Here is a 72089-nt window from a genome sequence, read left to right as displayed (position 1 = left end):
CATAATGTTTTAGATGGTCAATTCAGCACCAGGCCCTCGCCCCCTAATGTTTTTGAGGGTCACCAGCAGGCCCTTGCTCCTAATGTTTTTGAGGGTCACCAACAGGCAAGCAATCATCATTTTGCAAGGGTGTGTATGATGCCCTCCTTTATGTGTAATAAAGAGTGACAGTTCCTTGTAATTTTTGGCAGCCCTTTCACTAAGTGCATAGGCTTTATGAGTGTAGGAGTCCCACTACCTAAACAATTGTACCACAATGTGAATGAGGCCATCCTTTATGTGATATACAGGTCGTATCGGAGTGCCTCTTACTTGTAATTTTTGGCAGCACTTGCACTTTATACAAGTAAATATATAGGAAAGAATGTTTTCTAAAAAATTTATTTATCTTCGGCTTTGTGCGTATTATTGTCAGTCTGTAAAAGTGGCGTACTACTCGGACAACATCGTTCCCAGCAGCGACCTGAGAGTCCAAGATCCAACCAAACATCCTCCCCATGCTGTTCCCAACCCATTTCAGTGGCGTTTCCATGAATTTCTGACCTTTTCCTGTGAACCAGACACCCTCCCCTCTTGAGAGCAGGGGGTGCCAGATTTAATGCTCATGTTCTCCCATTGACTTCCATTGTACTCGGGTGCTTGGTAGAGCACCCGAGCATCCCAAGGTGTTCTATTCGAGCACCCGAGCACTTTGGTGCTTGATCAACACTTTTGATTACATTTTGTTTTTACTGCTAACAGTTAGACTTTATTACATCAATGTCTTCCCAGGTGAGAGCAATACATAACGCTTGCATAGATGACAAAACCAGGGAATGCATTGATGTGGTAAAGTGTAACTGTTAGCAGTAAAATAAAGTTACATTTTCTATATATATGTAATCATACTATACTGATAACAAGCACTCTAGTTATCAACCATAACTTTATATGGGAAACAAATAAGAGACATATTTGCACCTTGAAAAGGAAATGAAAAATAACAAATATATTGATTGTTTACAGTGATGCCGGCGGATTAACCCCTTCTATGCCACGGTCCGCGCTGACCACGGCATAGAAGTGGTTTGCATGGGTGAAGCAGCTCATCGAGTCCCCGCGCTGCTGTGCTGGGGACTCGATGGGTGACAAGGCAGCCCAATACTGTGCAGAGGCATGCTCAATGCCCTGCATGGCATCGGGACCTGCCTTCTGCGGGTGCCAAAGAGATTCAGCCTCAGGCTGGGTCTCCTAGGCAACCTGTTTGTGTACTACTCACTGTAGTACACAAACAGGCAATGAATTATAATATGTATTGGAATGCATTGCAGAGGGGATCAGACCCTCAAAAGTTAAAGTCTATTTAGAAACATAGAATGTGTTGGCAGATAAGAACCATTTGGCCCATCTAGTCTGCCCAATATACTAAGTACTATGGATAGCCCCTGGCCCTATCTTATATGAAGGATGGCCTTATGCTTATCACATGCATGCCTAAACTCCTTCACTTTATTTGCAGCTACCACTTCTGCAGGAAGGCTATTCCATGCATCCACTACTCTCTCAGTAAAGTAATACTTCCTGATATTACTTTTAAACCTTTGCCCCACTAATTTAAAACTATGTCCTCTTGTAGCAGTTTTTCTTCTTTTAAATATTCTCTCCTCTTTTACCTTGTTGATTCCCTTTATGTATTTAAAAGTTTCTATCATATCCCCTCTGTCTCGTCTTTCTCCCAAGCTATACATGTTAAGGTCCTTTAATCTTTCCTGGTAAGTTTTATCCTGCAATCCATGTACCAGTTTAGTAGCTCTTCTCTGAACTCTCTCCGAAGTATCAATATCCTTCCGGAGATATGGTCTCCAGTACTGAGCACAATACTCCAAATGAGGTCTCACTAGTGCTCTGTAGAGCGGTATGAGCACCTCCCACTTTCTACAAGTAATGCCTCTCCCTATACACCCAAGCATTCTGCTAGCATTTCCTGCTGCTCTATGACATTGTCTGCCTACCTTTAAGTTTTCTGAAATAATGACCCCTAAATCCCTTTCCTCAGATACTGAGGTTAGGACTGTATCACTGATTTTATATTCTGCTCTTGGGTTTTTACGCCCCAGGTGCATTATTTTGCACTTATCCACATTAAATTTTAGTTGCCAGATTTTTGACCATTCCTCTAGTTTTCCTAAATCCTTTTCCATTTGGTGTATCCCTCCAGGAGCATCAACCCTGTTATAAATCTTTGTGTCATCAGCAAAAAGATACACCTTACCATTGAGGCCTTCTGCAATTTCGCTGATAAAGATATTAAACAATATGGGTCCCAGAACAGATCCCTGAGGTACCCCACTGGTAACAAGACCTTGGTCTGAATATACTCCATTGACTACAACCCTCTGTTTCCTGTCCCTCAGCCACTGCCTAATCCATTCAACAATATGGGAGTCCAAGCAAAAAGACTGCAATTTATTGATAAGCCTTCTGTGTGGGAGAGTATCGAAAGCCTTACTGAAGTCTAGATAAGCGATGTCTACTGCACCTCCGCCATCTATTGTTTTAGTCACCCAATCAAAAAAATCAATAAGATTAGTTTGACATGATCTCCCTAAAGTAAACCCATGCTGTTTTTCATCTTTCAATCCATGGGATTTTAGATGTTCCACAATCCTCTCCTTAAGTATGGTTTCCATTAATTTCCCCACTAGTGATGTCAGGCTTACTGGCCTATAGTTGACCGATTCCTCCCTACTACCTTCCTTGTGAATCGGCACAACATTTGCTAATTTCCAATCTTCTGGGACGACTCCTGTTGCCAGTGATTGGTTAAATAAATCTGTTAATGGTTTTGCTAGTTTACCGCTGAGCTCTTTTAATAGCTTTGGGTGTATCCCATCAGGCCCCTGTGACTTATTTGTATTGATTTTAGACAGCTGACTTAGAACCTCTTCCTCTGTAAAGACACATGCATCAAAAGATTCATTAGTCTCCTTTCCTAACTGAGGTCCTTTTCCTTCATTTTCCTTCGTAAAGACTGAACAGAAGTATGCATTGAGGCAGTCAGCTAGTTCTTTATCTTCTTCCATATACCTTCCTTCTTTTGTTTTTAATTTTGTAATTCCTTGTTTTAGTTTCCTTTTTTCATTTATGTATCTGAAGATCTGAAGAATGCCTTATCGCCTTTTTCCCCTGACTAATTTCTCTTCTGCCTGTGCTTTAGAAGCTCTTATAACTTGTTTGGCCTCTCTCTGCCTAATCTTGTAAATTAGCCTGTCATCCTCGTTTTTTTTTTTTTTTTTTTTTTTTTTTTATAATTCCTAAATGCTATCTTTTTGTTTTTAATGATTTTGGCCACTTCTGCTGAGTACCACAGTGGTCTTTTCCTTTTTTTGCTTTTACTGACAAGCCTAATGCAATTTTCTGTTGCCTTCAATAGTGCCTCTTTTAAGTAGTCCCTTTTCTCCTGGACTCCAATGAAACTGTTCCAATCTGATAGGGACTCGTATACCACTAATCTCATTTTAGAAAAGTCAGTTTTTTTTTAAATCTAAAACTTTTGTTTTTGTGTGGTGTGACTCAGTCACTGTACTTATAGTAAACCACACTGACTGGTGATCACTAGATCCCAAGCTTTCCCCTACAGTAATATCATATACCAAATTCCCATTTGTGAATACTAAATCTAAAATGGCCTCCTTCCGGGTTGGCTCCTCAACTACTTGTTGTAGAGATAATCCCAGTAGGGAATTTAGAATATCTGTACTCCTGGCAGAACTAGCTATTTTGTTTTTCCAGTTTACATCAGGAAGATTGAAGTCTCCCATAATGAAAACTTCCCCCTTCAATGTCATTTTAGCTATTTCCTCAACTAGTAGATCATCTAATTCTTTGACTTGGCTAGGTGGTCTATATATCACACCTACACGAGTTACCTTATGATTATAAAGCTGTAAGGTAACCCAAACTGACTCTAAATTGTTCTCGCTAACTTGTATCAAATAAAATTTTATGCTGTCTTTCACATACAGGGCCACCCCTCCCCCTTCTTGCCTCCTCTGTCTTTCCTGTATAGAGAGAACCCTGGTATTGATATATCCCAGTCATTACTCCCCTTGAACCACGTCTCAGTAACAGCCACCACATCTATAGTCTCAGATGCCATTATAGCCTCAAGTTCATTGATCTTATTCCCTAAACTGCGAGCATTTGTAGATAAGAATCTGAGCTTGTCATTTCTTAACTTTTGTGCTACTGGCATCTTCTGGCATTGTTCCGGGGGGCAGTCGGACTGCTGGATTATCACTGTTTTGCCCCCCTTTCCTAGTTTAAATGCTCCTTAGCAAATACTTGGAACTGTTCACCGAGGACATTCGTTCCTTTGAGAGAAAGATGCAAACCATCTTTCTTGTACAGTTCTTTTCCATTCCAACAAGAGCTAACATGAGACACAAAGCCAAAACCTTGGTTCCGACACCATTCACCAAGCCATACATTAAATCCCTTAATGCGCATCTTCCTGTCATGCTAAAGGTTATGCACAGGCAAAACTGCAGAGAATGAAACAGTTGATGCAACCTCCCGTATATCCTTTCCAAGTGTGTGAAAAACTTCTTTCACCTTTGAAACCTCATTGCAAGCCAGATCGTTTGTCCCCAGAGGGACAATAACATCCACTTCCCTTTCCTGTTTTGATTGCCTAACAATATTAAGGATCCGTCGTCTATCCCTGCTAGCGGTAGCACCAGGGAGACATCTTACAACACCATTCTCCTCAAACTTCACACCTCTTATGATGGAATCGCCCACCAACAGTTGCTTACTATCAGTCCTCACCTTCTCCTTTTTGTCTTTGGCTGCAGTCTTGCATACTTTAGGCATGGGAGATGATTGTTTCTCACCCACTGTGCTTGAGAAATTAGTTTCCCATCAGTTAAACATTTTTTTAAACATTGTTTTTAGAAAAAAAAGGAAGATCAACTTTATAACACAAAAGAACACAGATTAATGTTATAATAAAGCAATTTTAATATACATTCATTATTACACCTGTAGGCAGCCCACAGGTATTCAGTTTTTTTGGCCTTTTTTTTACACATATATGTACACCTGGCTATTAATAGTTTAGATTATGATCTAATAACTAGAGTTGAGCGGACACCTGGATGTTCGGGTTCGAGAAGTTCGGCCGAACTTCCCGGAAATGTTCGGGTTCGGGATCCGAAGCCGATCCGAACTTCGTCCCGAAACCCATTGAAGTCAATGGGGACCCGAACTTTTCGGCACTAAAAGGGCTGTAAAACAGCCCAGGAAAGAGCTAGAAGGCTGTAAAAGGCAGCAACATGAAGGTAAATCCCCTGCAAACAAATGTGGATAGGGAAATGAATACAAATAAAAATAAAATAAATAAAAATTAACCAATATCAATTGGAGAGAGGTCCCATAGCAGAGAATCAGGCTTCACGTCAGCCACCACTGCAACAGTCCATTGGCATATATTTAGGCCCAGGCACCCAGGCAGAGGAGAGAGGTCCCGTAACAGAGAATCTGGCTTCATGTTAGCAGATAATCAGTCTGCATGTCACAGCAGAGAATCAGGCTTCACGTCAGCCACCACTGCAACTGTCCATTGGCATATATTTAGGCCCAGCACACAAGCAGAGGAGAGAGGTCACGTAACAGAGAATCTGGCTTCATGTCAGCAGAGAATCAGTCTGCATGTCATAGCAGAGAATCAGGCATCACGTCAGCCACCACTGCAACAGTCCATTGTCATATATTTAGGCCCAGCACCCAGGCAGAGGAGAGAGGTCCTGTAACAGAGAATCTGGCTTCATGTCAGCAGAGAATCAGTCTGCATGTCATAGCAAAGAATCAGGCTTCACGTCACCCAACATTGGAACAGTCCATTGGCATATATTTAGGCCCAGGCACCCAGGCAGAGGAGAGAGGTCCTGTAACAGAGAATCTGGCTTCATGTCAGCAGAGAATCAGTCTGCATGTCATAGCAGAGAATCAGGCTTCACGTCAGCCACCACTGCAACAGTCCATTGTCATATATTTAGGCCCAGCACCCAGGCAGAGGAGAGAGGTCCCGTAACAGAGAATCTGGCTTCATGTGAACAGAGAATCAGTCTGCATGTCATAGCAGAGAATCAGGCTTCACGTCACCCAACATTGGAACAGTCCATTGGCATATATTTAGGCCCAGGCACCCAGGCAGAGGAGAGAGGTCCTGTAACAGAGAATCTGGCTTCATGTCAGCAGAGAATCAGTCTGCATGTCATAGCAGAGAATCAGGCTTCACGTCAGCCACCACTGCAACAGTCCATTGTCATATATTTAGGCCCAGCACCCAGGCAGAGGAGAGAGGTCCCGTAACAGAGAATCTGGCTTCATGTCAGCAGAGAATCAGTCTGCATGTCTAGGCAGAGAATCAGGCTTCACGTCACCCAAAATTGGAACAGTCCATTGTCATATATTTAGGCCCAGGCACCCAGGCAGAGGAGAGAGGTCCCGTAACAGAGAATCTGGCTTCATGTCAGCAGAGAATCAGTCTGCATGTCATAGCAGAGAATCAGGCTTCACGTCAGCCACCACTGCAACAGTCCATTGTCATATCTTTAGGCCCAGCACCCAGGCAGAGGAGAGAGGTCCCGTAACAGAGAATCTGGCTTCATGTCAGCAGAGAATCAGTCTGCATGTCATAGCAGAGAATCAGGCTTCACGTCACCCAACATTGGAACAGTCCATTGGCATATATTTAGGCCCAGCACCCAGGCAGAGGAGAGAGGTCCAGTAACAGAGAATCTGGCTTCATGTCAGCAGAGAATCAGTCTGCATGTCATAGCAGAGAATCAGGCTTCACGTCAGCCACCACTGCAACAGTCCATTGTCATATATTTAGGCCCAGCACCCAGGCAGAGGAGAGAGGTCCCGTAACAGAGAATCTGGCTTCATGTCAGCAGGGAATCAGTCTGCATGTCATAGCAGAGAATCAGGCTTCACGTCAGCCACCGCTGCAACAGTCCATTGTCATATATTTAGGCCCAGCACCCAGGCAGAGGAGAGGTTCATTCAACTTTGGGTAGCCTCGCAATATAATGGTAAAATGAAAATAAAAATAGGATTGAATGAGGAAGTGCCCTGGAGTACAATAATATATGGTTAAGGGGAGGTAGTTAATGTCTAATCTGCACAACGGATGGACAGGTCCGGTGGGATCCATGCCTGGTTCATTTTTATGAACGTCAGCTTGTCCACATTGGCTGTATACAGGCGGCTGCGTTTGTCTGTAATGACGCCCCCTGCCGTGCTGAATACACGTTCAGACAAAACGCTGGCCGCCGGGCAGGTCAGCACCTCCAAGGCATAAAAGGCTAGCTCTGGCCACGTGGACAATTTAGAGACCCAGAAGTTGAATGGGGCCGAACCATCAGTCAGTACGTGGAGGGGTGTGCACACGTACTGTTCCACCATGTTAGTGAAATGTTGCCTCCTGCTAACACGTTGCGTATCAGGTGGTGGTGCAGTTAGCTATGGCGTGTTGACAAAACTTTTCCACATCTCTGCCATGCTAACCCTGCACTCAGAGGAGCTGGCCGTGACACAGCTGCCTTGGCGACCTCTTGCTCCTCCTTTGCCTTGGCCTTGGGCTTCCACTTGTTCCCCTGTGACATTTGGGAATGCTCTCAGTAGCGCGTCTACCAACGTGCGCTTGTACTCGCGCATCTTCCTATCACGCTCCAGTGCAGGAAGTAAGGAGGGCACAATGTCTTTGTTCCGTGGATCCAGCAGGGTGGCAACCCAGTAGTCCGCACACTTTAAAATGTGGGCAACTCTGCTGTCGTTGCGCAGGCACTGCAGCATGTAGTCGCTCATGTGTGCCAGGCTGCCCAGGGGTAAGGACAAGCTGTCCTCTGTGGGAGGCGTATCGTCATCGTCCTGCCTTTCCCCCCAGCCACGCACCAGTGATGGGCCCGAGCTGCGTTGGGTGCCACCCCGCTGTGACCATGCTTCATCCTCATCCTCCTCCACCTCCTCCTCATCCTCGTCCTCCTCGTCCTCCAGTAGTGGGCCCTGGCTGGCCACATTTGTACCTGGCCTCTGCTGTTGCAAAAAACCTCCCTCTGAGTCACTTCGAAGAGACTGGCCTGAAAGTGCTAAAAGTGACCTCTCTTCCTCCTCCTCCTCCTCCTGGGCCACCTCCTCTTCCATCATCGCCCTAAGTGTTTTCTCAAGGAGTCATAGAAGTGGTATTGTAACGCTGATAACGGCGTCATCGCCACTGGCCATGTTGGTGGAGTACTCGAAACAGCGCAACAGGGCACACAGGTCTCGCATGGAGGCCCAGTCTTTGGTGATGAAGTGGTGCTGTTTCGTAGTGCGACTGACCCGTGCGTGCTGCAGCTGAAACTCCACTATGGCCTGCTGCTGCTCGCACAGTCTGTCCAGCATGTGCAAGGTGGAGTTCCACCTGGTGGGCACGTCACATATGAGGCGGTGAGCGGGAAGGCCGAAGTTACGCTGAAGCGCAGACAGGCAAGCAGTGGCAGGATGTGAACGCCGAAAGCGCGAACAGACGGCCCGCACTTTATGCAGCAGCTCTGACATGTCGGGGTAGTTGTGAATGAACTTCTGCACCACCAAATTCAGCACATGCGCCAAGCAAGGGGTGTGCGTCAAACCGGCTAGACCCAGAGCTGCAACGAGATTTCGCCCATTATCACGAACCACCAGGCCGGGCTTGAGGCTCACCGGCAGCAACCACTCGTCGGTCTGTTGTTCTATACCCCGCCACAACTCCTGTGCGGTGTGGGGCCTGTCCCCCAAACATATGAGTTTCAGAATGGCCGGCTGACATTTACCCCGGGCTGTGATGAAGTTGGTGGTGAAGGTGTGTGGCTGACTGGATGAGCAGGTGGAAGAAGAGGAGGAGGAAGCTGAGTAGGGGGAGGTGGCAACAGGAGGCAAAGAATGTTGCCCTGCGGTCCTTGGCGGCGGAAGGACGTGCGCCAAACAGCTCTCCGCCTGGTGCCCAGCTGCCACTACATTTACCCAGTGTGCAGTTAGGGAGATATAGCGTCCCTGGCCGTGCTTACTGGTCCACGTATCTGTGGTTAGGTGGACCTTGCCACAGATGGCGTTGCGCAGTGCACACTTGATTTTATCGGATACTTGGTTGTGCAGGGAAGGCACGGCTCTCTTGGAGAAGTAGTGCCGGCTAGGAACAACATACTGTGGGACAGCAAGCGACATGAGCTGTTTGAAGCTGTCTGTGTCAACCAGCCTAAATTACAACATTTCATAGGCCAGTAGTTTAGAAATGCTGGCATTCAGGGCCAGGGATCGAGGGTGGCTAGGTGGGAATTTACGCTTTCTCTCAAATGTTTGTGAGATGGAGAGCTGAACGCTGCCGTGTGACATGGTTGAGATGCTTGGTGATGGAGGTGGTGGTGTTGGTGGTACATCCCCTGTTTGCTGGGCGGCAGGTGCCAATGTTCCTCCAGAGGCGGAGGAAGAAGCCGAGGCGGCAGCAGCAGAAGAGGCCGAGGCGGCAGCAGCAGAAGAGGTAGCAGGGGGAGCCTGAGTGACTTCCTTGTTTTTAAGGTGTTTACTCCACTGCAGTTCATGCTTTGCATGCAGGTGCCTGGTCATGCAGGTTGTGCTAAGGTTCAGAACGTTAATGCCTCGCTTCAGGCTCTGATGGCACAGCGTGCAAACCACTCGGGTCTTGTCGTCAGCACATTGTTTGAAGAAGTGCCATGCCAGGGAACTCCTTGAAGCTGCCTTTGGGGTGCTCGGTCCCAGATGGCGGCGGGCAGTAGCAGGCGGAGTCTCTTGGCGGCGGATGTTCTGCTTTTGCCCACTGCTCCCTCTTTTGCTACGCTGTTGGCTCGGTCTCACCACTGCCTCTTCCTCCGAACTGTGAAAGTCAGTGGCACGACCTTTATTCCATGTGGGGTCTAGGACCTCATCGTCCCCTGCATCGTCTTCCACCCAGTCTTGATCCTTGACCTCCTGTTCAGTCTGCACACTGCAGAAAGACTCAGCAGTTGGCACCTGTGTTTCGTCATCATCAGAGACATGCTGAGGTGGTATTCCCATGTCCTCATCATCAGGAAACATAAGTGGTTGTGCGTCAGTGCATTCTATGTCTTCCACCGCTGGGGAAGGGCTAGGTGGATGCCCTTTGGAAACCCTGCCAGCGGAGTCTTCAAACAGCATAAGAGACTGCTGCATAACTTGCGGCTCAGACAGATTCCCTGGTATGCATGGGGGTGATGTGACAGACTGATGGGCTTGGTTTTCAGGCGCCATCTGTGCGCTTTCTGCAGAAGACTGGGTGGGAGATAATGTGAACGTGCTGGATCCACTGTCGGCCACCCAATTGACTAATGCCTGTACCTGCTCAGGCCTTACCATCCTTAGAACGGCATTGGGCCCCACCAAATATCGCTCTAAATTATGGCGGCTACTGGGACCTGAGGTAGTTGGTACACTAGGACGTGTGGCTGTGGCAGAACGGCCACGTCCTCTCCAAGCACCAGAGGACACCACCACTAACACCACCACGACCATGTCCGCGTCCCTTACTAGATGTTTTCCTCATTGTTACCGTTCATCACAATAAGAAAAATATTATTTGGCCCAATGTATTGAATTCAAATTCAGGCCTTTTTTTACAGACACCTAACACTATCTGGCTATCTATTTAGGTACCGTATTACAGTAATACAGGCACAGCAGTAACGACAGATTTAGCTGGATATAAATTTGAGGCCTAGTATTTAGGCGCTGGGTGACAGGTATACGTTTACTGACAGAATTAGACTTGGAAATGCACAGTAGCGTGTGTGTGAAGTTATTCAGAATGACCCTATGTGCACCTTGAATCTTATATACCCTTTTAGGGATAGATTTAAAATAGCTCTGATACAGCAGAAACCACTAAATTAGGAAATTGCTAAATTGGGAATTGTATTTCAACCCAGAACAAAAACTGTGCTTTGACGGACACTAAATAACTTGACCAGCCACAGCAGTAACGACAGATTTAGCTGGATATAAATTTGAGGCCTAGTATTTAGGCGCTGGGTGACAGGTATACGTTTACTGACAGAATTAGACTTGGAAATGCACAGTAGCGTGTGTGTGAAGTTATTCAGAATGACCCTATGTGCACCTTGAATCTTATATACCCTTTTAGGGATAGATTTAAAATAGCTCTGATACAGCAGAAAACACTAAATTAGGAAATTGCTAAATTGGGAATTGTATTTCAACCCAGAACAAAAACTGTGCTTTGACGGACACTAAATAACTTGACCAGCCACAGCAGTAACGACAGATTTAGCTGGATATAAATTTGAGGCCTAGTATTTAGGCGATGGGTGACAGGTATACGTTTACTGACAGAATTAGACTTGGAATTGCACAGTAGCGTGTGTGTGAAGTTATTCAGAATGACCCTATGTGCACCTTGAATCTTATATACCCTTTTAGGGATAGTTTTAAAATAGCTCTGATACAGCAGAAACCACTAAATTAGGAAATTGCTAAATTGGGAATTGTATTTCAACCCAGAACAAAAACTGTGCTTTGACGGACACTAAATAACTTGACCAGCCACAGCAGTAACGACAGATTTAGCTGGATATAAATTTGAGGCCTAGTATTTAGGCGCTGGGTGACAGGTATACGTTTACTGACAGAATTAGACTGGGATATGGCCAAAAAATAACCACACTATTGATGGTTAAATGCACTTGGTGTGACAGCTTGACCAACCACACTATTGAGGGTTAAATGCACTTGGTGACAGGCTCAGCTTGCCCCTGATGTAGTATATGGCCAAAAAATAACCAGACTATTGATGGTTAAATGCACTTGGTGTGACAGATTGACCCTGATGTAGGATTTAGCCAAAAAACAACCACACCATTGAGGGTTAAATGCACTTGGTGACAGCTTGCCCCTGATGTAGTATATGGCCAAAAAATAACCAGACTATTGATGTTTAAATGCACTTGGTGTGACAGCTTGACCCTGATGTAGGATTTAGCCAAAAAACAACCACACCATTGAGGGTTAAATGCACTTGGTGACAGCTTGCCCCTGATGTAGTATATGGCCAAAAAATAACCAGACTATTGATGGTTAAATGCACTTGGTGTGACAGCTTGACCCTGATGTAGGATTTAGACAAAAAACAACCACACCATTGAGGGTTAAATGCACTTGGTGGCAGCTTGTGCTGGCGCACTACAAGACACAAAATGGCCCCCGATCACCCCAGAAAAAAGTGACTGAAAAACGCTCTGGGCAGCCTAAAAACAGTGAGCAATTCAATAGCAGCAGTTCAATCATCCACAGCTGCAGATCGATCTCTGAATGAAGTCTTTTGGAGGAGTTAATCACTGCCTAATCTCGCCCTAACCTCTCCCTATGCTGATCAGAGCAGAGTGACGGGCGGCGCTATGTGACTCCAGCTTAAATAGAGGCTGGGTCACATGCTGCACTGGCCAATCACAGCCATGCCAATTGAAGGCATGGCTGTGACGGCCTCTTGGGGCAAGTAGTATGACGCTTGTTGATTGGCTGCTGTGCAGCCTTTCAAAAAGCGCCAAGAAAGCGACGAACACCAAACCCGAACCTGGACTTTTACGAAAATGTCCGGGTTCGGGTCCGTGTCACGGACACCCCAAAATTCGGTACGAACCCGAACTATACAGTTTGGGTTCGCTCATCCCTACTAATAACCTGAAGAAAGGGACACTTTGAGCCCCAAAACGTGTTGTTTTATTTATACATGGTATCTATGAAAATAAAGAAGATTTGATCTTCAAAGTCCTGCTTCAACAGTGATTTTGCACCAGACCAGAACCTTCTTTCCTACAAGCAACCTTTGGGGGATTGGGCATCCGATCCCAAAGAAACTTCTTCTGTGGCTGCATTCCTAGACAAAAAGGGTCTATATATTTCCTTACAAGTCTACAATAGTGTTGTGCCTATTTCTACCACAACCCTAAACCCCTGTCAATCAATTGACACTTGTGTTGAACGTAAGTGGAAAGAGGGGATATGTTTCGTCAAAGTGACAGGTACCACGCCCCTTTTTACACGCCCCCTTTTATATCTCTTGATATAAATTTGATATCAAAGCTGCTATAAAATTGATATCTCGCTATTATTTATAGTGTTTGATATTAAAATATTAAAATTTATAGGTGTCGCTATTAAAATTTATAGGTGTCGCTATTAAAATTTATAGGGCTCGCTATTAAAATTTATAGGGCTCGCTATTAAAATTTATAGGTCTAGCTATTAAAATATTAAAGTTTATAGGACTCGCTATTAAAATTTATAGGTCTCGCTATTAAAATTTATAGGGCTCGCTATTATTTATAGGTCTAGCTATTAAAATATTAAAATTTATAGGACTAGCTATTAAAATTTATAGGTCTCGCTATTAAAATTTATAGGACTCGCTATTAAAATTTATCGTGTTTGATATTAAAATGTATAATGCATGATATTTTAATATAATAGTATTAAAAATCAATACGATGACAAATATAATTTGGTTAAAAAGCTTTATTCATTTTCCTTATTTACAACATTCCCGTAGGGACAGACACGTTTGACTGTAATTACAGCATCGTATACATAACCGTTTCATGCGTTTTGTTACAAATGATCGCACAATACAGTCATTTTTTCTAAAATCGTTAGTGAACATTTTTAACACATTTTCAAAAGAGCTCCCTTTAGCGAGGCATTGCAAGATATAGATACAGTAATGGCCGCAGACCGTACTAACGGCGTCTTGTATTTGTCTGTTTTGGTACCTTATAGTGTTAGAATTTTTATATAAAAACTGCATAAACTCGCCCGGAAATATTTCATTTGCGGGGGATAAACCATAACTATCAAAAAAAAATAGATATATCATTCGGGTATAATATAATTAAAATCCAATGCTTCCCCCGCTGATACGAATTATCCGTATTTACAATGTAGGCCGCGGGCCTGTCGATGATCTTACCCCCCGGTAATAAATCACACGGGAATACACCTTTAAATATGCGCCTGGCGTTAATATCAGCTTTAATAACACATGCAATTTCATAATTATTCATGTCTATTGAAAATCATATAATACCTCCCGACGATTATTTATTTCAATAATATTTTCATGAACTGAATATACAATCATATTAATTGTGTTCGCAATCGGTTTGGCAAATCTAATTTCAGCTCGCAGATTGCCAGTTTTTACTAGAGAGAAATGGCCGCCGGGCTTCCTGATCCGGCTGATAAATCAAAAGCGAACAAAGTGTAACCGTTCAAAAACTCGTGTCGATCGACTGATAAAGCGTTGTCGGCCTTGTGTTTCCCCGAAATATGTACTAGGGACATATATTCACGAACAGCTGACTCGTCTTGGAAGTTAGGTTGAAAAGGTTTTGCAGGTATCTGTTGACCATCCAAATATAAGGCTGCATAATTCACATTATAGTGGTTGAAGCACAAAGGGTTTCTTTGGTAACTCCCGGAAAATGATTCGTTATCCACAAACGCTAGTATTACTGTTTTTGGTAGGTTGCCGAGGAAAAGATTCTCGTGGTTACATATGCGAGTACCGGCAGGGGACGCTATACACTTTAAGCGACGCCCGATCGATCGAGTACTTTGCGTTAGCGGTTAACAGAGCACGACTGTGACCGATTCTTACAGCGGGCGATACTTGTACTCTTTTGACAAACAGGGAAGCGTGCTGTATCTGTACTTTAAAATGTGTCGCCTCGGCCGACATAAGGCAGAAAGTGTCTTTGTTTCTTGTCAATTTTATCTTTAGATCTAAACCGTTCAGTATTAACTTCGGTTGATTAAATATATCGGCGTAAATGGGGCCCATTAATTCAACACTCCTAGAGCGGGCTGAATACTTTGCTCTCTTGCTGAAGCCGTCATTACGCCCGTCGAGAACCCGATCATCATGATGTCCCGCTGTGTCTTTATAGAATAAACCGGCTGTAAATTGGGTCGCTAAAGTTTGTGAATTATAATTTATTAGGGACTCTATATACGCTCTATACGTATAAAGGTTGTCGCTTCTTGAAATCAACGTGTCGCCGAGCGTTATATCCAGTTGATTAAAAAGACTCGCTATAGGGTAGTTAATAAGTGCAACGCAGGGATCCTTCCGGTATGGGGGTGTTATCAGGACTAACTGATTTTGCAAACGACGTGTAACAATGTGTTATTAAGGTCGTAATAATATTCACCGCTGCCCGTGATGTAGAATTCCAAAGGGGCATTGTCAGTGATTGCGGCGATTGGCTTGCACCTCTACATAAAGCGATTTTTCAATGCTTGTTTGGGTAGGTGGTATTTGAAAGATATCCAACTCTGATTTGGCGTACTCGGCGGAGGCGTCATGCACGAAAGCCATAGCGTCTGACTAGAAGATGTCACTCGGTGAGCGACTTCTTGTTTTCTGGCGGCGACGTCTCTTAGGTTGTGCTACTTTATTCATAAAAGATGGTAAGACAATGGCCGCTCGTTCACGTTTTCTTTTACGCGTTTTTTTACGTATTTGAACGACACCAGAGCCCTCCTGGTTCTGCGCCGACCTATTTACACGATCCATAAAGGCGGTCGAAGCCGTAGTAACAACGTCTTTAGCGATGTTACGGGCGGCTGTTTTCGCATGTGGTTTTGCAAGCTCCACACCTTTCTTAAATAGGGGAACGACACGGCGGAACAGACCCCGAAATAACCCGGCGAGTCCAGAACCATGCATGAATTCAGTACCGTGGAAGCCGTCCAAGCCATGACCGGCTTGCGTTATGTAATAATGCGTATAAGCTGTCCGGGTCACCGTACACTCTCTGGGACAACATTTTAGTGCGTCGTCACCGCGCGCGGTCTAAAGTGTAATCGCACAATAGTCTTACCGTATTTGAATTTAACAGGTTTAGCCTGATCCGTCAGTATCGATATTGTAACCGTGTCAAAATGATGTTTACAAACAGGTATATAGTCCGGCCGGTGATACTTTTGCGTGACGATATCACCATTCTTGCCGCCTAACTCGAGAGTTCTTAAAAGTTGTACGTAACTATCGCCAACAAGTTGATGTTGGACGATATCGGTACATACAAACAATGTATAAAAACCTGCTTTAATATCGGAATTAATTTTTTTCTCTTTTGATGAAACTAGAGCAAGCCCCTTTATACCACCAACATGATGTTCTAAAACAGGTAAGCCGGGTCCTTTGTAGCGGAGAGTGATGTGCTCGGTGTCGACATTCTTGAGCGGCGGAGCTTTCGAATACCCCGTCAGCCCCAAAATATTCCCCAACTTCACACAAGGCATGAACTTGTATGCTGGTGAATTCAGTACATAAACGGTTCTGTCAATATCATCGTATCTTAGACGCAATTGATCGGGAGGTATTTTTATAGATTCAAGCTTGCTATTAATGGCTTTGATGAGATCTTGCATATTGGAGTAATAACCCGATTTAACAAAAAGTTCGCTGATCGTCTCGTCGCGCTGGGCGACGTAGAATACACCATCTCCGGGGCCAAAGGTTTCCCACGTATGTGGATACTGAATCTCCACTAAAGCTACTTCGTAAGGGCCGCGAAGATGCACCTGCTTTTGCTAACTTAGTGGTGTAATCGGCGATGCTGTTTTCGGGATAAGTTTGGCGGAGGCGTTGCAAGGCAGCGTGATAAAAAACGATCCGTCCTCCATAGTTTACAGACGCATCAACTGTTTTTCAGGCACCCAAGAGTTAAACTTGTCAGGGTAACCTATCCACTTTACAAAACACAACGTTTTACCCTGAACTTTCTTCTTTTTCAGTATTTTTTCTATCCTGTAAACGCGTAGCTTGTCGAGAGTTACTTTTTGGACTTCTTCCGGGTAGAACGAGCCTTCAATGAGCTCATCGGACAGGTCTTTCAGCTTATAAAGGGGTCTGAGGCCCCTAGTGTTTACAGCATGAATTTTAAATATCTCGTCCGTATAGGTTTGTTCATACCCCTTTGTAAAAACACCCTTATAACGAACAATTCTGACAGTGGTCACCTATTTTTAATACCTGTTTAACTTTTTTAATAGTATCGTAACACCCGTAGATATTTTTCCAAACGGTTAAAGAGTTCTCTTTTGACACATCGACGGGGCGCCGCCTTATAGTTCTGTGGTATGTGTGGTTATAACTATACACCAAGTCTTGCAACTTGTCGATGTACCTGTACGTGTTTTGTTCTCTAAGATAGCGCCACATTTTAGTTTTCAGCGTTCTATTAAAACGCTCGACCAACGCTGCCTTAACAGCGTTTGTAGTTAAAAAATGATGTATTTTATAGGTTTCACAAAGATGCCGCATAGGTTTGTTTATAAACTCACGGCCCCGATCAGTCTGTAGCTTTCGGGGGGTTCGGCCGCTTAACTTAAATATCTGCTCAAAAGCGGTAGCCACGGTCGCCCCGGACTTATTTGAAAGGCCCGACACCCAGGCATATTTAGATAGAATATCAACGACCGTCAGCAGGTATTTTACACCATTATTTTCTTTAGAAAAATCCATCATCGACACAAGATCTGCCTGCCATTGCGCATCTATATCAGACACCACAACCTTGTTTCTTGTAAAGGTTTTTTTAACAGGTTTGTATAATGTGTAAGTATCCTCGTTACTCAACCAGTTTTTGACAGAGTCTTTTCTTATTCCAAATTTCCGTACTTCTCTGAATAAGGCGTCAACGCCCCCATAAGAGCCGACAGCTTTTGGCGTGTAGTACTGTTTTCGCAATATTTTGCTTTTTGCAGGCATTTTAGCTGTGTTTTAAACAGCGTCTACTCAACAACACGTCCTAACTGTTTATACAATTTTAAATAATCAAGCTATTATATTTATTGTAAAAAGAAAAAACATGAATACATTTTTATTTTAAACAGTTTATGTATAGTAAATAAACATTATAAGACATTACACACAAATACATTTTATATACAGGCACAGTAAAAATTTATGTAAAACAAATAAAAGTATTATAAGCATGTTTAATACAAACAAAATTTATATACAATCGCCAAAGTAAGAAAATTTACAACGTTAACCAAGCAGCTTGCAACAAGGGCGGTGGCCTCTTTTTAGGTAGTAATGATCCACGCTGGCGATACAGTAGGCGCACTTAATAACCCCGGGGGTGTAAAAGGGCTTCGAGCCACGTCAAAGGGCTCACTCAGCGACCGCTTTTTCAAATTATCGAAAAGTTCTCTTGTTCTTGTGTTACCGATAACCGTTGACGGGGCGTTCAGCTGTGCGATAGTCTCCATAAAATAGTCCCAACCGTGAGGTTTAATATTAGGCAAGCCGTGACTCTGGGTAGCCGTTCGAATCAGGTCAATAATGTTGGATCCGGGTACCGTTTGTTCTTTGTAAATGAACTCACCCATAGCGTTCCAGCTACGGCTTATTACCAGAGCGGTACAGTTTACTTAACAATAGTTCGGCATTTTTTCTATAACGTGTGTTAATACTGTCAAGTATCTCGTTAGTATTTTTGCTGCTTGAGGCTGCATTTGACAATTGTTGTTGATCTGTTTGCGGCTGTGTAATCAGTGTTATACCAGTCATTTCTTTACCGGACTGTTTGTTGAGCATTAAGTACCTCTGTAACACGACTGTGTAGCTCTTAATTTTTTCATCATCTGAAAGGTCATTTCTGTGTAGTATTTCGCTAATCTCAGCATCTAAGCGCCGTATGGCTGTTTGGCGTATATCTGTTGCATCTACGGAGGTATTTTTAAGCCTGTCCATTTCATTTTTGGAAACCAGGAACATTTTCTCTGCATGCTGCATTATGAACCACCGGCGGTATTAGCTATCAGGCTAGTGATTAAAGGTATAGCAAAGCCGAGCAAAGCTCCTATAAAACCGCCGCTCTGGCTCACAATGCGTTTCTTTCCTTTAATGGAGTACTTTTTATCGCTTAATTTCTTTATAGCCCTACGCCATTTTTTCAATATATTTTTTTGGCGCTCTTTAAGGGGGATCTTTCCTTTAAGAATGTTGAGAGCTATCTCGCCAATAGCCGATATCAAATCATTACTGGCGTTACGTAATATTGATTTTCGGGCCTTCAGATTTGTTTTGACTAATGCTTTTAAAAGGTCCCAATTACGCCGGATCCTGATCGACATCCTTACAGCACCAGCGCATCTAACAAAAATAACCGTAAAGATGTGCGCTACCTCATTTTAGAGCTTCTGTTTGCACACATAAGCTACAGGCAGATCTGGTGGGAACAGACCGGTTCTGAGTCGCAGGTCCTCAGGCGTGTCAGATCTTAAATCTACAAGTAAATAGCCGTAAGGCTTGTGTGTAGCATCTTCAAAAGCTTCTAAAAAGAAACGTGTTTTACCGGGGTACATCTGCCGAGCCAACGTAATAACCTGTAATTTATCACGAGGGTTCTTAAAAAGGACCATGTATTTAGTGTTTAAATTTATGGTTCGGCTTTTCTTACCCTGACAAAAAACGTTTTGAACGAGATACATAATGCTCAAATTTCTGTGGTGCACGTATTTGGTGAATGCGTTTTGTATTTCAAGATTTTCACAAGCCGCCTCCATAAGATCATCAACAACCGCCAAATTTACCTTGTCCGTTGGAAATAGATCCGCGTCTGTAAAATTTTGCGGGACCCCCTCGATAAACCTGATATTTGTAAACAAACGGGTTAGTTCATCATACAATTTCTGCCAACAGGCGTAAAACCAAATGACATTATCAGGTTTGTGCGACATTAACGTATCCTTGTGCATTAATACATTTTTAACAAAAAAACTCTTTCCGGAATTTGAGGGTCCTGCTAGAATACACTGAAAAAGGGTGTTGAAATTGTGCAGTCATATTTAATAGCCAAAAGGCAGCGTTGTAAAGTCAACCGTCAGCTGCCTCTTTGTGTAGACGCACTTTAGCGTTTTACGTAACGGTCTTGTCTCTATGGTCAAGCGCTTCCTATTTCTGATAATGCCGTCTTGCTCGATGCCTATTGTTTTCTGCGTCTCGGGGTCGCTGTTGTGTGAGTAATCCAACACAAGGTCTTTTAAACTGTCAAAATTAACAAGCCGTGTGTTAGCGACATTGAGTGTTATACCCTTAACCTTCAATACGGTTTTGCCGTTGTTAAGTTTGTAGCCGTAAGTCTTTGGGCCTGCGGACACAAACTCGGTAATGTGGGCATCGTCGGGTATTTCACTAGTTAGTTCACCGAGAAAATCACCCAAGGGTGGTGTCCATTCAGACCCCTTACTCACGAATATTACGGAGTCTGTGTCATGATAAAGGCAACGTTCCTGTAGCCTGTCTAGGAGCGTGTATAATTCGAGTCTGGCATAGGCGGTTGTAAAACAGGCTATAAAAATGTTTGTGTTTTTGTTGTGGGTGTAGCGCTCTTTTACATAGCGCCAATTGACTAAGGCCGTATCGTCATCGATGAAATTAACCTCGGAGAGGTCGTAGTACGGCACAAAAGCTAATTTGAAAAGCTTGTCAGGGTCCGTGACTTATGCTGGTACGTGACAAGTTAGAACGCTGGCCAAACTTACCCCACAAAGAGTTTAGGAACAGTTTATGAAATTTGTCTTTTTGCGGGGTTTACAGCTATCTTATCAGAGCGCAGGCAGACATCTTCTTTTTTTAAAAATGCCGCTATGTAAGCGGCTTTTTCAGAATCCGTTTTACACCAACTGGGATAACCGGAAGCCTCCTGTTTATCTCTGAGGTGTAATTTGAGGTACGGGGCGAACAAATTGTCTGTTGTATTCGGAAAATGCCAGATCTCGTAGATCTCGGCAATCCTGTAACCTTTTTCAACAGCTAAAACTAGCTCTATGGTGCACCATGTACCGGTTAGGGACAGCTCATCGTCTGTGTGACTGCAAATGTCTTTCTGACAGCCCAAGGCACATGTGTAACATAGCGGAAACATTAGTTTTTTATTTAGCTTTACAGGGAGGACCGGAAAAAATAAGTCTCTTGGCGGGTACACTTTAACTCGCGCAATGCCAAAGTATTTTTTGATGTATCCAAAATGATCATAAATGATTTTTGGGTGCCCTACAGGGTATGTCTTAGTTTTATTAACAAAAGGGTACAGACTGGTGAAATCGTAATAATGCAATGTTTCATCGGCCTGCACCTTGTGGTAAAGTTTAATGGCGTTAGTTCGCCCGCCGTAAAGCGCGTCACGAGGATCCAAAGGAGCTGGGAATTTCATTTTAATCAGAAAGTCTTTGACCCCCGAATCGTTTGCAATCATTTCCCGCCACTCGTGTTCCCACAGGACGCGGACCGTAAAGCCTTGTCGCTGTAGTCGACTTTTCCTGACTAGGTAAGATTGGTATAGCTGCCCGTAGGACGATTTAGTAAGCTCGTTGCTGTCCTGCTCGTTATAACACACAGGACACCCATGATAAAAACAGCCCTGAAATTCAAAAGCGGTGTGTTTACCGTTAACAAAAGCATACCCGTCCCAAAAATATTTACCAACCTTTTTTTCACCGCCCTTTAACGCGTGTTGTATAGAAATGCCTTCAGCATGTTCAAGGTACATGAGCCAATGTATAGCGGGTGTTGAAAAGCGTTTCTGGGTCTTGTGGTAATTATCTGCAGGGACAATCGCTATGGTATTTTTGGGTAGAAATTTAAACCGATACATGGCCATGCACACGGATGCCAATGTGATAAGCTGGAGTGGATCAATACATTTAGTGACTGTTCTGTATTTGTTTTCACTTTTAATGTATTGCAACACTTTTTGTTCCGTCATGGCCATAATCGTGTCCCTGTAACACTCACAAGCCCTTCTCAAAACCTCAACATCCTGCTTACAGTAAGCTTTTAACTCTTTTTGAAAATTGAAGGTATCATTTTTATGTTTCTCATACCAATCTGTGAATTCTTTTTTATCACTGGGCATCATGTATTCGACACCATAATACATAGCGGCCAGTAGGGCGCCTATGTAGTTTTGATTTTCGGCCGTGTTGAAAAAATGCGGGAAGTGCCCCTTGGCGCCTGAAAAACCCATAGCCTCGGGCATCTTGCTGAGTTTCATAGGCATGAAATTCAGAGAGTCTATGAACCTAATTTTTAAGTCCTTCAGGGTAACGCACATTAACCGACCGCCTTGATTTATAATATCAATTTTAAATTTTTCATTAATCAACGCCTGTAAAACAAAATAAGCGTCGTAGCGGCCTGCATTGTGCACTATGAACGTGTAACCCGAAAACTTACCGTCGGCAAAAAATCGCACAAAGTCAAACGTACAGGTTTTTCCGCTAAACTGCCAGGAGTCGGGTCCGTATAGTCTGGTTGCGTAAATGAAATTGGGTACATGCAAGCCTGTTTCTTGCATGCATTCAAAATCGTAAAAGATGTACTTGTCAGTCATTTTTTTGGGGGTGTATGGCTGCATGTAACAAACATGGTCGTCAAATTTGTCAACCTGGCCGCCGCAGATGGTGCATTTTAAACCGTTACATTTGTGCTCATTGTCGTTGTCTATATATTTGTAACAAAATCCGCAAAAAGTTTTTTTCTTACAAAGAGCTTTATCACTAAGTGACAGGTTTCTATGTGTTTCAAAACATGCAGCTGAACGGCAGTACGTCCTACATATCGGGCAACGTGTATTATTAGACTGCTCCGCACAATTCGGGCTCTGGCACGCTTTACAAAACTGCATGCACCCGTGTCGGTATTTATGTCTGTATACAGTGCAACAAACATCGCAAAAATAATCAAAGCCGATAAAGGCTTTTAGATTTTTTATGCCATAATAATGCTTTTCATGGTGCAATATATAGACGGTCTTTTCTTTAGCGGTGCGGGCTGTGTGATAATAACGCCACTGACCCCTATTGTGGTACAAAATTTTAATTGTGATGTTTAATTTTTTTTAAAATTCCGCAACGTCAGTAAAAGACACCAAATACCCCTCAGGTATTTGTAAGTCTCTATGCAGTTGTCGAGCTTTCTCTAACAAAGCAACATCGCCCAAAGCAGCACCCTCCAAAATAGCGTAAACACTAGCGGCCAGACAGACGTTATTATCGTAATTATTGAAATCGTATAAATGTTGTTTTTTACGATCAATAATACGACTATACGCGACACCGCCCAAACGTCTTCAGGCCCCACCACGGCGGCACCTGACAATGATGACAACTAGTTTAAGTGTATTACCAGCTATGCACTCCGCGTTACTCTGTAAAGCGTTAGCGATATTGTTCAAAAATGTTTCGGCGCTAGGGATGAGCGAACTCGAACTGTATAGTTCGGGTTCGTACCGAATTTTGGGGTGTCCGTGACACGGACCCGAACCCGGACATTTTCGTAAAAGTCCGGGTTCGGGTTCGGTGTTCGTCGCTTTCTTCGCGCTTTTGTGACGCTTTCTTGGCGCTTTTTGAAAGGCTGCAAAGCAGCCAATCAACAAGCGTCATACTACTTGCCCCAAGAGGCCATCACAGCCATGCCTACTATTGGCATGGCTGTGATTGGCCAGAGCACCATGTGACCCAGCCTCTATTTAAGCTGGAGTCACATAGCGCCGCCCGTCACTCTGCTCTGATTAGCGTAGGGAGAGGTTGCGGCTGCGACAGTAGGGCGAGATTAGGCAGATTAACTCCTCCAAAGGACTTGATTAACTGATCGATCTGCAGCTGTGGATCATTGAGCTGCTGATCCTCAATTGCTCACTGTTTTTAGGCTGCACAGACCGTTTGTCAGTCTCATTTTTCTGGGGTGATCGGCGGCCATTTTGTGTCTTGTGGTGCGCCAGCACAAGCTGCGACCAAGTGCATTTAACCCTCAATGGTGTGGTTGTTTTTTGGCTAAAGCCTACATCAGGGTGAAGCTGTCACACCAAGTGCATTTATCCAGCAATAGTCTGTTCATTTTTTGGCCATATACAAAATCAGGGGCAAGCTGCGCCTGTCACCAAGTGCATTTAACCCTCAATGGTGTGGTTGTTTTTTGGCTAAAGCCTACATCAGGGTGAAGCTGTGACACCAAGTGCATTTAACCAGCAATAGTCTGTTCATTTTTTGGCCATATACAAAATCAGGGGCAAGCTGCGCCTGTCACCAAGTGCATTTAACCCTCAATGGTGTGGTTGTTTTTTGGCTAAAGCCTACATCAGGGTGAAGCTGTCACACCAAGTGCATTTAACCAGCAATAGTCTGTTCATTTTTTGGCCATATACAAAATCAGGGGCAAGCTGCGCCTGTCACCAAGTGCATTTAACCCTCAATGGTGTGGTTGTTTTTTGGCTAAAGCCTACATCAGGGTGAAGCTGTCACACCAAGTGCATTTAACCAGCAATAGTCTGTTTATTTTTTGGCCATATCCCAGTCTAATTCTGTCACTAAATCCATACCGGTCACCCAGCGCCTAAATACTAGGCCTCAAATTTATATCCAGCTAAATCTGTCCCTAGTGCTGTAGCTGGGCGAGTTATTTAGTGTCCGTTCAAGCACATTTCTTGTTCTGGGTTGAAATACAATTCCCAATTTAGCAATTTCATAATTTAGTGGTTCCTGCTATATCAGAGCTATTTGAAATCTATCCCAAAAAGGGTATATAATATTGAAGGTGCACATTGGGTCATTCAGAATAACTTCACACACACCCGCTACTGTGTATTTCCAAGTCTAATTCTGTCACTAAACCCATACCTGTCACCCAGCGCCTAAATACTAGGCCTCAAATTTAAATCCCTCTAAATCTCTCGTTACCCACCGCTGTACTGTTGTTGCTGGGCAAGATATTTAGTGTCCGTCAAAGCACATTTTTTGTTCTGGGTTGAAGTACAATTCCCAATTTAGCAATTTCATAATTTAGTGGTTTCTGCTATATCAGAGCTATTTGAAATCTATCCCTAAAAGGGTATATAATATTGAAGGTGCACATAGGGTCATTCAGAATAACTTCACACACATGCTTCTGTGCATTTCCAAGTCTAATTCTGTCACTAAATCCATACCGGTGACCCAGCGCCTAAATACTAGGCCTCAAATTTAAATCCCTCTAAATCTCTCGTTACCCACCGCTGTACTGTTGTTGCTGGGCAAGATATTTAGTGTCCGTCAAAGCACATTTTTTGTTCTGGGTTGAAGTACAATTCCCAATTTAGCAATTTCATAATTTAGTGGTTTCTGCTATATCAGAGCTATTTGAAATCTATCCCTAAAAGGGTATATAATATTGAAGGTGCACATAGGGTCATTCAGAATAACTTCACACACACGCTTCTGTGCATTTCCAAGTCTAATTCTGTCACTAAATCCATACCGGTGACCCAGCGCCTAAATACTAGGCCTCAAATTTAAATCCCTCTAAATCTCTCGTTACCCACCGCTGTACTGTTGTTGCTGGGCAAGATATTTAGTGTCCGTCAAAGCACATTTTTTGTTCTGGGTTGAAGTACAATTCCCAATTTAGCAATTTCATAATTTAGTGGTTTCTGCTATATCAGAGCTATTTGAAATCTATCCCTAAAAGGGTATATAATATTGAAGGTGCACATAGGGTCATTCAGAATAACTTCACACACACGCTTCTGTGCATTTCCAAGTCTAATTCTGTCACTAAATCCATACCGGTGACCCAGCGCCTAAATACTAGGCCTCAAATTTAAATCCCTCTAAATCTCTCGTTACCCACCGCTGTACTGTTGTTGCTGGGCAAGATATTTAGTGTCCGTCAAAGCACATTTTTTGTTCTGGGTTGAAGTACAATTCCCAATTTAGCAATTTCATAATTTAGTGGTTTCTGCTATATCAGAGCTATTTGAAATCTATCCCTAAAAGGGTATATAATATTGAAGGTGCACATAGGGTCATTCAGAATAACTTCACACACACGCTTCTGTGCATTTCCAAGTCTAATTCTGTCACTAAATCCATACCGGTGACCCAGCGCCTAAATACTAGGCCTCAAATTTAAATCCCTCTAAATCTCTCGTTACCCACCGCTGTACTGTTGTTGCTGGGCAAGATATTTAGTGTCCGTCAAAGCACATTTTTTGTTCTGGGTTGAAGTACAATTCCCAATTTAGCAATTTCATAATTTAGTGGTTCCTGCTATATCAGAGCTATTTGAAATCTATCCCAAAAAGGGTATATAATATTGAAGGTGCACATTGGGTCATTCAGAATAACTTCACACACACCCGCTACTGTGTATTTCCAAGTCTAATTCTGTCACTAAACCCATACCTGTCACCCAGCGCCTAAATACTAGGCCTCAAATTTAAATCCCTCTAAATCTCTCGTTACCGCTGTCCTGTTGTAGCTGGGAAAGTTATTTAGTGCCCGTCAAAGCACATTTTTTGTTCTGGGTTGAAGTACAATTCCCAATTTAGCAATTTCATAATTTAGTGGTTCCTGCTATATCAGAGCTATTTGAAATCTATCCCAAAAAGGGTATATAATATTCAAGGTGCACATTGGGTCATTCAGAATAACTTCACACACACGCTTCTGTGCATTTCCAAGTCTAATTCTGTCACTAAATCCATACCGGTCACCCAGCGCCTAAATACTAGGCCTCAAATTTATATCCCGCTGAATTTGAATACAATACATTGGGCCAAATAATATATTTGTTGTTGTGGTGAACCATAACAATGAGAAAAACATCTAGTAAGGGACGCGGACGTGGACATGGTCGTGGTGGTGTTAGTGGACCCTCTGGTGCTGGGAGAGGACGTGGCCGTTCTGCCACATCCACACGTCCTAGTGTACCAACTACCTCAGGTCCCAGTAGCCGCCAGAATTTACAGCGATATATGGTGGGGCCCAATGCCGTTCTAAGGATGGTAAGGCCTGAGCAGGTACAGGCATTAGTCAATTGGGTGGCCGACAGTGGATCCAGCACGTTCACATTATCTCCCACCCAGTCTTCTGCAGAAAGCGCACAGATGGCGCCTGAAAACCAACCCCATCAGTCTGTCACATCACCCCCATGCATACCAGGGAAACTGTCTCAGCCTCAAGTTATGCAGCAGTCTCTTATGCTGTTTGAAGACTCCGCTGGCAGGGTTTCCCAAGGGCATCCACCTAGCCCTTCCCCAGCGGTGAAAGACATAGAATGCACTGACGCACAACCACTTATGTTTCCTGATGATGAGGACATGGGAATACCACCTCAGCATGTCTCTGATGATGACGAAACACAGGTGCCAACTGCTGCGTCTTTCTGCAGTGTGCAGACTGAACAGGAGGTCAGGGATCAAGACTGGGTGGAAGACGATGCAGGGGACGATGAGGTCCTAGACCCCACATGGAATGAAGGTCGTGCCACTGACTTTCACAGTTCGGAGGAAGAGGCAGTGGTGAGACCGAGCCAACAGCGTAGCAAAAGAGGGAGCAGTGGGCAAAAGCAGAACACCCGCCGCCAAGAGACTCCGCCTGCTACTGACCGCCGCCATCTGGGACCGAGCACCCCAAAGGCAGCTTCAAGGAGTTCCCTGGCATGGCACTTCTTCAAACAATGTGCTGACGACAAGACCCGAGTGGTTTGCACGCTGTGCCATCAGAGCCTGAAGCGAGGCATTAACGTTCTGAACCTGAGCACAACCTGCATGACCAGGCACCTGCATGCAAAGCATGAACTGCAGTGGAGTAAACACCTTAAAACCAAGGAAGTCACTCAGGCTCCCCCTGCTACCTCTTCTGCTGCTGCCGCCTCGGCCTATTCTGCTGCTGCCGCCTCGGCCTCTTCCTCCGCCTCTGGAGGAACGTTGGCACCTGCCGCCCAGCAAACAGGGGATGTACCACCAACACCACCACCACCACCTCCGTCACCAAGCGTCTCAACCATGTCACACGCCAGCGTTCAGCTCTCCATCTCACAAACATTTGATAGAAAGCGTAAATTCCCACCTAGCCACCCTCGATCCCTGGCCCTGAATGCCAGCATTTCTAAACTACTGGCCTATGAAATGCTGTCATTTAGGCTGGTGGACACAGACAGCTTCAAACAGCTCATGTCGCTTGCTGTCCCACAGTATGTTGTTCCCAGCCGGCACTACTTCTCCAAGAGAGCCGTGCCTTCCCTGCACAACCAAGTATCCGATAAAATCAAGTGTGCACTGCGCAACGCCATCTGTGGCAAGGTCCACCTAACCACAGATACGTGGACCAGTAAGCACGGCCAGGGACGCTATATCTCCCTAACTGCACACTGGGTAAATGTAGTGGCAGCTGGGCCCCAGGCGGAGAGCTGTTTGGCGCACGTCCTTCCGCCGCCAAGGATCGCAGGGCAACATTCTTTGCCTCCTGTTGCCACCTCCTCCTTCTCGGCTTCCTCCTCCTCTTCTTCCACCTGCTCATCCAGTCAGCCACACACCTTCACCACCAACTTCAGCACAGCCCGGGGTAAACGTCAGCAGGCCATTCTGAAACTCATATGTTTGGGGGACAGGCCCCACACCGCACAGGAGTTGTGGCGGGGTATAGAACAACAGACCGACGAGTGGTTGCTGCCGGTGAGCCTCAAGCCCGGCCTGGTGGTGTGTGATAATGGGCGAAATCTCGTTGCAGCTCTGGGACTAGCCAATTTGACGCACATCCCTTGCTTGGCGCATGTGCTGAATTTGGTGGTGCAGAAGTTCATTCACAACTACCCCGACATGTCAGAGCTGCTGCATAAAGTGCGGGCCGTCTGTTCGCGCTTCCGGCGTTCACATCCTGCCGCTGCTCGCCTGTCTGCGCTACAGCGTAACTTCGGCCTTCCCGCTCACCGCCTCATATGCGACGTGCCCACCAGGTGGAACTCCACCTTGCACATGCTGGACAGACTGTGCGAGCAGCAGCAGGCCATAGTGGAGTTTCAGCTGCAGCACGCACGGGTCAGTCGCACTACAGAACAGCACCACTTCACCACCAATGACTGGGCCTCCATGCGAGACCTGTGTGCCCTGTTGCGCTGTTTCGAGTACTCCACCAACATGGCCAGTGGCGATGACACCGTTATCAGCGTTACAATACCACTTCTATGTCTCCTTGAGAAAACACTTAGGGCGATGATGGAACAGGAGGTGGCCCAGGAGGAGGAGGAGGAGGATGAGGAAGAGGGGTCATTTTTAGCACTTTCAGGCCAGTCTCTTCGAAGTGACTCAGAGGGAGGTTTTTTGCAACAGCAGAGGCCAGGTACAAATGTGGCCAGCCAGGGCCCACTACTGGAGGACGAGGAGGACGAGGATGAGGAGGAGGTGGAGGAGGATGAGGATGAAGCATGGTCACAGCGGGGTGGCACCCAACGCAGCTCGGGTCCATCACTGGTGCGTGGCTGGGGGGAAAGGCAGGACGATGACGATACGCCTCCCACAGAGGACAGCTTGTCCTTACCCCTGGGCAGCCTGGCACACATGAGCGACTACATGCTGCAGTGCCTGCGCAACGACAGCAGAGTTGCCCACATTTTAACCTGTGCGGACTACTGGGTTGCCACCCTGCTGGATCCACGCTACAAAGACAATGTGCCCACCTTACTTCCTGCACTGGAGCGTGATAGGAAGATGCGCGAGTACAAGCGCACGTTGGTAGACGCGCTACTGAGAGCATTCCCAAATGTCACAGGGGAACAAGTGGAAGCCCAAGGCCAAGGCAGAGGAGGAGCAAGAGGTCGCCAAGGCAGCTGTGTCACGGCCAGCTCCTCTGAGGGCAGGGTTAGCATGGCAGAGATGTGGAAAACTTTTGTCAACACGCCACAGCTAACTGCACCACCACCTGATACGCAACGTGTTAGCAGGAGGCAACATTTCACTAACATGGTGGAACAGTACGTGTGCACACCCCTCCACGTACTGACTGATGGTTCGGCCCCATTCAACTTCTGGGTCTCTAAATTGTCCACGTGGCCAGAGCTAGCCTTTTATGCCTTGGAGGTGCTGGCCTGCCCGGCAGCCAGCGTTTTGTCTGAACGTGTATTCAGCACGGCAGGGGGCGTCATTACAGACAAACGCAGCCGCCTGTCTACAGCCAATGTGGACAAGCTGACGTTCATAAAAATGAACCAGGCATGGATCCCACAGGACCTGTCCGTCCCTTGTCCAGATTAGACATTAACTACCTCCCCATAACCATATATTATTGGACTCCAGGGCACTTCCTCATTCAATCCTATTTTTATTTTCATTTTACCATTATATTGCGATGCTACCCAAAGTTGAATGAACCTCTCCTCTGCCTGTGTGCTAGGCCTAAATATATGCCAATAAACTGTTGCAGTGGTGGCTGACATGAAGCCTGATTCTCTGCTATGACATGCAGACTAATTCTCTGCTGACATGAAGCCAGATTGTCTGTTACGGGACCTCTCTCCTCTGCCTGGGTGCTGGGCCTAAATTTATGAAAATTGACTCTTACAGTGGTGGGTGACGTGAAGCCTGATTCTCTGCTATGATATGAAGACTGATTCTCTGCTGACATGAAGCCAGATTGTCTGTTACGGGACCTTTCTCCTCTGCCTGGGTTCTGGGCCTAAATTTATGAAAATTGACTCTTACAGTGGTGGGTGACGTGAAGCCTGATTCTCTGCTATGATATGAAGACTGATTCTCTGCTGACATGAAGCCAGATTGTCTGTTACGGGACCTTTCTCCTCTGCCTGGGTTCTGGGCCTAAATTTATGAAAATTGACTCTTACAGTGGTGGGTGACGTGAAGCCTGATTCTCTGCTATGATATGAAGACTGATTCTCTGCTGACATGAAGCCAGATTGTCTGTTACGGGACCTTTCTCCTCTGCCTGGGTTCTGGGCCTAAATTTATGAAAATTGACTCTAACAGTGGTGGGTGACGTGAAGCCTGATTCTCTGCTATGATATGAAGACTGATTCTCTGCTGACATGAAGCCAGATTGTCTGTTACGGGACCTTTCTCCTCTGCCTGGGTTCTGGGCCTAAATTTATGAAAATTGACTCTTACAGTGGTGGGTGACGTGAAGCCTGATTCTCTGCTATGATATGAAGACTGATTCTCTGCTGACATGAAGCCAGATTGTCTGTTACGGGACCTTTCTCCTCTGCCTGGGTTCTGGGCCTAAATTTATGAAAATTGACTCTTACAGTGGTGGGTGACGTGAAGCCTGATTCTCTGCTATGATATGAAGACTGATTCTCTGCTGACATGAAGACAGATTCTCTGTTACGGGACCTCTCTCCTCTGCCTGTGTGTGTGCTGGGCCTAAATATATGCCAATGGACTGTTGCAGTGGTGGCTGACGTGAAGCCTCATTCTCTGCTATGACATGCAGACTAATTCTCTGCTGACATGAAGACAGATTCTCTGTTACAGGACCTCTCTCCTCTGCCTGTGTGTGTGCTGGGCCTAAATATATGCCAATGGACTGTTGCAGTGGTGGCTGACGTGAAGCCTGATTCTCTGCTATGACATGCAGACTAATTCTCTGCTGACATGAAGCCAGATTGTCTGTTACGGGACCTCTCTCCTCTGCCTGTGTGTGTGCTGGGCCTAAATATATGCCAATGGACTGTTGCAGTGGTGGCTGACGTGAAGCCTCATTCTCTGCTATGACATGCAGACTAATTCTCTGCTGACATGAAGACAGATTCTCTGTTACGGGACCTCCCTCCTCTGCCTGGGTGCTGGGCCTAAATATATGCCAATGGACTGTTGCAGTGGTGGCTGACGTGAAGCCTCATTCTCTGCTATGACATGCAGACTAATTCTCTGCTGACATGAAGACAGATTCTCTGTTACGGGACCTCTCTCCTCTGCCTGGGTGCCGGGGCCTAAATATCTGAGAATGGACTGTTCCAGTGGTGGGTGACGGGAAGCCAGATTCTCTGCTATGGAACCTCTCTCCAATTGATTTTGGTTAATTTTTATTTATTTAATTTTTATTTTAATTCATTTCCCTATCCACATTTGTTTGCAGGGGATTTACCTACATGTTGCTGCCTTTTGCAGCCCTCTAGCTCTTTCCTGGGCTGTTTTACAGCCTTTTTAGTGCCGAAAAGTTTGGGTCCCCATTGACTTCAATGGGGTTCGGGTTCGGGACGAAGTTCGGATCGGGTTCGGATCCCGAACCCGAACATTTCCGGGATGTTCGGCCGAACTTCTCGAACCCGAACATCCAGGTGTTCGCTCAACTCTATTCGGCGCTAAATCCATCTCTAGAATACCTATTAGAAAAAATCGAATCAAACGTTTCACCGCCGTCTAAACGCAATTGTATGAAATCATCCGGCTCGGCGTCCCGTAAAATCCTATCTAGCAATGTCTGTATAGCAGCGTGTATTGCATCAAGAGCATCAACAAATGAACGAATGGCTTCGAGGTTAGCGAATCTGAAGTGTTCCGTGTACATGGTACTGTTAAAATTCGCTAAGTCACACTGTTGCTGATATACACGTTCTAGATAAACGGATCTAACATTTTGTGTTTCACGGGGGTCGTCTATAATAGCCGTGTTATATGGCCCGTCGCCTGAATGACGGCGCTTTGATTGTGTGTTAGAAGGTCTATTAGTGAGTGCGCTGTTTGGCCGACTGTGCTCCGCTTGCGCGGGCTGCGGTTGCTGATGTGTTTGTCCAGCGTTCAGACTAGCTGACGCACCAGTCTTGTTACGACACTCCTGTCTTTTTTTGCTAACTTTGTTCGGACGCGCCGGCGGCCCATTGTTACGCCGGCTACGCCTTTTTTCTCTAGCTCTTTTAGAACGTTTAACTGAAAAACAGATTTTTATAGCCTTTTTTAACTTTCTAACCCTAGCACTTACAGTTGTTTTTGTGCTTTTAAAAGGGCGTCCACCACCACCAGTCATGACTAGTCAGTCTCGGCGTAGCAGCTCTTTTTCAAGAGCGTCAAGATGCGTAATCAGTCGTCTGCATTTGTCACGCGTAGCGTGTATTTGTCCCTCAGTATTTTTGTTGGGACTGTTAAACGCTAGAGACGTAGAGTCTTTAACGTAACATTTTAAATGCAACGCCACGCGTGCCATTTTGTCATTACATTTCGCGATATCCCTCAACGCGTCGTACGTCTTTCCACCCCGACAATAACAGGAATGGACAAGAGGTGCGTCTCGCTGTTGGGGTTCGCTTATCTGTTGTACGTTGCTGCATGTGTCTGGCGTATCAAATGTGATGCGCTTTTTACAAGGTACTACATCCTGTGTATTGGGTGCTGGTGTTATGTCGCATAAAGCTGTAATATCATTTATTACGCTAGTTGGCTCACCACTCTGTAGACCCGGCAGTGGCGTTGTTAGAACTCCTGCTATCGGCGAAAACTGCTCCTGATGCTGTTTAGTGGTCGAGCGTTGTCTCTCTTTAGCGATTCGGGCTTTGTTGTTTTGTTTTCTTTTGGCTGAAAATTAAAGACAAACATTAAGATATAGTATTAAGAATTTTAAAGCGCTATAATTAAAGTGCTATTATAAAAATATTGAAAAATGCTAGAATTTATATAGTTGTGTTATTTAGATGTATAGCTACATAGCTAGATAAATGGGTATATCGATAGATAGATAGATAGATAGATAGATAGATAGACTGATAACTATATATGTCATTATGACTTTTATTAAAAATTTAAAGACAAGCAGCCAGCTGTATGCCTCAAGAACATCAAGCGGCGCTAATTACAACAGAGCACCCCGTGTAATATTAACTTACGGGCATCAGGACAACGGATGACCGACATTGCTGTATTTTCCGCAAGCCAACTGTCGCGGGCGTTAGTGATCGCCTCTGGTGGTTCGGTGAATGAAGCTGTTATGTTGGTACGTGCGCTACTACCCAACAGGCGGGCGTTGGTGATCGCCTCTGGTGGTTCGGGGAATGAAACAGTTCTGTTGGTCCGTGCGCTACTACCCGGCAGCTGAAAAACTTTAAATTACAAGGTTTGATTAAACATCATTGTTTTATAACCGCTTAAAAGTTATAGACATTGTTTTTTGAGCCGCTGTAGCGGGATCCTTACCCTTTGTGTTAGCTTTCTTTGATACCGTTTTGGAGCCGCCGGTCGTGGCCATTTTTTCTTTTCAACGCTGCATTTAAAGAAAGTATTAGACTTATATTGATTGTTTAAAATATATTTTGATCCTTACGCTCTTTGCCCCGCTTGCTAGGCTTTTGTAGGCCCGCCTCGGAGAGTGTCGCGATGTCATCAATTGTATACACTTTTGTTTCCAGCGCTGTGTTTTAAAAAAGTGTATTAGAAATATAGATAATGTTTAAAACAGCCAACATAAAAGAAGTTGATCGAGCCTTACGTGTTCTGGCTAGTCTGGTCGTCTGTTTCATTTCAGGGCGCCCTGGGGTTGTGAGATCGATAACTCGCGACGGCTCGTTCTCCTTTAGCTGGCCAGAATTGTTGTTGCTGGTAACTTCAATGTTTGTATTTACTGTATTTTCAATATCAACGTCTCTGGTCGCAATTCCTAAAATGTCGCGGATTTGGGTGTCTGTAATAAATGTACATGAAATATAGCGAGCTCTAAAACTACATATGTAATAAAAGCATAAGCTGTTTATACTTACCGGGTAGGCAAGGTGATGTCGGATTGTAATCGGGTTCGCTTGAAATATACGTATGAACTAGCCCTATACTGGGCGAATCGTCTGAAAACAATTGCGCACCACCACCACTAATGTACGACTCATAGTAATCATCGACCGCCATAAGCAACTGCGCATCAGGCATCTTGTCATCCCCCCACAAATCTTGGTACGATTCCATCTAAACGAAATGTATATTGTTAGTTAAACGTGGTATTTGGCTGTATGTATACATAGATAGAAAGCTATGTATCTAGCTAACAGGGAGACGTAAAGCTAGATAGTTAGATAGATAGATAGATAGATAGATAGATAGATTTTAGATAGTTGGCTGTAGTTGGCTATATGTATACATAGATAAGTAAATGGTTCGTTAGATAGATAGGTAGATAGCTAACAGATATCTGGAGAGCTAGATAGATAGATAGATAGACAGATATGAATTAGATGGGTGGCTAGATAGATAGATAGCTATATAGCTAGACAGATAGATTAGATAGACACATAGATATACGGACAGAATAGATAGATACATAGATAGATGGATAGATGTATAAATAGCTAGATAGGTTGCTAGCTATAAGAGATAGATACATAGATAGATAGATAGCTGTATAGATGTATAGATCGATAGATTGCTAGAATTTAGATAGTTGTGGTATTTGGCGGCATGTACACATAGCTAAAATAAGACATATTGAATAAATAGTGAAAGATATTGCTAGTTAAAATATAATCTCATTTGTATGTGGTAAAAGAATTTAAAAAAAAGCCAGTTAGTAAAGCATTACGAATATAAATAAGCAACGTTACATAGCGACAGATAAAATAATGCATATTCAAAATAGTGAAAGCTTTAAAAGCACAAGTGCCAATGGCTCTTACCTTTTAAATGTATTATGACTTGTTGGTCTCTGCGTCTATTTGCCCGGCTTTGATATCAAATTTATATCAAGAGATATAAAAGGGGGCGTGTAAAAAGGGGCGTGGTACCTGTCACTTTGACGAAACATATCCTCTTTCTACTAACGTACTGTCCTATTGAGCGCCCCCCTTCCCTCTTGTTTTCTTTATTCCCCTCGTGACCGAGTGGAATCTAGATTCACCCGTGGTTTCAAGAATACTGCAGTTTTTGACCACATATAAGGGGTTTCTGTAAAGTACAGAATCAGGCAATAAATATTGAGTTAAATTTTGCTATTAATCCTGGCTTTGTTAGCGGAAAAAAATGATTAAAATAGAAAATCTGCCCAAAAAAATGAAATTTTAAAATTTCCTATCCATTTTCAATTAATTCTTGTGGAACACCAAAAGGCTTAAAGAAGTTTGTAAAATCAGTTTTGAATACCTCAAGGGGTGTAGTTTCTAGAATTTTTCATTTTTGGGTGGTTTCTATAATGTAAGCCTCTCAAAGTGACTTCAGACCTGAACTGGTCCTTAAATATTTTTATTTTTGAACATTTCTGAGAAATTTCAAGATTTACTTCTAAACTTCTAAGCCTTGTAACGTCCCCCCAAAATAAAATATCATTCCCAAAATCATCCAAAAATGTTTTTTTTTTTACTTCGTTTTACCAGTGTCCTGAAGTACAATATGTGACAAAAAAACTATCTCAGAATGGCCTGGATAAGTCAAAGCATTTTAAAGTTATCACCACTTAAAGTGACACTGGTCAGATTTGCAAAAAATGGCCTGGTCCTTAAGATAAAAATGAGCCCGGTCCCTAAGGGGTTAAAGTGTGCGCATCCCTAAAATATCAGTGACATCCAGTGCACTTTTTCGGTAGATGGTGTCCTCTGTGGACAGATAAATTATTTGCGCCACATCTCCTGTTTAAAGTGTGCGCATCCCTAAAGTATTAGTGACATCTATAACACTTATTCCGTAGACGGTGTCCGCTGCGGACAGTTAAATTATCCGCACCACATCTTCTATTTAAAGTGTGCGTATTCATAAAATATCTGTGACATACAGTACACTTTTTTCCATAGACACTGTGTGGACTGTGACATTACCTATGTAACTTTCCTGTCGTGCATAACGTATCCTTATCACAAATACCTTTGCAAATTTTTTTGCACATACAATTCCAAATCCTACGCTACTGTATGTGTGACATACTTTTAAGCATATAACATTTAAAATGAAGAAGGCGAGCAGTAAGGGACAGTGAAGTCGCCGTGATGCTGATGGTGCATGCGGAGGCCTTGTCCCTGGGCGCAGAGAAACAGTGTCTGCTGCCAGAGCACAAGAAAGGCAATAATCCAAGATACATAGCTTCATGTCGCAGTTTGCAGGGCAAAACTCTTGAAGTCAGACCAGTGCTTATAAGCACCACCCTGTCTTCCACAAATCCAGTCTCAGTAGCCAGGAGTCTTGTCCACACAATCTTCACCCTGATCATCCTTTCTCCCACCATTTACAGTTTGGCCAAACAAGTGATCCCACACTTAGATATTCCGGGGACCTCTTTTCATCACCATTACATGATTTTTCCCTCTCACCAAGCATGCTTGAAGAGGGACATGAGATCTTGTGCCCTGATTCCCAACCTCTTGAACATCCACAGTCACAAGAACATGACGGTGGGGAATGGCAATTAGTGTTTAATGAGGTGGATGAAGATGAGGAGACACAGTTGTCAATGAGTCAACCGCAATTACTGTCTCAAGAGGTTGTTGAAGAGCATGAGGCACAGTTGTCAATCACTGATGTTGTGGTTAGGTCAACAAATGAGGATAATAAGAGTGAGGAAGTGGAAGAGGAGGTGGTGGACGATGAGGTCACTGACCCAACTTGGAAAGGTGGAAAGCCGAGCAAGGACAGCAGTACAGAGGGGGAAGGATCTGCAGCACCGCAACAGGCTGGAAGAGGCAGTAGGGTGGCAAAATGGAGAAGGTGGGCCACACCAAACAGGCCCGCAACTGTTCCACAGGGCAACCCCTTGCAGAAATCTCCCTTGCCAAGGGGTAGATGTTCCGCTGTATGGTGCTTTTTTTAGGAAAGTGCGGACGACAAAAGAATAGTAGTTTGCAACCTGTGCCATACTAAAATCAGCCAGGGTGTGAACACTAGCAACCTCACCACCACCAGCATGATCTGCCACATGGCATCCAAGCACCGTAATAAGTGAGACGAACGCTTGGGTCCGCAATCTGTGTCTGCGGGTCACAACACTGCCTCCTCTTCCCCTCTGTAACGTGCTGGCTAATCCCCTGGAAGATGGTGAAGGAGTACATAGCAGACTGTGTCAGCGTCCTCAATGATCCCTCAGTGCTTTACAACTACTGGGTGTCCAAGCTGGACACGTGGAACGAACTTGCGCTCTATGCCTTGGAGGTGCTGGCCTGCCCTGCCACCAGCGTTTTGTCTGATCTGGTATTTAGTACTGCTGGTGGCATTAAAACAGATAAGCATATCCGCCTGTCAACTAAAAATGCTGACAGGTTGACTCTAAAAATTAACAAGGCCTGGATTGACCATGACTTCTTGACTCCACCAGAGGAAAGTGGCTAAACATAAAGGCACTTTAAATGTGTTGTTTATAATGTACTGAATACATTGTATTCCCATGCACCCGTTCCACCACAAACAAGGGTATATGGTTGAATCTTCCTTTTCTCATCCTCCTCCTGCATTATATCAACATGTTTATTCGTCACATATAATGGCCTCACATATATTCCCTTCGCATATACACCCTGTTCCAAATTATTATGGAAATTATATTTTTCTCATTTACCTAAATAATTGATGTAAATAACACTCAGCATAATTCTCATGTTATCAACTATTAAGAGTACAATTCAAATTTTATTACACAAACCTCCAAATGATAATAGTATTTTTTTTTAAACATAAAAAACTTACAATGCACTGTTCCAAATTATTATGCACAGTAAGTTTCAAAACACTTTATAGGTTGGGGGGCGGAGCCTGGACGTTGGCGTGGATGGCTGTGTGAAAGACCTGCTCCTCCTCGTACTAGCATCTACAGCCTTGTAAATAACGGTGACCAGACCAGAAATGGTCAAATATGGTAGGGATAGGGGACTAGACCCCCCAGATAGCCCTCGATCTCACAAAGGCCAACAAGACATGCAGAAATTCTTGAAAAAGAGAAGCTCACACAAAATGGCGCATGAAGGAGACTGAAGCTGAAGACTCAGGGGAAGATAGCGAACATGGCGGTGAGACTGAAGAGCGGGATCCGGCACCCGTGTCTAAATCCTTCCTCATTAAAGTGCTTAGCCAAGCACTGGATAAAGCTCTCAGACTAGTCTTGACTGAGCTAGCAGATATCAAAACCGAGATCTCCCAAGTGGGACACAGGGTGGAGGCCCTGGAGCAAGCGACGCAAGACCTAGGATCGCATGCCAACGGAGTGGCTGAGTGTCTTACCGGCCATGCTGAGGAACTCAATAGAGCCTTTTCTCTGCTGAAGGACCAGGAAAACCGCAGCAGACGGCGCAACATACGTATAAAAGGCCTCCCTGAGATCTGGGCAGCTGAATCGCTACGTAAAGTAGCTATGGAGATATTCGCCGACATCTTAGAATCTGACTCGGCTGCATCAATTGTTATTGAGCGCATACATAGAGAGCTAAGACCCCAACCGAAACCGAACGAGAGACCAAGAGATGTGGTCTGCGGCCTACTGTCTTTTGTGGACACAGCACGGATCATGGAGGCGGCTCGTGCTAGAAGTCGGATCACATATGGAGATGCGGAAATTGCCCTATATCAGGACATTGCTCCATCGACACTAGCAAAAAGGCGCATACTGAAGCCCCTGTTGGATTCACTCCGTGGAAAGAAAATCCCTTATACCTGGATGTACCCGTTCGGTCTCTCTATCAACAAGAATGGGAAGCGTATCATCATTCATACACCGGACGACTTGGATAAAGCATGGGAGCACATCGGTATCCAGCCCATGGACATACCCACCTGGCTGCCAGTGAACTATCCGACGAAGCTCCCGAACCTACCGCGCTTAGAGCCCTGGAAAAGAATTAATCGCACTAAGTCCGGGAAATCGCCTAAACATCTGACCGGATCCATGGATCTTCCACCTTGAGACTTACTCGTCAATTCCGGGTCTAGTATCAATGGAACATGGAGAGCGGTAGCAGTAGTCCTACTGTGTTATTAATGTTTTACACTTGGTTGTACTCATTGTTCACACTGTTATGTCTATTATACAATAAGTGAATATTCTGTTGCTTATTCGCATAGGATAAGCTATGCGACTATCATACGGTCTATTTTTTGAGACCCCAGATAGCTATAGTCTTAGTCGATTGTAATAGATCTTGTTGTTGCTAAGGTCCTCAGTTACCTAGAGAACGTTATCTTATCTGTTAACATGCGACTCCTCACACATGAATTTAGGAAACGAATATATCCCTGCCAAAATTTAACATGTGATTACCATGAGATGGCGATCAGAGTATTGCGCAAGATATGTATCTGATTAGAGTCCCTTGCCCCCGACTCACCAAACAAGTCTCAGTTCCTTATTGCACTCAGCTTGCTGATTGCGCTGGGTGTTGTAGGTGACACCGACACAGACAGACTGATTATTCGCATGATAGGAGGTTAAACAGGAATGTACTTACTGCTCAACCTGACCAGGAAGTGGAATAGATAGGGACCACTAGCGGTCACCCCCTTTTTTAACACAACTTGAGTATTGGCCTTTAGGAATCATATGCTGATACTTACCTCCCCTCACCAAGCTTTAGACAAACAGCAAGTTATGCTCGAAATTAGCCGACCCCGGTGTAACAAGCCCAATATACTTAAACTCCCATCCTCCTGACTACTCCAGTGCAGGTCCTTGGCCCTCTTTTTCATCTAACTACAAAATACTTTAGGTTTTGTCCAACATTTATACTTCTGACCATAAGATCTAGACGTTAAGTAACAGATTAAGGTCACCAAATATTGTACTATGCCCTATGGCTGTGATGTCTAGGTACCACGTACAGGCTAGATATATATATATTTGTGTTCTCCCCCCCTGCTATCTACACACATAACAGTTTGCTCCTGTTCTGATAGCACACTCACCGGTCTTAACTCCGGTACCTATTTCTTCTTTCTTCCTTCTTCTTGCTTATTTTTCTTCTATCTCTTTGCCTTACTCACCCCCCCCTTTTCTTTAACCCCCCCTCCCCCCACACACCTCCTCCTTCTCGTAGATATCTCTCTTAGGCTCACAAAAGTCTCATAAGGAGATTTTACAGATTGCAATTCTGCCTCAGCAGCAAAATTCTTGCATACTAAGATGACCGATATAAAGGTCATGACATTCAATGTCAAAGGTTTAAACTCACCACAGAAATGAGGTCAAGTCATGTTAGCCCTCAGAAAATTAGGTTCACAGATAGTGTTCCTTCAAGAAACTCACCTTCGCCAGAAGAAAATGCCAAAGATGCCTAAGCGTCCGTTTGCTCATTTGTTTTATAGTGTCCAACCAGCTTCGGCCTCTAAAGGGGTAGTTATAGCAATCCACCAATCCATCCCGTTCACAGTATTACAGCAACACACAGATGCAGAGGGACGCCTACTCTTTGTCAAAGGCTTAATAGCAGATCGTAAATTCACTTTAGAAAATCTTTATGTCCCAAATAAGTCTCCTGTACAATGGCTTTTACAAGCCTTAGACACACTTAAACTCTTTGCTGAAGGGCAGATGATTTTAGGAGCGGACTTAAACCTAGTCTTAAATCCAGCCATTGACTCATCCTCAGCTAAATCCCAGGTGACGCAAAGGCTCCTTAGTAAACTCCATAAGAAACTTCAGGACCTACGTCTGATAGACGTATGGAGAAGCCTTCACCCTACTAGACTTCTCCTTTTATTCAATTCCCCATAAGACGTACCAACGTCTAGATCATGTCTTAACCTCTGCATCTCTTCTTCCCTTTTTTAGGAAGGCAGACATAGGCAATATTACCTTGTCTGACCATGCTCCATGCTGCGCGACCTTCACCCTCGCCTCTCTACCAAAAAGAGACTGGAGCTGGAAGCTGAACGAATCTCTGCTGTATAACCAACTCCACTTGGACCAGGTCATAACTCAACTTATAGAGTACTTTGCACTTAACTCCTCCACATTGTATGGGAGGCCCACAAGTCTTTTGTTAGAGGGTGCTTTATTTCTTTAGGCACTAGAGTAAAAAAGGAACAGCAAAAAGGTGTCGACACACTTTTAGCAGAAATAGCGACAATTGAAAGGAAACATAAAGCTTCACTGTGTACTGATCACCCAAAAACTCTGACAGACTTCAGGCTTAAATTACGAGATCTTCTTGGCCATAGAGTAGCGAAGCAAATGATGAACTTCCAGCACAAGGTCTACGCCCATGGAGAGAAAGGAGGAAAACTGATGTCATCCTTGCTTAAAAAAGCTAGAAATGTCACCCACATCTCCGCAATCAAACAGCCAAAAATAAATTTTACATGAACTCACCATGCCCCTCATGGAATACCTTGGGGTGTCTTCTTTCCAAAATGGGGAATTTATACTGCCCTGGCATTTAGGGACCCTAAAGCGTGAGAAGAAGTCTGGAATCCAAATGTCTAAAAATGCCCTCCTAAAAGGTACTCATTGGAATTTGGGCCCCTTTGCACACCTAGGCTGCAAAAAAGTGTCACACATGTGGTATTGCCGTACTCAGGACAGAGTCTATATGGGGTGATCAGGGGTTAATAAGGGGTTAATAAGTGACAGGGGGGTGTAGTGTAGTGTGGTGATTGGTGGTACTTATAGAGCTGCCTGTGTCTTCTGGTGGTCGATCCAAGCAAAAGGGACCACCAGAGGACCAGATAGCAGGTATATTAGACGCTGTTAACAAAACAGCGTCTAATATACTTTTTTAGGGTTAAAAAAATCGCATCTACAGCCTGCCAGCGAATGCGTCCAGGAGGAATAACCCGGCCGCCTGCAGGACGCACCACTGCGTTAGGCGGTCGGGAGAAGTTTAATTGAGCTCACCTGCCAATCTAATTATCACAGGTGTCTGAGTTTGTTTTCAGTGATCAAAAGAGCCATGATACACAATGCCATCAATGAGTTAAACTGAAAAACAAAATATTTAATCTTTGTGACACTTAAATTTATGCAGGCCCTCGCATATAATTTTTTAAAAGGATCAGCTCACCAACAGGCCCTCACCTACAATCTTTTACATGGTCAGCTCACCAGCAGGCCTGCACCTAAAATCTTTAAAAGGGTCAGCTCACCTGCAGATCCGCACCTAAACTCTTTTACAGGGTCAGCTCACCTGCAGGCCCTCACCTAATTATACCTAATAGGTAATTTGCGTGCATGCTGTCTTGCTTGGATGTGGTAGCCGTAGCTGTTGCTCAGGCTCCCTCTCCGGAATCGAACCATGATTCCCCCGTTACCTATGGTTTACATGGTTTGGGCTGAAAATTACATTGAAAGTTGATAGGGCAGACATCCAAATGGATCGTCACCATCACAGGGACGTGCGATCATCCCCAGGTTATCTAGAGTCACCAAAGCGGCAGCAGGCCCTCGCCCATGTTTTAGATGGTCAGATCAGCAGACCCTTGCTCCAAATGTTTTTGAGGGTCACCAGCAGGCCATCAATTATAATTTTTTAAGGCTGTTTATGATGCCCTCTTTTATGTGTAACAAAGGGTGTATTGGAGTGCTGGTTTCCTGTTATTTTTGGCAGCCCTTTTACTTAATGCATAGGCTTCATGAGTGTAGGAGTCACACTACCTGAACAATTGTACCACACTTGTGAATGAAGCCCTCCTTTATGTGATATACAGGTTGCATTGGAGTGCCTCTTCCTTGTAGTTCTTGGCAGCACTCACACTTATATACAAGTAAATATACAGGAAAGAATGTTTCCTATAATTTTTTTTTCGGTTTTGTGCGTGTTATAGTTAGTCTGTAAAAGTGGCATACTATTCGGACAACATTGTCCCCAGCAAAAACCTGCGAGTGCAAGATGCATCCAGACATCCTGCATGCTGTTCCAGAACCATTTCGGTGGTGTTTCCATCAATTTCTGCCATTTTCCTATGAAACAGGCACCCTTCCCTCCTTAGAGCAGGGGGTACCTGGTTTAATGCTTGCTTTCTCCAATTGATATCCATTATACTTGGGTGCTTGGTCGAGCACCCGAACATCCCGATGAGTTCGGCCCAAAACCCCGAGCACCCGAGTACTACGGTGCTCGATCAACACTACTCTTGAAATGTAGACATAAAAAGATTTTAAAAATGTGCTGCGTCCTTAAATCCAAAGTAGGCAGTGTCCTTAGTAACATACAGCAGTTTGTAAGACTAAGACAGGACATATGGCTATCCAGTTCAGCATATCATCATGGAAAGTTGATCCAGAGAAAGGCAAAAAACTATATGAGAGGATTGTTAACATCTATTATGAGAAGGAAGGAAGGAAGGAAGGAAAGAAGGAAAGAAAGAAAGAAAGAAAGAGTTTTATATAATCTTATTGTGCAATTGAGCATAATTGACATAAAACCATAAAAACCCTCTTATAGTTTTATACTTATTTCATCTTCTTTAGCATTTTAAATATATGTTCATGATAACAGGTATAGATAAACTTCTCACATCATGAGGATATGTAGGCAAACATTAACATATCTGTATTTTCACAAGAAAAAACTATTTCACTTTCCTGAAATGCTGTTTATACTGAAACACAATAACAAGAAAAGTGACTTTTAAAATACATCTATTTGCTGAATATGACAAAAAGTTAAAAGCGGTAAATTAGGAAACTTAAATGTGACAGAGCATGATAGATGTGAGTTGGTGCAGTTTGAAAATGAGAAACATTAAAATCATATATTAGAATAGATCAACCTTTGCATGCCAGTGTATGTCAGCAAGTTTTTATTTTTATGTTGTCAGCAATTTCAAATGGTTTAAAAAAGTTAAACGCAAAGTGTTAGTGCCTTATTAGTTTAGACAAACAAGATTGTTCTGGTTAAAGGTAGCAGTTTATATGCAGTAGTAATATTTATAACTCAAATAATTGATAATGCACATTATTTTTGCATATAAAAACATCCACTCAATCAATTTAGTGAATTAGTTTCTACATATCAGTATGCACAAGGCCATATTTGGGATCTCTTTTACAGATCTGTAATACAGCATACATAGCTTGCTATTGGCCCAGTTTGTTTCTTCATATCACACAATTCAAAGGGAAGCATAACATTGCCCAGTACATGAACCCTATATTGTACACTGTTAGATAGTTTAACAGTTACACACATTTTAGCTATAGAGATGTCAAAATATCTGAAAAACACCAAGAGTTACAAAATGCTGCATTTATAGCATAAGGCACAAATAAAAATAAGGCACAAATAAAAATGAAAACATCACCAATAAACATAAACAAAAACACAATATAAATGCTTGTGTGGCTTCCATTTCCTACAGACCTTCAGGTTACATATGGATCTGGCATTTGTACTGCAAAAAATAATGTATCAAAAACATAAGGGTACATTTATGTGCATCTTGCCAAATGGTGGCAAGTTACACTTCCTGAAAAAAATAAAAAAAAATAAAAAAAAGATATATATATATATATATATATATATATATATATATATATACAGGGAGTGCAGAATTATTAGGCAAATGAGTATTTTGACCACATCATCCTCTTTATGCATGTTGTCTTACTCCAAGCTGTATAGGCTCGAAAAGCTACTACCAATTAAGCATATTAGGTGATGTGCATCTCTGTAATGAGAAGGGGTGTGGTCTAATGACATCAACACCCTATATCAGGTGTGCATAATTATTAGGCAACTTCCTTTCCTTTGGCAAAATGGGTCAAAAGAAGGACTTAACAGGATCAGAAAAGTCAAAAATAGTGAGATATCTTGCAGAGGGATGCAGCACTCTTAAAATTGCAAAGCTTCTGAAGCGTGATCATCGAACAATCAAGCATTTCATTCAAAATAGTCAACAGGGTCGCAAGAAGCGTGTGGAAAAACCAAGGCGCAAAATAACTGCCCATGAACTGAGAAAAGTCAAGCATGCAGCTGCCAAGATGCCACTTGCCACCAGTTTGGCCATATTTCAGAGCTGCAACATCACTGGAGTGCCCAAAAGCACAAGGTGTGCAATACTCAGAGACATGGCCAAGGTAAGAAAGGCTGAAAGACGACCACCACTGAACAAGACACACGAGCTGAAACATCAAGACTGGGCCAAGAAATATCTCAAGACTGATTTTTCTAAGGTTTTATGGACTGATGAAATGAGAGTGAGTCTTGATGGGCCAGATGGATGGGCCCGTGGCTGGATTGGTAAAGGACAGAGAGCTCCAGTCCGACTCAGACGCCAGCAAGGTGGAGGTGGAGTACTGGTTTGGGCTGGTATCATCAAAGATGAGCTTGTGGGGCCTTTTCGGGTTGAGGATGGAGTCAAGCTCAACTCCCAGTCCTACTGCCAGTTTCTGGAAGACACCTTCTTCAAGCAGTGGTACAGGAAGAAGTCTGCATCCTTCAAGAAAAACATGATTTTCATGCAGGACAATGCTCCATCACAAGCGTCCAAGTACTCCACAGCGTGGCTGGCAAGAAAGGGTATAAAAGAAGAAAATCTAATGACATGGCCTCCTTGTTCACCTGATCTGAACCCTATTGAGAACCTGTGGTCCATCATCAAATGTGAGATTTACAAGGAGGGAAAACAGTACACCTCTCTGAACAGTGTCTGGGAGGCTGTGGTTGCTGCTGCACGCAATGTTGATGGTGAACAGATCAAAACACTGACATAATCCATGGATGGCAGGCTTTTGAGTGTCCTTGCAAAGAAATGTGGCTATATTGGTCACTGATTTGTTTTTGTTTTGTTTTTGAATGTCAGAAATGTATATTTGTGAATGTTGAGATGTTATATTGGTTTCACTGGTAAAAATAAATAATTGAAATGGGTATATATTTGTTTTTTGTTAAGTTGCCTAATAATTATGCACAGTAATAGTCACCTGCACACACAGATATCCCCCTAAAATAGCTAATACTAAAAACAAACTAAAAACTACTTCCAAAAATATTCAGCTTTGATATTAATGAGTTTTTTGGGTTCATTGAGAACATGGTTGTTGTTCAATAATAAAATTAATTCTCAAAAATACAACTTGCCTAATAATTCTGCACTCCCTGTATATATGTATATGTATATATATATATATATATATATATATATATATATATATATATTTATTTTTTTTTTTTTAAATTGGGATAAATATTATCTCATTATAATTTCAATATACAGTACAGACCAAAAGTTTGGACACACCTTCTCATTCAAAGAGTTTTCTTTATTTTCATGACTATGAAAATTGTAGATTCACACTGAAGGCATCAAAACTATGAATTAACACATGTGGAATTATATACATAACAAAAAAGTGTGAAACAACAGAAAATATGTCATATTCTAGGTTCTTCAAAGGAGCCACCTTTTGCTTTGATTACTGCTTTGCACAATCTTGGCATTCTCTTGATGAGCTTCAAGAGGCAGTCACCAGAAATGGTTTTCACTTCACAGGTGTGCCCTGTCAGGTTTAATAAGTGGGATTTCTTGCCTTATAAATGGGGTTGGGACCATCAGTTGCGTTGTGGAGAAGTCAGGTGGATACACAGCTGATAGTCCTACTGAATAGACTGTTAGAATTTGTATTATGGCAAGAAAAAAGCAGCTAAGTAAAGAAAAACGAGTGGCCATCATTACTTTAAGAAATGAAGGTCAGTCAGTCCGAAAAATTGGGAAAACTTTGAAAGTGTCCCCAAGTGCAGGCACAAAAACCATCAAGCGCTACAAAGAAACTGGCTCACATGCGGACCACCCCAGGAAAGGAAGACCAAGAGTCACCTCTGCTGTGGAGGATAAGTTCATCCGAGTCTCCAGCCTCAGAAATTGCAGGTTAACAGCAGCTCAGCTAAGAGACCAGGTCAATGCCACACAGAATTCTAGCAGCAGACACATCTCTAGAACAACTGTTAAGAGGAGACCGTGTGAATCAGGCCTTCATGTTAGAATATCTGCTAGGAAACCACTGCTAAGGACAGGCAACAAACAGAAGACACTTGTTTGGGCTAAAGAACACAAGGAATGGACATTAGACCAGTGGAAATCTGTGCTTTGGTCTGATGAGTCCAAATTTGAGATCTTTGGTTCCAACCACCGTGTCTTTGTGCGACGCAGAAAAGGTGAACGGATGGACTCTACATGCCTGGTTCCCACCTTGAAACATGGAGGATGAGGTGTGATGGTGTGGGTGTGCTTTGCTGGTGACACTGTTTGGGATTTATTAAAAATTGAAGGCATACTGAACCAGCATGGCTACCACAGCATCTTGCAGCGGCATGCTATTCCATCCGGTTTGCGTTTAGTTGGACCATCATTTATTTTTCAACAGGCCAATGATCCCAAACACACCTCCAGGCTGTGTAAGGGCTATTTGACAATGAAGGAGAGTGATGGGGTGCTGCGCCAGATGAGCTGGCCTCCACAGTCACCGGACCTGAACCCAGTCGAGATGTTTGGGGTGAGCTGGACCGCAGAGTGAAGGCAAAAGGGCCAACAAGTGCTAAGCATCTCTGGGAACTCCTTCAAGACTGTTGGAAGACCATTTCAGGTGACTATCTCTTGAAGCTCATCATGAGAATGCCAAGAGTGTTCAAAGCAGTAATCAAAGCAAAAGGTGGCTACTTTAAAAAACCTAGAATATGACATATTTTCAGTTGTTTCACACTTTTGTGTTATGTATATAATTCCACATGTGTTAATTCATAGTTTTGATGCCTTGAGTGTGAATCTACAATTGTCATAGTCATGAAAATAAAGAAAACTCTTTGAATGAGAAGGTGTGTCCAAACTTTTGGTCTGTACTGTATTTCTTGACCAAGAGAACTTGAACATTAATGAACAAATGTAAGATAAGGCTGGATTCATACATCCAGACTATGTGTGTCCTGGACAGCCCACCCTTTGAAAGACCTAAACCTAAAATATCATATCTGGATTCCATAGTGAATGCATCCTAAATTTTAGATTTTTGGGCAGGTGAGTTATTCAAAAGTGAGGATTTGTTCTTCAATATGTTCCCACAATTCAATTGTAGATTTCTCTGTTCACTCATACAAAACATAATTTTTCAAATAATAAAAAAAAAAAACTCATGTATCTAGATGTTGCTGTTAGATACTTGTTATAGCTTACTTAGAGTACTTTTGATTCCATATAAGACACACATGCTAACTAGCTCTACCCCAGAATCTTTTTGCACATAGGAGGTAAAGTGGCCGGCCACTAAAAATTGGAACACCAGAAGTCGTTACTTCTCACCAGCATTGGACATGTTACGTGGTGATTTGTAAAAGAGTATCAAAAGTATACCTCAACAAGAATGTAGCAGCAATATTTAGCCACAAATCCCTGGTTAATCTAGAAAGAAATGTGCCATAACACAGGCCTTGTACAAAATTACATTGCTCCTCCTGCAGTCTGTGCGCCAGAATAAAATCTACAACAGCTCAAAACTAGATTTCAGTCCCTAATTATGCCAGTTCCTGTCATAAATAATGATGAATGGCCAAATGGCTTTGGCCACATCCTGCCCTCATCACACCCCTTTTTTGTAAAATTGGCAAGGGTGGTGTAAAATGCCAATTGTGACTAGAAAAGTCGCAAATGCAAATCTATGCTACAAACAGGCGTAGAGGAAATAATTATTTTCTTCAAAAGTATTTTTTCAAAATTAGTTCAGTTGACATTTGTAATACATTGTAAGACTTAATAGAAAAATGTAATATTTCATTTTGAGACAACTTTTAAAGTATTACTAGAGTTGAGCGGACACCGGATGTTCGGGTTTGACGGATTCGACCGAACTTCACAAAAAAGTTAGATTTTGGGACCCGAACTTGACCCGAATTTGACTCCGAACCCCATTGAAGTCAATGGGGAACTGAACTTTTGAGCACTAAAATGGCACCAAATGGAAAGAGCTAGAGGGCTGCAAATGGCACCAAAATGTGGTTAAGAGCATGGCAAGTGCTCTGCAAAAAAATGTGGATAGGGAAATGACTTAAAATAACATAAAATACATAAAAAAAATATAATCTTGATCTAGGAGGAGGTCCATATGGAGTAGGAGGTTGAGGAGGCGGTGGATGTGGTGGTGTAGGTGTAAGCAGTGGTGGAGGAGAAGGAGGTAGCTAACATTGTTTTTTTTTTGTTTTATTTATATAAAAAATTTTTTTTTATTAGGGTACACTCCAAAACCTTGGGAAATATAACCTGTGATAACCCCCTCCAGCCTTGCTAAACACACGTTCAGAAAATACACTGGCTGCAGGGCAGGCCATCACCTCCAAGGCGTAAAGGGCAAGCTCAGACCATGTACCCAATTTGGAGACCCAGAAGTTGAAGGGGGCAGACTCATCAGTCAGTACGTGTAGGCATGTGAACACATACTGCTCCACCATGTCGCACGTCCCCATGATGTCCACAATCCAATTGGATATCATCTCTATCAACTTTCGATGTTCTTTTCTGCGTCTACCATGGTGATCACGGGAAGTGGGGAATCAGGGTTCCTGGCCAGACAGGGAGCCTGAGAAAGGGATACCACATCAAAGGGAGGTCAATAAATGAAAAGAAATGTGATTGAGTGGAAATGTGGGACAAATTATTGAAGCAGAAGCTTCCAAGTAAAAGAGGAGGCGCGCAACATTACCCACTCCCGAATCTGAGATGTAGTGACGATAAATAACAATACAGGACTCTTAAGATGCCTTGTTAATGGAATGATTAATAAAAAATTACAGCGAATGTCACTGGGGTATTTTGGATTAGGAAACGTTAGACAGGAGAGGTGCTGCTGCCGCTTTGTTGACTCTAGATAACTTTTGCCTGATTGCACGTCCCTGTGATGTCCATGATCCAATTGGATATCTTCTCTATCAACTTTCAATGTTCTTTTCTGCGCCTACCATGGTGATCATGGGTAGTGGGGAATCAGGGTACAACAACGGAGAGGTAGCGTGAGAAAGGGATGACACATCCAAGGGAGGTCAATGGCTGAAATGTCATTGAGCGGAAATGTGGGACAAGTTGTTAAGGTAGAAGGATCGAATGAAAGGAGAGTGGGGCGCGCGTCAATTAAAGACTAAGTTTAGAAATTTAAGTCCCTGTCACCTATGCAGAGCAGGGGTTTTTCATCTGCAAAAATTCGTTACTGTCACCCCCCAATGGAACAGATGATTTTTTTAAATTTAGGTCCCTGTCATCTATGCAGAGCAGGAGTTTATTCACGGCAAAACTGTGTTAATTTCACCCACCAATTGAACAGACCATTTTACAAAAATTAGGTCCCTGTCACCTATGCAGAGCAGGGGTTTGTATACGGCAAAATTGGTAAAATGTCACCTGACAATCTACCAGATGATTTTTAAAAATTTAGGTCCCTGTCACCTATGCAGAGTGGGGGTTTATTCACGGCAAAAATGGTAAAATGTCACCCAAGACTGTAACACACTTTTGCACCCTGCTCCCTCTTTTGCTGTGCTGGTGCCTCTGTGCGACCACCGCCTCTTCCTCCTTCCATGTGGGGTCTAGTACCTCATCATCCTCCACATCCTCTTCCACCCAATCTTTACCCCTGCCCTTCTTGCCGGTCTGCACACTGCAGAAAGCCGCAGCAGTTGGCACCTGTGTTTTGTCATCATCAGAGACATGCTGCGGTGGTTTTCCCATGTCCTCATCCTGAAACATAAGTGGTTGGGCATCAGTGCACTCAATCTCTTCCACTTCTGGTGCAGGGCTATGTGGATGGCCCTGGGAAACCCTGCCAGCAGAGTCATCAAAAAGCATAACAGACTGCTGCATGATTTGGGGCTCAGACTGTTTGCCTGATTTGCAAGGGGGTGAGTTGAAAGACAGATGGCCATGGGCTGTAGATGCCAACTCTGATCTTTTAGCAGGGGACTAGGTGGGAGACAATGTGAAGGAACTGTAGGCACCGTCAGCCCCCCAATCTACTATAGTCTGTACTTGTTCTGGCCTCACCATTCTTACTGTCCAAAATGCAGTGCAGGCCACAAATGTACTTTCTAGTGCAAAAGGTGAGCATTTATCAACCAACAATGTAACTGCAGTATTGACTGGTTGTATTTGACTGTGACAAATGCAGCAAAGGCCCCAGATGTATTGTCTTGCACAAAATGGGTGTTTTTTTAAACCCTGAATATAACTGCAGTATTTAAAGCTTTTATTTGACTGTTACAAATTCAGCAAAGGACCCAAAAGTAGTGTCTTGCACAAAACAGATGTTTTTTTTTTTTTTAAACCTGCAGTAATTAAAGCTTGTATTTGACTGTCACAAATGCAGCAAAGGCCCTAAATGTAGGCTCTTGCAAAAAAAAAAAAAAAGGTGTTTTTTTAAACCCAGAATATAACTGCAGTATTTACAGCTTGTATTTGACTGTCACAAATTCAGCAAAGGACCTAAAATGTTTTATCTTGCAAAAAAAAAATTTTTTTTAAACCCTAAATATAACTGTGGTATTTAAACCTTATATTTGGCTGTCACAAATGCACATATGCTGTGCTGGTGCTATGAACTTGCACAAAATGACCGCCGATGCCCACCTAACTAACAAACGGATAAAAGTTATTTTTCTGCATCACCGGACTCAGGGCAGGGTAAAAAAAATGGTGCACTGCACCCACAAAACAAAATCGCTCTAGATCGCAGAGTTAACAAGCACTTCTGATAACAGATTATTTCCTATTCTCTCCCTCACAGCAGCATCCTATCTCTACACTAGTAAGAGCAGAATGACGTGCAGCGCTTATACAGACTTATATAGAGGCTGGGTCACATGCTGCACTGGCCATTCACTGCCCCTAGTGGTCCACAGGGACTCATTGTGGCCCCTTTGGAAAATATGTGCCCCCAAATAAGTATATATATATCTATATATCTATCTATATATATATATATATATATATATATATATATATATATCTATATATCTATATATATATCTATATATATATATATATATATATATATATATATTTATATATATGTAGAGGGAAGTGTATTCAATTCCCTATCAACTCTTATCAACAGTTCATCCCCCATGTTTAGAGTAAAACTTGTGCTGATAGCCTGTAGGATAACAGCTGATTAGTATCTAGTCCTCTTTTGTTCAGGCCCCAAACAATCAGACTCTCTGGCACCGTTTGTCATGGGGCTTTCTAACCAAAGACATCATTAACCTGTTTTCCACACCTCTGCCCAATGGCTAAACTCCATGCCCCTACTCCCAGCATTTTGGGACTAGGGGGGAGGACTCTGGGGATTTGAGGAAGGCACACTATGATGTCACATGCCTGATGAGGGGGGAGGGGGGCTGTTTCTGAGGCTGATATAGGAGCCTGAAGCCAGGAACAAGGGGCTCTTGCAGCCAGACTAGAATCAGAGACACATGGGAGAGAGCAGCTCCATGACGTGCACCTGGAGAAGGCCTTCTAACTTTTGAAGGATTAAGTATCTACCTATCTAGCCCCTACCTACCCCTCACATACCCCCTATATCCCCAACAATAGTAACCCCTTCCCTGCCACCAACACATCCCATTGCAATACCTATCCCTGCAGACCCTGACCCACTAACTATACCCATACCCCCTACAACCCCTTGCCCATAACTCACCACCCTATGATCCCTCTCCCTGTCATCCACTCCTACCATTGCCCTGTACCTCAGCAATGACTTGCAAGGTATTAACCCTGGCATTGCTGAATCCCTAACCACCTAACAGGAGCATCCCTGTTCCCTATACTATCACTTGCAAGGTATTAACCCTTACATTGCTGTATCCAACCCTTGCATTGCTGGATCCCTACCCTTTAGTTCCCCTTACCCTAATCCTACTATACTTGCAAGGTATTAACCCTTGCATTGCTGGACTTCTACCCAATGTCTGTGGCCTGCATTCACCCCTGCAGTGCCACCAATAACCCTTCGTCGTACTCTTAGGGATAGAATTAGACAGGTGGGGTGGGCTGCTAATACGTGTGTGTGTATTGTATAGTTAGTTTGTGGGTGGAATTTGGTTATTAGCGATAGTTAGTTTAGTAAGGCGCATGCAGTTATCTTAGTGATTAGTGTAAGGCAAAGTATAGTGAAATTATTGTGTTATTGTTATATAATGGTATAAATAGGCGGAGTCATCAATAGACGGCTCCTCCAAGTTATGAATATTAATTATTGATATTTGCATAAATATTAATTTGCATAAGATTAATATTCCCCCTTTACAGTAGGCATGGCTGTGATGGCTTCTAAGGGCACAAGAGTTAAATGCTTGTTGATTGGCTTCTCTGCAGCCTTTCAAAAAGCTCTATTAAATTGCCTAACACCGAACTCGAACCCAAACTTTTACTGAAAAGTTTGGGTTCGGGTCCGGGGTCCAAAAATCCTAAAGTTCGGTACGCTCAACCCTAATTATTACTGATTTTGTTAACTGTTGTCTTCCGACATCTCTGTTGGGCAGCATTCACATCGCTGTTATCATTTCTATTGTCCTGGTCCATTGTAGGATCAGAACAATGGAAGTGGAAGTTTTGGCACATAGATGACTATAATGTGTTCCATTTGGTTTACATTTGTGGGTCTGGAATATAAGCGGAGAAGAAAGTCCTGAACTCAGGTCTTGTTTCACTTGTACTGTATTTTAAACAAAATAAAACAGAGCCTCCGACACAGATGTGAACTCGAATGATAACAAACACTATTAAAATAGTTACATAAAACCGATACCCAGCCAAGAGTCTTTGGGGCCTGTACATTTTTATGAGTAGAAGAGATTTCACAACTTTGTTGAGTTAGTTGTCAGTTTTACATTTCATTGATCTCAATGTGAAAAGGACAATAGGACAGCACATTTTTCTCTCAAACAAAATGCATCTTGAAGTCAAAGGATTGTTAATTGGACAATGCGTGCAAAGTTATCCAAATATCTACATATCATATAATATCAGTTTGGTCCAATTTTGATCAGTTAGTTTTGGTAAGGTAGTATGCATTGGTATTAGCATCAATGTCATAGCCCTGAATTTGTAAAACAGATATATTTTAATAACTGAATTGTTGCATCTTGACTATTTAAATATTTTATTTAAACTGACTGGTGTAATTTTATAACGTATGCTGTAGCTTAAAATTTATTATTATGACCTATTAACCAAAATGTTGCGGTATCATACTTTTTGGAAGAATACAAATCTTGCAATACTGACATACCATATTCCTTGTGATAAAGTATTCATAATAGAAATGAAAAGCCAGAGGGATAACACAAATCATTGCCTATTTTATATAATGAAAGAAGCAAAAAGATGGCCAATAATTAGACATGTGCCAAAGGGAAAAAGTGTGGGTCATAGCTCTTATAAATTTAGTGCATTAGCCAAATACTGGAGAGAGGATTTTTTATGAGCCTCTAAGTGAACTCTTTCCAAGTACTTCACTGTACTAAAATGTAAAAATATATTATAGAAAAAATTTAAATTGAATAATAAATATAACTACCACTAATAATGAAAGAAGTGAACCCTTTATGGTGTTTTCTTATGTCTGAATATGAATTTGAACAGAGGGGAGAGATGGGAAACTACATAATGCAGAGAATGGGATTGTTACGTTATTTTTAAAGTACTGCAATATGACAATTTAAGCCTGTCACATTGAAATTCACTGTCATAATTTGGTCTACACACAGCATGTTATAGAGCAGAAGGAGCTGAACAGATTTCTGTATAGCTTTGCTCACAAAGTTCCAGTACAACTTGCCGTTTGTTCATTTACTGTAGGTCTCTTAGGGTCCATTCACACGTCCGTATGTTTGAATCCGCAAATTTGCTGAACGGAATGCGGACCCATTTATTTCAATGGCCCCGCAAAAAAATGAGGACAGCAGTCTGTGTGCTGTCCACATCCGTTGTGTTTTTTCGTTATGCGGATCTGCAAAAAAAATAGAGCTTGTCCTGCTATTGTCCGCAAAATGCGGTCTGTGGTCCCATTGTACTCAATGGGTCCGGATAAAATGTGGATGTTATGCTGAATACATCCAAATGTCCTCCGCATTTGTGGATCAGTATCCAGGAAATAGAAAAAATAAATAAGGCCAGCCCCCTGTGACATGTGAGTCTGTGTTTACAGGAGAGCAGGACCAGTGTTCAGGCATCAGTATGTCAGGATTTTAGTTTAGTAGCGCCCATCCCTATGGGACACAAGAAGTGACAGCTACCATGACCGTGTCCGGAAGGAGAAGAAATTGGGAGAGATTGGGCAGGAGCTGTCCCCTACTGCATGGGCATCAGGCGACTCAAAGAAGAGAGAAAATATTAGTGAGTAATGACATTTAAAATATATTTTTCCACACAAATCCTTATGTATGCCTCCCAAGAAATATGGTCCGTGAGTGGCCCAATATGTCCTGGAGCATGTTGGACCAGCCGCAGTACTACTGTCCTATAGTCATATGATCATAAGAGTACAGAACAGCAGTACTGCGGGTGGCCCATGCTGTGCGCTCCCATGCACACTATCTATGCAAACTTTATTCCTAACTTTATTTAACCCTTCTTTGCAAATTATTGATGTCACTGCTCAGTGCATCTGCATCCCTATGTACTCTTTGCATTGCATAAATAAAATGAACCCCCACCTCAAATACATTCTGCTACCTGTTGCATAGCAACGGAGATCAGTGCGGCTGTAGTACAGTTGATATGGAGCACATGACGTTTCACCAAATATCCAGTCTGCAGGTTTGCAATAGGGTCATACCAATACACAGGAGCTGCAGCAATAAGCACTTGTTAAATGTAGTTCCATATATTCATAGCTGTTAACAGAGAGTCAGGACATGCTAAATAAACCTCTTCAAATGTGCTATTAGATAACTGAGGAAAGTTTTAACAGACAGAGTCTTTACAGTGGACTCTTCCAGGAAGTCCCCTGTGTATTCTGCTACTTGGTTTAGTCTCCTCAGTGCAGACATTTGCTGTGAAGGAGGTAGGATCTCTGTCTAAGTTCTCTAAAGCTAAAGTTCATTTATCTGTTGTAAAAAATTATAATATATACCCATAATAGTTCTGTAGAATGTAAAGAGGTGACTGTATGTTTTTTCAGCAGCCTTTATGTCCCGCAACACATGCTAGGCTGAGTAGATGATGTAGGGTTAGAGAGCCATGTGCTCTTCCTAAGATGGCTGTAAGACATGCTGTATTCCAGGTCACCCTGTTGCAATATCTTTGTAAATGATTTTCTATTGTTCATTTCTCTGTATGTTTTGTTATCTCCTGTAACACGTATCTGGGAATGTAATATAATGACTGCCTGTTATGATATAGGTGGGCTGGTGATCTGGCTGTATACCAGATAGTGGCAGTGTTTCCCTGTTGTATTACAGGTATGTTGCTGTTATCCTCATATACTTGTTCAATGTAGAATCCACTATATGATCACTGTTTTATAATATATTTGGAGTGCAGACATTTGCTGTGAAGGAGGTGGGCTGGTGACCTGGCTGTATACCAGATAGTGGCAGTGTCTCCCTGTTGTATTACAGGTATGTTGCTGTTATCCTCATATACTTGTTCAATGTAAAATCCACTATACGATCACTGTTTTATAATATATTTGGAGTGCAGACATTTGCTGTGAAGGAGGTGGGCTGGTGACCTGGCTGTATACCAGATAGTGGCAGTGTTTCCCTGTTGTATTACAGGCTCCCGCCAAGTGCACTCCACCTCAATAAAGCTTTAACCTACAGAAGACCTGAGTGTCGTCCCTTAGAGTCCACTTAGAGCTTATGCCTGGAGGAGCTGGTGACCGAGTGCGTGCGAAAGCTGGAGGTGTCGCAGATGGTGTAAGAAAAAGGGGGTTACACGGCTATATCTGCATGTACTTTTTGCATTTCATACTTTAAATAACCCCTCTCCTGCAATGCATTTTGCTACCCGTTGCATAGAAACGGAGCTCAATGCAGAAACATTTGCATAATAATATCTATCAAGTTATGTTATAGATCATCATAGAGTTTTGAAATAGGCCTTTTGCATACGAGCGTGTCACTTGCGTGTGTCAAGCCATGAGGGAGAGAAAGATTCTTAGACTTGGTGGAGCACAGGGGATTATCATGATTGATAATGTTAGTTGCCCCATGTGGCCTTATAGATACAGAACTATAGTGTACGCTATATATCAGATTCAGGTAACGTACAGGCACCTTACCTTGTCAATCCTGTTCTGCCCATTCCAGAATGCACAATCCCTCTCTTACACATAGTGTGATTCCCACAAGGGACATGTTCATGTGAAATGGCTGTTATATATAAATATATGTTTGCATTTTAAAAATCTAATATATAAAGCTATATGTATGTGTGCATGTCCACTAAAGGAATCCGCACCGTCGCATTTACAATCACCACGAAATTTGGCACACAGGTACTTCAGATGTCTGGCAAGGTTTTAGACCAGGTCTCAGCTCTCTAGGGCGTACCGTACCTGAGATATTGCCCCCAAAAAATGCAAATATGGCATATCACATGACCTACATTAGCCAATAGAAGCTTGCAAGTCTTTCTCTTCATATCCCAACTGCCATACACATGGTCACATGTCCCTTATCAACCAATAGAAGCTTGCAGGCCTTTAGCCTCCACATACACACAGTTTTACACCAGGTTTACATAACAACCCAGCCATTTTTCATCATTGCTGTACGTCAGCTTTAAAGTGGATGACGCTGTAAAGGTAGCACAGAGTGCTGTGGAGGATGCAGTTAAGAAGGCAGGTAGGGTGGCTCGAAGTATGGACTTAAAAAACCCTCCCCCAGGTCATCTAAGCCACGCCCCCTCCCACTCCGCAGCTAAAGGGGATTGAAAAAGTAAAGGTAAAAATCAACTTCTATCAGCTGCAGGGGTGGGGGGACGGTAACTTTCTCCCTGCAGATCACACTCAGACAGCACAGTGCTGCTGTCTGAGAGTGAGCTGTTCAAATTAACATCCCTGTGTCCGTCCAGGCCCTGCAACGGATGGAGGACAGGGAGTCTGAAAGCCGAACTCTCCTGCCTAAAACCGGACGTCTGGCCATCCTAGGTGCAGGCTGCTGTGGAAGTCAAAGTTAAAGGGATGGTCCGCTATGGAGGTCAGTGTTAAGGGGCAAATTGCTGTAGAGGCCACTGTTAAGGGGACAGGGTTTTGTGGAAATCACTGTTAAGGAGATGGGGTACTGTGGAGGTTAGTAATTAAGGTGCGGCAGCTGTGGAGGTCACTGTTACAGGGGCGGGCTGCTGTGGAGGTCAGTGTTAAGGGGGCAGTATTCTGTCGAGGTGACTGTTAAAGGGGCGGGCTGCTGTGTAGTTCACTGATAAGGGGGCAGGGTGCTGTGGAGGTCTCTGTTAAGGGTCAGGGAACTGTGGAGGTCACAGTTAAGGGGACGATCCACTATGGAGGTCAGTGAAAGAGCGAGGCGTTGTTGATGTCACTATTAAGGAGGTGGGGTATTGTGGAGGTCACATTTTAAGGGAATAGAGCTCAGCATAGGTCACTGTTAAGGGGGCAGGCTATTGTGGAAATCACTGTTAATGAGATGGGTACTTTGGTGTTTCTGTTAAGGGGGGAAGGTCTTGTTGCTAGTTACCACATAAAGTTGAAAAATGGGGCTCCATCCTTAAAAGGGTTGTACAGCGCTGCTATATTGATGATCTATCCTATTTGTTAATTTAAGACTTCATTGTCAGATTATCCCTTTTCAGGGAAGATGTCTGTTGGTATTTAAACACACGTGCGGACATGGGGGAAAAAATCAGTGGCTGGTTGTTTTTAAGAAACTGTCCAAAATGATCCCTATTTTGGGGAACAACATCGGGTTTAGTGTTATTTTATAGCAACTATATATCATCATAGGAAGATAAAAAGTAATAGCTTTTTAAAAAAATTCTAAAATATCCCTTTTTTGGGAGTAGTTTCAGGATTGCTAGACTGTAATGAACAAGGCAGGAGATGTGCGGCGGCTGTCAAGGGGTAGTTGTAGCAGCAACACGGTATGGAAAATGATGAACAAAACAGGACACTTTGTGTCTCTGTAGGGGTTGTACTGAATAAGACAAGCTGTATTAATTACACTGTGCCTCCTCTATAAGTTAGATAATGTGCAGGTAATTTTGTAACAGAAGCAGGACTCACGCAAGCGCTGCTATAACTTCATCAGTGGATGTGCCATGATTTGGAGCCCTGTTGATTAGGGTTGAGCGAACCCGTGGAAGTTCAGGTTTCACGGGTTCGGCCGAACTTCAGGTCAAAGTTCAAGTTTGGGACCCGAACTTGACCCTGAACCCAGACCCCATTTAAGTCAATTGGGACCCGAACTTTAATTTATTATTTTCCGTTATAACATGGTTATAACAGAAAATAATAGCATTCTTAAAACAGAATGCTAAATGAAATGTCTATTGAGGGGTTAAAAAAATAAAAATAAAATAATAATAACCTCATTTACTTGATCGCACAGCCGGTATCTTTTTTCTTCAGGACCTGCAAAAGGACCCCCCGGTGACGTCACCGCAGGATGAAGATAGAAAGACCTTTTTAACCCCTCAATAGACATTTTATTTAGCATTCTGTTTTAAGAATGCTATTATTTTCCGTTATAACCATGTTATAACGAAAAATAATAAAATCACCTGAACACTGAACCTGAACTTCAGTGAAAAAGTCCTGAGGATAGGACAATTATACTCTAGTGCTGCATAACCCTTTAATGCCAAAACCAACTCACTCCTTAAGGGGCTAATGAGCAGAGCACCTGTGAAGTCCTCTCTAACAATCTCATCTCCTGAAACAACTTTTGTTAATTGTCTCTTGGAGAAGTTATTAACATTAAGCACATATGAGATCCATATCAGAACCCATTTCAATGCTTCTATGATACTCTATCTATTGTATAGGACCCAATTCAGAACTAAGCAGCACACAACACAGTCCCATATAACATATTATATCATGGGCCAAATGAATATTTCTAGTGTAGGAGGTCCCTACTTTTATTTAGGCCAACAAAAAAGATAAAACATTATGTGCTATATTACTTGACTTTTTTTTTTTAGAAACCACAAAGAATCATGTATACACTTGAGAGTGACAGATATGCTTTAGAAACTTGTGATACATGTCTGTCAAGATGCTTATTTCGCCATATCAAGGCAATACAGCCTTTCTAAATACCATGGGTTGAGCAAAGAGGTGACTGGTGAAATGTCACATTTTTTGCCATTCCTTTCATGTAAAACCTTTTTATCTGGATATACATAGATGTCAGGTTTCACTCTAGAATCAGGTTGACTTTTTGTGCTTCCATATCTGCTCTAATTAATGTGTTTTCTTAAAAGAAAACAAAAAAGACATTGTTGTTACCATAGCTGTTTTATGAGAATTATACTCCCTTCCATTTTATCACATTCATGCTTTTTTGTTTCTGGCAATCTCCATATGCTAAACTTTAATATTTAATCATCCCAACCTCATCGGGAACACTGCTGTCCCCATTAGATAATTAATGCATTTTTGAATTTTATTTGCTTCAGTTGATAAATATGCAACCAGTAATTAAGGAAGGAGTTTATTAGGTACACTGTATTTGTTTATTCAGGAAGCAGTTTCTCCTTTGATTGAAGCCTCTGAGACTGGCATATTTAGACCGTCTGTCTTCTCATTCAGTAGGGTTCCATTGTTTATACTGCATGCTACAGTTTTGCAACACTGCACATCCTAACTGTTCAAAGAACAGTTAGAGACTTAGGTATTACTTCAGTAATATAGAGTACAAAGTAATTGGGTGAATCAGAACAGCAAAACAACATGTTTCTATAAGAAAGCAGGGAATATGACTGCATTGTATTTATGAAAAGTACATTTATATCAACACAGATTTAATTTGCCAAACATAGAACTAAGCATAACTATGTTTAACAAGCAACATTATATATATATATATATATATATATATATATATATATATATATATATAAACTTTTGGTTTTGCTCCCATTTTGCAAAGCTCAACTCAAAGATATAAACATTTTTCTACATACACAAAAGACCCATTACTCTCAAATATTGTTTACAAATCTGTCTAAATCTGTGTTAGTGAGCACTTCTCCTTGGCTGACATAATCCATCCCACCTAACAGGTGTGGCATATCAAGGTGCTGATTAGACAGCAAGAATATTGCACAGGTGTGCCTTAGACTGCCCACAATAAAAGACAATCTGAAATGTGCAGTTTCACACAGCACAATGCCACAGATGTCGCAACATTTGAGGGAGTGTGCAATTGACATGCTGACTGCAGAAATATCTACCAGAGCTGTTGCCCGTGCAATGAATGCTCATTTATCTCAAAAGACTTTTTCAGAGAATTTGGCATTACATCCAACCGGCCTCATAACCGCAAACCACGTGTAAACACAACAGTCCAGGGCCTCCACACCAAGCATGATCACCTCCATGATCGTCTGAGACCAGCCACCTGGACAGCTGCAGTAACAATCGGTTTGAATGACCAAAGAACTTATGTGGCTGGCTAGAGGCAGATTACACAGTTATTGGATATCAATTTTTGCAGCAGGCCAATGACCCTAAAGGCCCAAAAAATGATGCATTCAGCGTACAGAAAAGAACAAGAAAGTATGTGGCTAGCTGGAGGTAGATTACACGGTAATTGAATATCAATTTTACAGCTGGCCAATGGACCACAGGCCCCAAAAATTATGCATTCAGCATACAGAAAAGAATAATTAAAGGGCTTCTGTCAGCCCACTAAACCGTTTTTTTTTTTACTAATAATTCCTATACTGCGAGCTCCCTATACATAAGTTAAATAATCATTTTGGTTCAGTAGAATTTTATAAAAAGCTATTTTTAAAATATGTAAATTACCTTGCTACCAGCAAGTAGGGCTGGTAGCAGCCGCATCCTCCGATCCTAATGACGCCCCCTCCGCATTGTGATTGACAGGGCCAGGGAACGGAATCGTTCTCTGCTGGCCCTGCCTGTTTGCATTCAAAATCCGGCACCTGCGCCGCACCTATCTTCAATGTGCGCAGGCGCACTGAGAGGCGGCCGCTCGCTCGGCGCTCCATCCTCAATGCGCCGATGACGTCACATCTACACCCGGCGCAGGCGCATTGAGGATGGAGCGGCCGCTTCTCAGTGCGCCTGCGCACATTGAAGATAGGTACGGCCGCGGCGCAGGCGCTGGATTTTGAATGCAAATAGGCAGGGCCAGCAGAGAACGATTCCGTTCCCTGGCCCTGTCAATCACAATGCGGAGGGGGCGTCATTAGGATCGGAGGATGCGGCTGCTACCAGCAAGTAGCAAGGTAATTTACATATTTTAAAAATAGCTTTTTATAAAATTCTACTGAACCAAAATGATTATTTAACTTATGTATAGGGAGCTCGCAGTATAGGGATTATTAGTAAACAAAAAAAAAAACGGTTTAGTTGGCTGACAGAAATCCTTTAAGTATGTGGATTGCTGGAGGTAGATTATACTGTCATTGGATATCAATTTTACAGCAGGCCAGAGGATTAAAGGCACTCTAAATTATGCATTTAGCGTACAGAAAAGAACAAGTATGTATGTGGCTGGAGGTAGATTACACATTCATTGAATATCAATTTTACAGCATGCCAGTGTACTATAGGTCAAACAAAATTATGCAACAAACGTTCAGAAAATAACAAGTAAGTATGTGGCTGGAGGTACATTACAAGGTCATTGGATATAAATTTTTTAGCAGGCCAGTGGACTATAGCACCCAAGAATGATGCATATAGCGAACAGAAAAGCACAAATAAGCATGTGGCTGGCTGGAGATAGATTACATGGTCTTTGGATATTAATTGTGCAGGAAGCAAGTGGACTAAAGGCCCCAAAAATTATGCATTCAGCATAGAGAAAAAAAAAATAATATGTTGCTGGCTGGAGGTAGATAACACGGTCATTGGATATCAATTTTACAGCATGCCAAAGAACTACATGCCCCAAAAATTATCCATTCCGTACAGAAAAGAACAAGTAAACATGTGGCTGGAGTTACATTACAAGGGCATTGAATATAAAAATGTTAGCATACAAAAGGACTATTAGCCCAAAAATTATGCATTCAGCTGAAAGAAAAGCACAAATAAGTATGTGGCTGGCTTGAGGTAGTTTACACAGTCATTGAATATCAATTTTGCAGCAGGCCAGAGGACTACAGGACCCAAAAATTATGCATTCAGCAAACAGAAATAACAAATAAGTATGTTGCTGGCTGGAGGTAGAAAACCCGGTCATTGGATATCAATTTTACAGTAGGCCAGAGGATTAAAGGAACCAAAAATTATGCATTTAGCGTAAAGAAACAAGTATGTAGCTGGAGGTAGATTACACGGTCATTGGATATCAATTTTACAGCAGGCCAAAAGACTACATGCACCAAAAAATTATGCATTCAGCATTCAGAAAAGAACAAATAAGAATGTGGCTGGAGTTACATTACAAGGGCATTGGATATAAAAATTTTAGCAGACCAATGGACTATTAGCCTAAAAATTATGCATTCAGCGTACAGAAAAGCACAAATAAGTATGTTGCTGGCTGAAGGTAGATTACACGGTCATTGGATATCAATTTTACAGCAGGCAAGAGGATTAAAGGCACCAAAAATGTTGTATTTAACATACAGAAAAGAACAAGTATGTATGTGCCTGGACCTAGATTACACGGTCATTGGATATCAATTTTATAGCAGGCCAGTAGACTATATGCCCCCAAAATTATGCATACACAGTACAGAAAAGAAAAATTAGGTAAGTGGCTGGCTGGAGGTAGATTTCACGGTCATTGGATATCAATTTTACAGCAGACCAGTGGACTACAGGCCCCAAGAATTATGCATTCAGCGTATATTAGACATTTAGCGTACAGAAAAGAAAAAGTAAGTATGTGGATGATGGTAGATTACACGGTCATTGGATATCAATTTTATAGCAGGCCAGTGTACTATAGGCCCCAAAAATTATGCTTTCAGAGTACAGAAAAGAACAATTAAGTATGTAGCTGGAGGTAGATTACAAGATCACTGGATATCAATTTTTCAGCAGGCCAGTGGACTATAGGCACCAAAAATTATGTATTCAGCGGACCGAAAAGCATAAGTAAAAATGCGGCTGGCTGGAGGTAGACTGCACGGTCATTGGATATAAATTTAACAGCAGGCAAGTGGACTACAGGCCTAAAAAATTATGCATTCAGCGGACAGTAAAAAACAAGCAAGTATGTGGCTAAAGGTAGATTACACGGTCAATGGATATCAATTTTATAGCAGGCCAATGGACTGTTGGCCCCCAAAATGATGCATTTAGAGTACAGAAAATAAAAAAATAAATAAGTGGATGACTGGAGGCAGATTACACATTCATTGGATATAAATTTTACAGCAGGCCAGTGGACTACAGGCCCAAAAATTTAGAAATTTAGCTTACTGAAAAGAACAAGATAGTATGTGCCTGGCTGAAGGTTGATTACACGGTCATTGGATATAAATTTTACAGCAAGCCAGTGGACTACAGGCCCCAAAAATTAGACATTTAGCGTACTGAAAAGAACAAGAAAGTATGTGCCTGCCTGAAGGTTGATTACACGGTCATTGGATATCAATTTTACAGCCGGCCAGTGGACTAAAGGCCCCACAAATTATGCATTCAGCGTATAGAAAAGAAGAACAAGTAAGTATGTGGCTGGCTGGAGGTAGATTACACGGTCAATGGATATTCATTTTACAGCAGGCCAGTGGAGTACAGGCCCCAAAAATTATGCATTCAACTTACAGAAAAGAACAAGTAAGTATGTGGCTAGATGGAGGTAGATTACATGGTCATTGGATATCAATTTTACAGCAGGCCAGAGGACTACAAAAAACAAGTAAGTATGTGGCTGGCTGGAGTTAAATTATATGTTCATTGGATATCAAATTAACAGCAGGCCACTGGACTACAGACCCCAAAAATTATTCATTAAGCGCATAGAAAAGCACAGGTAAGTATGTGGCTGGCTGGAGGTAGATTACACGTTCATTGGATATAAATTTTACAGTAGGCCAGTGTACCACAGGCCCCAAAAAAATAAGCATTCAGCATACATTAAAGAACAAGTAAGTATATGGCTTGCTGGAAGTAGATTGCACGGTCATTGAATATCAATTTTACAGCAGGCCAGAGGATTAAAGGCACCAAAAATTAAGCATTCAGCATACAGAAAAGAACAATTAAGTATGTGGCTGGCTGGAGGTAGATTACACGGTAATTGGAAATCAATTTTATAGCCAGCCAGTGGACTAAGGGCCCCAGAAATTATGCTTTCAGTGTACAGAAAATAACAAGTAAGTATGTGACTGGCTGGAGGTAGATTACACGGTCTTTGGATATAAAATGTACAGCATTCAGGGGACTACAGGCACCAGAAATTATACATTCAGCTTATAGAAAAAAAATAAAAATAAGTATGTGGCTGGAAGTACAAGGTACTAATTCCACAGTCATTGGATATCAATTTTACAGCAGGCCTATGGACTACAGACCACAAAAATTATATATTTAGCAGAAAATAAAGTACAAGTAAGTATTTGGCTGGCTGGAGGTAGATTACACGTTCATTAGATATCAATGTTACAACAGGCCAGTGTACCACAGGCCCAAAAAAATTATGCATTCAGCATATAGTAAACAACAAGTAAGTAAGTGGCTGGCTGAAGGTAGATTTCACAGTCATTGGATATCAATTTTACAGCAGGCCAGAGGATTAAAGGAACCAAAAATTATGCATTCAGCATACAGAAAAGAACAATTAAGTATGTGGCTGGCTTAAGGTAGATTACACGGTCAATGGATATTAATGTTACAGCAGGCCTCTGGACTATAGGCCCCCCAAAAATATGCATTCAGATAAAAACAAATCAGTATGTGTCTGGAGGTAGATTACACGGTCATTGGATATCAAATATACAGCAGGACAGTGGACTATAGGCCCCAAAAATTATGCATTTAGCGTACAGAAAAAAAACCAAATAAATATGTGGCTGGCGGTAGATTACACGGTCATTGGATATCAATTTTACAGCTGGCCAGTGGACTATAGGACCCAAAAAATCTGCTTTTAGCATATAGAAATTCACAGGTATGTGGCTGGCTGGAGGTAGATTGCAAGATCATTTGATATAAATTTTATATCAGAACATTGTATTATAGGCCCCAAAAATTATGCATTCAGCGTACAGAAAAGAACAGGTAAGTGTGTGGCTGGCGGTAGATTACAAGGTAATTTCATATCATTTTTATAGCGGACCAGTGGACTACAGGACCCAAAAATTATGCATTCAGCGTACAGAAAAGAACAAGTAAGTATTTGGCTGTTATAAATTATAGTGGCTCTCTCTATTTGACACCACGGTAATGGTGCTCTGCTGCAAGTGATTCACCCAATCTCTTAACAGATATATAAATATAAAATAATCAGCAGGCACTTCACCATCTGTATTTCACACATGTATAACACATTTATTAGTATTTAAAATGTTTTTAAAAAAGATAGGCAATATAATAAAATAAAATAAAAGGTAGATGACAATATATATGAATTATGCACACAATATAGAATGTTAGTAACTATATATTAATAGATAAATGTTGTAGAGTCAATTTATAATACAATAAAAAAATCACTTGAATAATCGGATGTTAAAAAATTTGGATGTTAAAAAATTCGGATGTTAAATAGCAGATAGAATGTCTTTGGTATATTTCTTCTGTAGTTTCCAGATATTTTACGAATATATATTTAAAAATTCGCTACAAGTTGTCTTTATTGGTATAGAAAGTCCAACATGTTCCAAATATTGAATCAGTTGCAAAAATGTTCGTACTATATTATATTATAGTTGCTTTATTTTCAATCAATGATTTCTCCATATATTTCCTTAAGTTGTACCAAAAAGAGATCTGATATTCGCAATAGAATAGTGCAATTATAATTCATCAATGCGTGGTTTTCGAATAATTTAGTGTAGGTAATCTTGTTATAAAATTCGATTATGCTTGCTGTGTAGGCGTCCCTCTCACAGTTAAGCTGACTCATCCAAGTCTGAAGCACTTGTGTCTGCGATATATTGGTTTCATTCAGATGTCAATGGCTCTTGGTATCAAATGGAAGAAAGTTGAAGTTGTTGGAAATCTTGTATAGTCCTTACTTTTTCGATTCCTTAATCCTTAATCCTGCAGGATGATTTGGTCTATAGTTTGGTCCCTTTAATCCGCCAGACGCGTTTCGAGGTGTCCTCACCTCTTCCTCAGTGGCATTAAGAATGAGAACCAAACTATTTTTCTCCCCTTATATAGTGACTGGGGTTGTGAATAAGACCTGGATTCTCAGAGTGTTGGAAAATCTGGTGAGGATATATTCCTTTATAGCTTTGTCAAAAGGTGAATCAACATATAGTGCATATGAGTTCCAACTCTTAAGGAATGTAAATAGTCAGAAAACAGTCAAAAAACATATATGTACAATTCTCTTATGTTTTGCTTATACTATTATTTATTGTAATTACATTTTTATCTTTCAATACTTCTTAAAGTCCTAATTGCCGATTATCCTTTTTCATATATATTTCTCTTGTGTTGGACATAGATAGTCTCACTAAATATAGAATACCATTTTAAAAAATAGGTTTCATTTAAAAAAATCCTTCACAAGAGTTATATATTACATAAAATATATGTCCAGAACCAAAAAACGCACATGCGTTTATAATGCGTTTTTCTTGCGTTTTTTTCTGCAAACTGCGTTTTTTGGTTTATATTGTTCTAAGGAAGTGTATAGTTCTGTTGTATTTTTCCTACATTGTTTTATATTATAAATATGCATTATACAATCATCAGTCAATATCCAATGGTCACTTTATAGTTATTACAGAGAGTAGAATAAAAACAACAAGAAAACGCATATATGTTTATAATGCGTTTTTCTTGCGTTTTTTTCTGTAAATTGTGTTTTTTGGTTTCTATTAATCTAAGATGGTATATAGTTCCATTGTGTCTTTCCTGTATTGTTTTATACTATAAATATGCATTTTACAACCTTCAATCAGTATTCAATAATCACTTTATGGTTAATACAAAAAATAGAATAAAAACAGCAAAAAAACGCATATAGATTTTATGATGCGTTTTTATTGCGTTTTTTTCAAAGGTTGCGTTTTTTGGTTACTATTATTCTAAAAGGGTATATATTTCTATTGTAGCTCTCCCATGTTGTTTTACACCATAAATCTACATTATACAGTCATCTGTCAACATTCACTAGCTCCTTTGTAGTTATTATAGTAAATGGAATAGGAACAACCAAAAAACGCATATGTGTTCATAATGCGTTTTTATTGCGTTTTTTACAGATTGCCGGTTGCATAAATTAAAATCTGTTAAGAAGCGCTTTCAATATGTTTTTATTATGTTTCATATAGTTTAAATTACTGGTTGTTTCCATTCCATATATTCAAAGATATATATAGACCTATAGGTCCAACTTCTATCTGATAAAAGTAATCATTCATAATACTGTTATTTCATACTAATTAATAAAACTATCAATGTTAGAAATTTAAAAATATATGTTCAAATGACACATTCAAATAGTTTATATATCAATTAAAATCGTATTAAATTATATATAGATGTGTTATGATTGTGTTGATTATGAACATAAATCGAAAACTCATATAGCGAGTTAATAAACAGCCTGACACACGACTCTTCATCAGGAAGAGGCCCACCCTCTATATAAAACCCCATATTTCAAACTCCGAATTTAGACCTCCTGGTCTTATTGAATTAAAATCATAAATATATCGTGACTCTATCCGGGACATTTTTGAGATGTGGTCGCCCCCTCTCCAATTGGCTTGGATTTTTTCCAATGCCATAAATTTAATTCCACTTGGATCTTTATTATGTATTTGTTTGAAAATGCATTGACAGGGGGTGTTTTTCGAAAAAGTAAGGACTATACAAGATTTCCAACAACTTCAACTTTCTTCCATTTGATACCAAGAGCCATTGACATCTGAATGAAACCAATATATCGCAGACACAAGTGCTTCAGACTTGGGTGAGTCAGCTTAACTGTGAGAGGGACGCCTACACAGCAAGCATAATCGAATTTTATAACAAGATTACCTACACTAAATTATTCGAAAACCACCCATTGATGAATTATAATTGCACTATTCTATTGCGAATATCAGATCTCTTTTTGGTACAACTTAAGGAAAGTATATGGAGAAATCATTGATTGAAAATAAAGCAACTATAATATAATATAGTACGAACATTTTTGCAACTGATTCAATATTTGGAACATGTTGGACTTTCTATACCAATAAAGACAACAAGTACTTGTAGCGAATTTTTAAATATATATTCGTAAAATATCTGGAAACTACAGAAGAAATATACCAAAGACATTCTATCTACTATTTAACATCCGAATTTTTTAACATCCAAATTTTTTATCCGATTATTCAAGTGATTTTTTTATTGTATTATAAATTGACTCTACAACATTTATCTATTAATATATAGTTACTAACATTCTATATTGTGTGCATAATTCATATATATTGTCATCTACCTTTTATTTTATTTTATTTTATTATATTGTCTATCTTTTTTAAAAACATTTTAAATACTAATAAATGTGTTATACATGTGTGAAATACAGATGGTGAAGTGCCTGCTGATTATTTTATATTTATATATCTGTTAAGAGATTGGGTGAATCACTTGCAGCAGAGCACCATTACCGTGGTGTCAAATAGAGAGAGCCACTATAATTTATAATTTCAATATATATTATTTCACCTATCTATAGTTGAGCTCCTCTAAATTTGACACTATGGACATCTGGAATTTCATTGATAAACAGAAATCTCGGGTCGAAACATATATCTTTGATGAACCAAGTCCATCTAATATTGAAACTAGATCTATTACTGAGACCTTTAGGGAATTGGAGACACTTTTAATTAAACAATTGAGACAGAGGTGGGAAATTAAATCCCTTAACAGGTACCTCGAGAATGGCAATATACCAAAAGGGCTCCAGTTAACTAAGGTCCCAGCTCATGATTTATATGATGAAGAGTTCAAACAAGAGTGGGACAATCTATTGATGATACAATCAATAGCATTAGTCCAACTAATTATTAAGAGAAGAACAAAAATGTTGGAAACTATTACAGAGCAAATTGATGTAATTAAAGAAATTGTTAATCAATTTCCAAACAATGAAGAAACAAAAAAATGGCATGAAAGGATTTGTAAAAGCTTAAGCACAATGGAAGAAGAGATCATTTTAAAAAAAAGTAGGAAAATCAGAAAGTATACTGTAGACAAAAATCAGGATAATCACAAAAATCAGGATAATCATAAAGATAATCAACCAAAGAAGCACAATGTCACTTTAAATACACAAAATAATAAGGAACATAATATACAAATTAATGTACCCACTACAAATAGGTACGAAGCTTTGGCACATCCACATTTTTTAGACAGAACACCCCGCCCATCACAGGATACGCCCATATCAAGAGTTACAACAATCACCAGAACAAAGGCATCCAATATCGCCAATGAAACACAATTACAATTTAAGACACAGAGATCACAATTGGGATCCCCACAAATATCGACAGAACACCTATTACAAAAGGAACTCCCCCCGTACACAAAACAGGGAAACGACACATCAATCCCATCATCACCATCACCAGGAACACACAGACACAAGAAAAAGAGAATACGAAGAGGAAAGGGGACAGAGAGGAAAAATACAAAACTACAGGAATTAACTACTAACGATGAAAATGCCATTGTTAACATAAGCTCTATTGAATTAACAGTACCACAATATAATTTAATTAATAAAGGATTAAAATTTGCACCAACAGCAAAATTAAATAAATTTGATACCTTCATCGGAATTGAAAAATTCATCAGAAAACTGTGCCTTAAAAAGTATTTTATTAAGAACCCTATAACTACCAATCTCACACGAAACGATAAATATACACACACAGATTTAAAACTAAAATCTAAGATGTACCCCAGACAGGAAATAAGCCATGAATTAGCAGCATTTAAGAAAAATGTAGAAGCGGATATAAGAACATTAAAAATACATTCTAATAAAAGAAATAACTTAAGTTTAGCAGAATTCAATGCAATAAAACAACTTCAGGAACAAA

This window comes from Bufo gargarizans, chromosome 8 (assembly GCF_014858855.1).
Source record: "Bufo gargarizans isolate SCDJY-AF-19 chromosome 8, ASM1485885v1, whole genome shotgun sequence".
In the NCBI taxonomy this organism is placed as follows: domain Eukaryota; kingdom Metazoa; phylum Chordata; class Amphibia; order Anura; family Bufonidae; genus Bufo; species Bufo gargarizans.
This window is presented reverse-complemented; position numbering follows the sequence as displayed.